Source organism: Lathyrus oleraceus, chromosome 4 (assembly GCF_024323335.1).
Source record: "Lathyrus oleraceus cultivar Zhongwan6 chromosome 4, CAAS_Psat_ZW6_1.0, whole genome shotgun sequence".
NCBI lineage: Eukaryota > Viridiplantae > Streptophyta > Magnoliopsida > Fabales > Fabaceae > Lathyrus > Lathyrus oleraceus.
In genome coordinates, this window is record NC_066582.1 from 67481953 (window position 1) to 67554041 (window position 72089).

Here is a 72089-nt window from a genome sequence, read left to right on the forward strand (position 1 = left end):
GTGAGACTGGAATCAAGGGGGTAGAATACCCTTTGGAATCGATAAACGTGTCATTGCATTTACATGTTCATTTACATATCTTGCATAACAGGTACCGCCACGGTGTTCTCATATTATTTGGTGTTCCACTAGCAGGATAGCCGACTCAGGCATTCACCGTAACGGTACCCGCAGAAACCACCAGAGAGAAATGGAAAGCCTACAAGCAGAGCTCGCCGAGATGAAGATCCGCATGAACCAATTCATGGATGTGGTTCAAGGGGTGGCTCAGGGACAGCAAGATCTCAGGCAGATGATGCAGAGGAATCCCGCCACTACTCAACCAAAGACGTTGACAGATCCTCCAGCTGGAGAGGTTAACGGACCCAGTGGACCGGGGCCTACCCCGATCCTACTTGTCAACTCCGGTCAACAACCCGTCCATGATGACCAGGAGGATCAGTTCCACTTGCTTGAGGAAGACTTTGGTATGGGTCATGGTATGGACCCTATGTTTCGAAGACTGGAAGAGAGGTTGAAGGAAGTGGAAGGACAGAGTCCTCTGGGAGTAGACATTGCTGACTGGGATTGGTCCCAGGCGTGAGGGTGCCACCGAAATTCAAGGTCCCGATATTTGACAAATACAGTGGCAACTCTTGCCCAAAGACCCATGTGCAAGCCTACTTCCGTAAAATGGTTGCATACTCTGACGATGAAAAGTTACTTATGTACTTTTTCCAGGATAGCCTAGCTGGGGCATCCCTGGAATGGTATATGAGGCTGGACAGAGCCCACATCCGCTGCTGGAGGGATTTGGCCGAGGCTTTCGTGAAGCAGTATCAGTATAATGCAGACATGGCTCCGGACAGAACTCAACTTCAGAATCTGTCTCTTAAAGGCAATGAGTGCTTCAGGGAATACGCTCAACGCTGGAGGGAGACAACTTCCCGTGTTCAACCTCCTATGTTGGAGAAGGAAATGGCTAACATGTTCATGAACACTCTGCCCGGACCTTATTTGGAGCGCCTGGTGGGTTGCAATGCCTCCAACTTTGCTGATGTAGTCTCTACCGGAGAGAGGGTGGTGAATTACCTGAAGACATACAAGACCCAGAGTGGAGGTGGATCTTCATCAGGGGTGAAGAAATCGTTCATTCAGGGACAGAAGATGAGAGAAGGGGATGCAAGTGCCATATCTTCTTATCAGAACAGGGATAACCGGAGGAATAACTTTCAGAACTATCATCAGCAACCGTATGTTGCGGCTGTGACCATTCCAGCTGCAACACCACTACAACAACAACAACCCCAGCGTCAACCAGCTCAGTACCAACCACAACAACCGGGTAACAGACCCGCTTACCAACAGAGGCAAAGGATGATGGACTGGCGTTTCGACACTCTTCCAATGTCGTACGCTCAACTACTTTCTAGTCTTCAACAACTACAACTTATGCAGTTACGCACTCTGGCTCCTCCCGTTGGTAGACTTCCGATGGGTTACAACGCCAACGCTAGGTGTAGCTTCCACTCCGGGGCACCTGGCCATAATATTGAGAACTGCAAAGCTTTTAAGCACGTAGTTCAGGACCTCATAGATTCAAAGGCCATCGACCTTGCACCGGCTCCGAATGTCGTCAACAATCTCATGCCCCAACATGGTGGTGCAAATGTTAATATGATGGAAGGGGAAGCCAGATCCGTCAAATATACGTTGAAGCTGAAGACTCCGTTGTCGGATATCAAGGGATACTTGTTGAAGGCCGATGTTTTCCCTGGTTGTGGGAAGGGTTGTGTGGATTGTGCTACTCAGAGTGGAGGTTGTTTGAAGCTACAGTAGGGTATCCAGGTCTTGCTCGACAAAGGTATCCTCGAAGTTGAAGATTTGTCTGTCCAAGAGTCTGCGGAAGGGGTTGAGGAAGAAGTGTTTGAAGATGCTACTGATGAATTCGCAGATGTTGTTCCTACTGATTCTGTAATCCATGATGGTGTATTTACTTTTTCCAATGTGGTTGATTCTGATGTAATTGAACTTGATTCTGATGTTTCGGATGCTTGCATTTCAATGAATGAGATTTCAGAATATGACTATGATGTTGCTACTATCACCATTTTCTACCAACCTAATAAGATCAATGTACCAGAAGCGCAACCGGTGCCACCAGCGCGACCGTCCACTATGACTATCACAACCCCTGGTCCTCTACCTTTCACCAGTGAAAGGGCCATTCCTGGGCATTATGGGGGGAGTGTGTACACGCATGATCATGGGGTAGAACAGCCACTGAAGGTAGAAGAGGGTCAGAAGACTGAACTTGAAGTTGAAGGTCCCACAGTGGACAATGTTGGTGGAATCGGGCGATTCACCAGGAGTGGTAGACTGTTCTCACCACCCGTTACCCAAAATGATAGTGCGGATGCTGCAGCGAAAGCCAAAGGCAAGCAAGTCGTGAATGAGAGTGCCTCTACACCCCAGGCTGGTTCTGAGCCCACTTTTGCGAAGGATGTGGACGAGCTCTTGAGGATCATAAAGAAAAGTGACTACAAGGTAGTCAATCAGTTGATTCAGACTCCGTCCAAGATATCCGTTCTCTCACTCCTATTGTGTTCAGAGGCGCACAGGGAGGCACTGATGAAAGTCCTAAATGCTGCATATGTGCCTCAGGAGATCTCAGTGAACCAACTGGAAGGAATCGTTGCAAATGTTCATGCAAGCAACGGGTTGGGTTTTACTGATTCTGACTTAACACCAGCTGGACGCAACCATAACAAGGCTTTGCACATCTCGATAGAATGCAAAGACACCGTGTTATCTCATGTTCCGGTGGACACAGGTTCCTCTCTCAATGTGCTACCCAAGAGAGCCCTGTCAAGGTTAGAAGTAGAGGGTGTGGTCCTGAAGCCTTCAGATCTTATTGTGAGAGCCTTTGATGGTTCTAAGAGGTCGGTGTTCGGAGAGGTAGAATTTCCAATTCAGATTGGATCACAAACCTTCAACACCGTCTTCTATGTGATGGATATCAGTCCTTCCTATAGTTGCCTGCTGGGTCGTCCTTGGATCCACAACGCTGGGGCAGTCTCTTCAACTTTACATCAGAAGATTAAATTTCCAGTCAATGGAAGGATTATCACCGTCTGTGGTGAGGAGGATATTCTGGTCAGTAACCTGTCTACATTCAAGTATATAGAGGTAGAAGGTGAATTTCATGAGACCCTATGTCAGGCCTTTGAGGCAGTTCAGATCAAGGACGCAACTCCGGTGGAAGAGGGTAAAGCGGGTGCCTCTATCTCATCCTTCAAGCCGGCACATGCCTTGGTAGATTCGGGCGTTGCCCCCGGCTGGGGATGTCTGCTGGTGTTACCAATGAAAGAAGACAAGTTCGGGATTGGGTATCAGCCAGTTCTGACTTCTACAACTTCAACACTTCAGACTCGTCAGGGGCCGAATACTTTCTCCAGCGCTGACGTCATCCAATATGGCCAGGTCTCTGCGGTCAACGATGAAGATGGGGATAGCGATTGCGACATCGATAACTGGGTGCGTCCGAGGATCCCGGGTGAAGTCATCAACAATTGGTCTTCTGAGGAGATTGTCCAAGTCACTTTTCTGAAGGAGTAATTTTCTTTGTTTATTCATGCATATCCAAGTCTTACGTTCCGCCCAGGGCGTAATGACTCATTGTAGGGCTCATCTATGTGGATACCTGCATTTTTTATCATAAATAAAGGACGTATTTTTGCATTCAAATATTTTGTTCACTGTCTTTCTATTTTTGCAGTTTTCAAAAATAAAAAAAAGTACATATTTGGCAATGTTTTGTTTAGTTGTCACTTCTTGTTCACACTCATAAGCACATACCATCACTCATGCAGATGCACGTCACCGGATCCTATTGATAACGGTTCTGCTGTGGCTCGCTTCGACTTTGAAAATCCAATCTTTCAAGCTGAAGAAGAGGGTGATGAAGACTGTGAACTCCCTGAAGAACTTACCAGGTTATTAAAACAGGAGGAAAGGGCCATTCAACCGCATCAAGAGTCTGTTGAAGTGATTAATCTCGGCACCGAGGACGCCATGAGAGAAATCAAGACAGGGGTTGCTTTGGAAGATAATGTGAAGAAAGGGCTGATTGAATTACTGCAAGAATATGTTGACATCTTCGCTTGGTCTTATCAGGACATGCCAGGGCTTGACACAGATATTGTGGTACACCATTTGCCTCTCAAAGAAGGTTGTCCTTCGGTCAAGCAGAAGCTCAGAAGAACAAGACCAAAGATGGCTGTCAAGATAAAGGAAGAAGTGCAAAAAAAGTTGGATGCAGGGTTTCTAGCAGTCACAAATTATCCGCCATGGGTTGCAAATATCGTTCCAGTACCTAAGAAGGATGGAAAGGTACTGATTGGTGTTGACTACCGGGATCTGAACAGAGCTAGTCCTAAATATGATTTCCCATTACCTCACATCGACGTTTTGGTGGATAACACAGCTCAGTTCTCGGTATTCTCCTTCATGGATGGCTTTTCTGGCTATAATCAAATTAAGATGGCACCAGAAGACATGGAGAAGACAACATTCATAACCCCATGGGGCACCTTCTGCTACAAGGTGATGTCGTTTGGTCTGAAAAATGCCGGAGCAACATATCAACGAGCGATGGTGACTCTTTTCCATGATATGATTCATCATGAAATCGAGGTTTATGTTGATGATATGATTGCCAAATCTCATACAGAAGAAGAACATTTGGTGAATCTGCAGAAACTGTTTGAACGTTTGAGAAAATTCAAGCTGAGGCTTAATCCGAACAAGTGTACTTTCAGGGTGAGATCTGGAAAACTGTTGGGTTTTATTGTTAGTGAAAAAGGGATTGAGGTGGATCTGGCCAAAGTGAAAGCGATACAGGAAATGCCTGAGCCAAGAACAGAGAAACAAGTCTGTGGTTTCTTAGGGAGGTTGAACTACATTGCAAGGTTCATCTCTCACCTAACAGCCACGTGCGAGCCAATATTCAAATTGCTGAGAAAAGATCAGGCTATCAGGTGGAATGATGATTGCCAAAGGGCTTTCGAGAAGATAAAAGAGTATTTGCAGAATCCTCCTATCCTTATGCCTCCAGTCCCAGGGAGACCACTGATTATGTATTTGACAATACTAGACAATTCCATGGGTTGTGTTCTCGGTCAACACGACGAGACAGGTAGGAAAGAGCATGCCATCTACTACCTGAGTAAAAAATTCACAGACTGCGAGTCGAGATACTCAATGCTTGAAAAGACATGTTGTGTACTTGCATGGGCTGCTAAGCGATTGAGACAATACATGCTGACTCACACAACCTTATTGATCTCCAAGATGGATCCAGTCAAGTACATATTCGAGAAGCCAGCTCTCACCGGAAGGGTTGCTCGTTGGCAAATGGTACTGACAGAGTACGATATCCAGTATACATCCCAGAAAGCCATCAAAGGGAGTATTCTGTCAGACTATCTTGCTCAGCAGCCGATTGATGATTATGAGCCGATGAAGTTTGATTTTCCAGATGAAGACATCATGTTCCTCAAGATGAAAGACTGTGAAGAGCCAGTTGTTGAGGAGGGACCTGATCTAGACGAAAAGTGGACTTTGTTGTTTGATGGGGCTGTCAATGCCAGAGGAAGTGGAATTGGCGCTGTCATTACTACTCCGAAAGGTGCCCACATGTCTTTCACCGCTCGTCTGACTTTTGAGTGCACAAATAATGAAGCTGAGTATGAAGCATGTATCTTGGGTATTGAGCAAGCCATTGATTTGAGAATCAAGACTCTGGACATCTTCAGAGATCCAGCTCTAGTGATCAATCAAGTGAATGGTGATTGGAACACCCTCCAGCCCAATCTGGTCCCTTACAGAGATTACACGAGAAGACTATTGACTTTCTTCATAACAGTAAAGCTGTATCACATACCTCGTGATGAGAACCAGATGGAAGATGCTCTTGCCACTCTATCCTCCATGATCAATGTGATTCGGTGGAACCACGCTCCCAGGATCGATGTGATGCGCCTCGACAGGGCCGCGTATGTGTTTGCTGCTGAACTGGTAGTTGACGACAAGCCCTGGTATCACGATATCAAGCGCTTTCTGAAGAATCAAGAGTACCCTGCAGGGGCATCCAACAATGATAGAAAGACTTTGAGAACATTGGCAGGCAGTTTCTTCTTGAACAAAGACGATGTGTTGTATAAGAGGAACTTCGACATGGTTTTGCTCAGATGCGTGGATAAACATGAAGCAGACATGTTAATGCAGGAAGTTCATGAAGGCTCCTTCGGTACTCATGCCGGCGGACATGCAATGGCTAAGAAATTGTTGAGAGTGGGATATTAGTGGATGACCATGGAATCTGATTGTTTCAAATCTGCTCGGAAGTGTCATAAATGCCAGATTTATGCTGATAAGGTACATGTGTCGCCAAATCCTTTGAATGTGATGTCTTCGCCGTGGCCTTTTGCTATGTGGGGCATCGATATGATTGGAAAGATTGAGCCGACCGCCTCCAATGGGCATCGCTTCATCCTTGTTGCCATCGACTATTTCACCAAGTGGGTCGAAGCAGCATCGTTCGCGAATGTCACCAGACATGTGGTTGCCCGTTTCATCAAGAAAGAAATCATTTGTCGCTATGGGATTCCCGAAAGAATCATTACTGATAATGGTTCTAATCTCAACAACAAAATGATAAAGGAGTTGTGCCAGAACTTCAACATTCAACATCACAATTCTTCCCCTTACCGCCCTAAGATGAACGGTGCTGTTGAGGTGGCAGATAAGAACATAAAGAAGATTGTGCAGAAGATGGTCGTTACGTACAGAGATTGGCATGAGATGCTACCCTTCGCCTTGCATGGGTACCGTACTTCAGTACATACATCGATTGGGGCAACCCCTTACTCCCTTGTGCATGGTATGGAAGCAGTCCTACCTGTTGAAGTGGAGATTCCTTCTCTAAGAGTCCCGTTGGATGTCAAGTTAGACGAAGCTGAATGGATTCGGACAAGGTTCAATGAGTTGAGTCTTATCGAAGAGAAGCGAATGGCAGCCATTTATCATGGGCAGTTGTATCAGAGTCGGATGAAGAGAGCCTTTGATCAGAAAGTGCGTCCTCGATGCTTCCAGGTCGGAGATTTGGTGTTGAAAAGGATCCTTCCTCCTCAGACAGATCACAGGGGCAAGTGGACTCCTAACTATGATGGACCGTATATTGTCACCAAGGTTTTTGATGGTGGGGCCTTAATGCTTGCAACTATGGATGGTGAAAACTTCACTTCCCCTGTGAACTCAGACGCAATTAAAAAATACTTCGCATAAAATAGACCCGCTGGACAGTAAAAAGAATAGTCCAGGCAAAAATGGGCATCCCGACGAACCAAGAAAATGAAAAGGTTCGGGCAAAAATTAGGGATTAAAAATGAAAAGATCGTACACCCGGTAAGTTGAAAACCTGAAAAGGTAACTTAGGCAAAAATGGGTATCCCGGTGGATTGAAAACCCGAAAAGGGCGATCCAGGCAAAAGTTAGGGATTAAACGAATGACTGCATTCTGAGTAGTTCTGAATCTCATCTCGTGTCAATGACTGGAAACTTTTGAAGGATAGGAAACAGTCCAATCACTCTTTTCAGAAAGCTGATCATCTGGAGGATCTTGAAGACGAGCAAGTCATAGCAGAATTGGAACCCGATAGGAATCCATTTCACATTGCCATTAGATTAATTTCTGTTTTTTGTGCGGTTACCTCTTTCCAGGGATTGCTTACTGATGTAAATGCCTATTCAGAGGCCATTCAATCAATAAAACCATGTTATTCAGTATATCTCTGTTTTCATTTTCATTTTACTGTTTTGTTTGCAAAAATGACGTCCGAATTTTTGATAAACATTGCATCATGAAACATAAGAGCTTTACAGGTACATGCTTAATAAACATTTAAAATTGCTATAAATGTTAAGTGCTTTAGATCGTCTATTCAGAACAGGTACCCTCGGGTTATTTCCTTAAGGTTCCCAGCCGATGATGGCGAATGTTTTCCCCCAACAGTCGAAGTTGGTATCTTATCCCTGCAGAGCTGATCGAAGCATTGGATTCTTCGATCCTCAGCAGGCTCTCACTACTGTATCTCCCCCAAGCGGTTGTTTCAGAATATACACTCCCCAGTAGATTTGACAGTGCCAGACTATATATCCCCAACGGAGTTGACAGTGCCAGACTGTATCTTCCCAGCAGAAGCGGTTGCTCCTCAGGGTTCGATGCCAGATTGATGATCTCGACGCCAGATCCATGGTCTTTTTCCTTGAAGAGAATCTCGGTACCGTATCGGTGTTTGCTTCCCCTGCTAAGTCGTCTCTCTCGCAGATTATGGTTGCCAGAACCACTATCGCTTTCCCCAACAACAGGTTTTCAGTGCCGTTCTCTCCCCAGTCAGAGTCTCGGTATTTCGTCATTGCTAGAATACCGTGTGGCGAGTCATTTCTCCACAGAGTTCTTTGCGCTGTACATCTCCAACAACCTTGCTAGGGTCCAGAAGATGGTGATCATTTCCCCAGCAGATTCCCTTGCCTCGGCTTGGTATTCTACCCAGCATTTCACATCCCTGCATGTAGAATCATATTGCATTGCATCCTCCCAAATCGCGTAGCATTTCCATTTTCATGGAGCATTACGCCATTGAAAAATTCAAACATACGCATGTAAGCATAAAACATTCTTGGTATCCCAAGTGATAAGCCAAAAGTTGTTTCCGGTACTCAGACTGAAGATTGTTCATGACTTACCTTTATTATCCCCAGCAAGTGTCATTGGCCCATGCGCCGCCTCTATTATCTTTCCCTATTTCTGCCGATGCTGACAGGCATGAAGTTTTTCGGGGATTCAGACCGAAGTGGCATTCAGGCCAATTTTCCGATGTTCAGATCAAAGAAGTTTCCGACATTCAGGTTGATGCAACTTATGGCATTCAGGCCAATTTCTGGTATTCATACCGAAGTGGCATTCGGGCCAGTTTCCGGTATTCAGACCGAAGTGGCGTTCAGGCCAGTTTTCCGATGTTTAGATCGAAGAAGTTTCCGATATTCAAGTCGATGCAACTTGTGGCATTCAGACCAGTTTCCAGTATTCAGACAGAAGTGGCATTCAGGCCAGTTTCCGGTATTCAGATCGAAGTGGCGTTCAGGCCAGTTTTCCGATGTTCAGATCGAAGAAGTTTCCGACATTCAGGTCGACGCAACTTGTGGCATTCAGGCCAGCCTCTCGGTGTTCAGACCGATATTAATAATCTCATATCTTCCGATGTTCAGATCGAAGTCATTTCCAGTATTCAGACTGATGAGTGGCATTCAGGCCATGGTTATTTCTGTGTTACCATTTATTTTGGTATCCAGGTTAATATTCTTTTTCGGTATTCAGACTGACTCTCACCATACAGAACAGATTCTTCTTTCAAGACCACCTTTTTGCCGATTCTGACATGCATTGTTACTTCACTTCACTTCAGTGCAAATTTTTGGGCTTTTATTGTATTCAATCCCTTGATACCTCGAAAGTGCGAAAGCCGCTGCTATCTTCTTTTCGGGTCTCCAGTTGATTGAATAGGGGCAGCTGTAATACCTCAAAATTTGCCCCCCTCATTCATGCATTCATTTTTAGGTCATTTAACATTTCATATTGCATTTCATCATGTCAATCGGAATTAGATCCAAGAAGCTTGAATATCATCCAAGACACATTGTGGGTCCTATCTGGGTGATCAGTCAACACAAGGGAATGGCTTGAGATACTTCCAACATGTTCAAAAGGGGTCTATTCATCAGTCAAAACGTTAATCTTGAAGGAGCAAAAGTTTGTTCATGAGCTGTCATGCTCGCTAGGCGAGCAGAATGGGTCGCCTAGCGAGTCCCAAGAAAAGCCACCAAAATCACCTACGCTCAGAGGAATTTCTTGAACTGTCATGCTCGCTAGGCGAAGCCCACGCGTTTTGAAAAAAAAACGAAAAACGAAAAACAAACGAAAAACGAAAAAAAACGAAATAAATAAATAAATAAATAAAATATAACAGAAAAATCTTGGACTTGGACCTCTCTCATTTGAGCCCACAAAGCCACGAAAATCAGGTTATAAATTCTAAAAAAAATTAAGTGGAAAAACCCTAGAGAGATTCTAACTAATTCAGAGCAACCTCCAGAGACTGAAGGGAACTCATCTACAAAGAACAAATTCCCTCTCATATAAACCCTAAGATTGTTCTGCAAAGCCAACGGTGTAATTCAATTTCAATCGATCCTCCCCAATCAGGTATGCCCTATTTCCACTACTTTATACTTTCAACCTGAAGTTTCTGAATGTATGAGGTATTATGGGTGAATTTGAAAGAGTGGGTATCGTTAGGTTTTGCATGTGGGCACATGTTTTAGTATGTATGTCATGCCTTGATGTGTGGATCCTTTCCCCCTGACTTTGAATTTTGATGCCCTTTTGATGCATGTGTTTGACAAGAGGTTTAGGCCTCCTACACTTGGTTGCTTTTTGTGAGCTCTTTTTGTGAATTTTAATGGCATGATTCATGTGGTTACATTTTGATTTGGGGAAACTCTTGATTGTACCCCATCTTGTCACTCTAACCTGTTTGTTGAGTTTTTTCTGAGGGCTCACATGACTCCTGAAAGGATAGCTTGCTTGGAATTCCACTTTATTTGTGGGATACCATTTGGAGATTTATTCCGATTACCTGTATTGACTTGCTTTCTTTGATGGTTCCAGCTCGAGAGATCTCTGGGTTTCTTATTTCTTTAGCTGTTATTACTTCGGATCTTTATCCGTGTGGTAGACCTCTTGATCCCTTTATCTTTCCCGCATTTTACCGCTTTCTTAGCTGGAAGACCTCGATAGGAGGCAATGTTTTCTTTTGTTTGTTTACTTTTGTGCCCAAAGACCTCCAAAAGGAGGCACCAGTGCTAAAGACCTCCACGAAGAGGCAATTGACGGATAAAAGGGATTAGTAATCAATCCCCCGTTATTCAGTGTGTCGTTCTGTATGCTCGCACTACGTGCTGATGCTTCAAAACAAAAGCCCAAGATCTTTTGTCCAGTCAGTCAGTGGAGAGGGTTCCACCTTTCTGAATCCCCACTTTTTGTCATGAGCTCACCCTGTCCAGGGTTAAGAGCTATGAGGTCTTATCCTCATTACCCTTTTGATCTGCTCACACTGACGTTCAATGTCAGTGGTTAAGAGCCCATTTGATTACATATTCCATGACTTGTTTGTCGAGGTTGATATGACCCCTCTTGACTAAAGCCCTACCCATGTAGGTTTGAGCCCCCTTGGTGGCATTTTACTTTATGCATGTTTGTTTTGTATGGTGTGATCGTCTCCCCATAGGATTGTTAGGCTTCGTATAGTCTCTCGTTTGCATGTCAATTAAGGTAGCACTGTTCCTTCGTCTAGGACTTCCTTTTTGCATGAGCATTCCTAAAACCCAAACAAACTCATTGATTTTTCTTCTCCTAAGAACACGTTAACTCCTTCTACTACAGGCGAGTAAGTCTCCAAAGGTCGAGCATCCGGTAGATTGCGTAGTAACGTCGTTCATCTAAAAAACACAACCCTTAACCCGTAGTTAGCCGAACTACGGTTTGCTCTGATTCTCATTCCAGATGAGATACGTAGGCATAAGACGCGATGTCTTAGCGAGCACACTCCTCTTTATCCCATAGGTAGCCGAGCTACATAGACTTTGATTCTCATATTCAGATGGGATACGTATGTAGTGGATGCGACATCCGTGCGAGTCATTTTCTTTTTACCCCTCTTTTAGTAAATAGTACATTAGATAAACCCACACCCTTTAGACAAGAACAACAAGAGTGGATCCCGTAGAGTACTACGGATGCGTAGGGGTGCTAATACCTTCCCTTCGCATAATCGACTCCCGAACCCAAGATTTGGTTGAGAGACCTTGTCTTTTCCTTTCCTTTTTTTCCAGGTTTACTTCGAGCGTTTCCTTTCCCTCCTTTGGGATAAATAACGCACGGTGGCGACTCTTCTGTCTTTTCTTTCTCGCCGGTTGTTTTTTTTCGCATTCCCTTTTTTCAGGTTGCGACAGCTGGCGACTCTACTGGGGACCCTGGTTTCCTTGGGCGAGTCCCTCCTAGCTTTTGTAGGTTGTTTATTTATTGGGTGTTCATTCTTTTGTACATTTATTTATTTTTCAGCATTTACCTGCTTCATTGCATTGTGTACATATCATTGTTGTATCTGTTGGCTCTGCTGTTGGTTTGTTTGTTTGTTGGGATGGGGTGTTCTATGAGAGATAAGCCCATTACCCAGGCTTGAGTGTACACACAGGTTTTAGAGTGGATAGTCATGAGGCTTGCGTGGCCTGTTGCTACGTTAAGTCGTTCATGAAGACCCACATCTAGACGAGGTTTCTTTTGGATATATTTTGTCCTATGGGTGTTCCATAACAGCAGATGTTCCTCTAGAAATCGTCGACTCTGGTGACCATTTCCCGAGAACTCAGTCGAGGCCTCTCCTCCGAGATGTGATTATGTTCGCTCTGGTGGGCGCATTCTCGCTGATCAATCCGAGGACCCCGAGACTGGGAACTTGCTATTAGGATGTCCTGTTGAGGGGAGTCAGTGGAGGTCTTTTATCCCGTAATAATGCCAAACCTTCAGTGGTAAACGTATTATTCTCGACCGAAGGGCCGAAGTTGACAAACTTCTGTTCTTAGAACCTACTAGTGAGGGGCGGGCTAAATTCAGGAAACCTTAACCTCCAACCAACCCGGTTTTCTGGAGCAGAGCTGTGATCTTGTATTATATTCTTCAGTGGGTTTCTCTTCAGACAGTGCAACCCGACAGATGTTCAAGCAGATACAACAATCCTGATTCCCATGTCACATCATTGCATCACATCATTTTGCATTCATATCATTTAACACATGTTTATCTATTTCTAGGGGGGTTTACATCTTCCTCTTGATTCCGGTCGGGGTTTCTCTGGTTCTCTTAAGATGGATATTGGCAGAAAGAGACATGTCGCCTACAAGTTTCCTGTGGTCTGTTTGGAGCCTATTCAACAACTGATGAAGTTAATGATCAGGATTATCTAGAAAGATTCTGGAAGGATTATGGTTTGATTCTAAGCTTCATTACGGTTCTCTCCAAAGATCAACATGATGCTCTCTTTACATTGTTGCAGTTCTATGACCCTCCATTGAGGTGTTTCACGTTCCCAGATTATATTTTGGTCCCTACTTTGGAGGAGGTTGCTAGTTTTCTCAGAGTTCCTATCAAGCCGCAGTTGCTATTCTACAGTTTCGAGTTTCTGCCCGATCTCAGCATGGTTGCTTCAACCACATATTTGGGGGAATCAGTCTTGAAGGCTAATATGTGTCAGAAGGGAGAAGTTAATGGTTTTCATCTGAGTTTCTTACTGGGAGAAGCAAAGAAGAAGCTTGAAGATGGTGACCAGGGGGGTTTCAATGCTGCGTTGGCTCTTTGAATTTAGCTGTATTGTTTACTAACATATCAATGTGTGGCAGAGGGAAATCATCTTTCGGACTGGCTTTATTCAAATCTCTATAATCAACACACATACAGACTTTTCCACCCTTCTTCAGAACAAGCACAATGTTGGCCACCCACTACGGATACTCAGCAATAACAAGGAAACCGACATCAATCTGCTTTTGCACTTCTTCTTTGATCTTCACTGCCATGTCAGGATGAGTTCTCCTCAACTTCTACTTGACTGACAGGCATTCTGGCTTCAACGACAATCTATGCTCCACAATCTCAGAATCCAAACCAGGCATGTCTTGAGAGGACCAAGCAAACACATATGAGTACTCTCGGAGAAGATCAATCAACCCCTTCTTCCCTTCTGGACACAGTCAAGACCCAACCTTGACTTCCTTCACATCATCTTTGGAACCCAAGTTGACTAACTCAATCTGCTCTTTGAATGGCTGAATGGCTTTTTCCTCGTGTTCAAGTAGACGAGACAATTCATCAGACACTTCTTCATCACTTTCGTCCTCAGGTTCAAACACATGGAATTCAAAATTTGGAGAAGGAGTAGGATCATTGTATTCAATGGGTTTAGAAACCAACCTCCATAATGATTTAATATTTTGATTTTAGAGAAATGATTTGTGACTAAATGTTATGCAGATGGAGAAATTTATTTATTCATGTTTTTTGTGATTACCATTTTCAGAATAAAGCAAAAAAGTAAAAATAAAACATCATAGATGTGGATGAATAAAATTATATTTTATTGATGATCAAGTTTGAAAATTCCCAAACAATGTTCACTTCTCCCTTAGGCATATGAGAAGGATTTTAAAAAATAAAATAAAAGCAATTACTTAGATTGATGCATAATAATAGGAACATCAACAACAATCCAATTGTTGCAAGCTTTTCCATGCGTCACAAAATTGGTGCAGTCTTCATCTTCATCACCCTCGATCACAACAGCTAAGTGTTGTTCATTACCATGAATGAACCCTCCGCTACGGAAACTGGGTTGCACATCTTCATCTCTAACCACTGATGAACCTCGTTGGAAACCCAAACCGGCTATGCTCTTGTTGTCAGAAACCTCTACCATTTATCCCCACTAATTAGAATTACCATCTTCAACGTTTCTCTGCGCATCTTTATATGAGGACATGGGTGCCCCAACTCTCTTTTCCTCAGCAATAGACAAAAGTTGGAATGGAGTTCCAACCTTATCCTCAGCTTCTACATAAGAGAAAAATGACAGGTGGCCTACCAACAAAGCCTTCTCCCCGCCAATAATAACCAGCTTCCCATTCTTGACAAACTTCAATTTCTGATGCAATTTTGAAGTAACAACTCCTGCCTCATGAATTCATGGCCTTCCCAATAAGCAGCTATAGGCCAGGTGGATGTCCATTACTTAAAAAGTAACTTGGAAATCACTCTGACCTATCTTCACTAAAAGGTCCACTTCACCGATCACAGTTTTGCGAGAACCATCAAATGCTTTGACGATCACGCCACTATATCTCATCGGAGCTCCTTGATATGATAGCCTGGAAAGAGTTAACTTCGGAAGTAAGTTTAACGAAGAACCGATGTTAACCAACACATTTGACACAACGTCATCTTTGTAGTTCATCGAAATATGCAGAGCCAAGTTATGATTTCTACCCTCCTCGGAGAGTTCTTCATCACAAAAGCTGAGATTGTTGTAGGAAGTGATGTTAGCTACAATATGATCAAACTGATCCACCATAGCATCATGTTCCATATAAGCTTACTCTAGGACTTTCTGCAATGCTTCTCTGTGCGCTTATGAGTTCATTAGCAGAGACAACACTGGAATTTTGGAGGGATTTTGGAGCAACTGCTCCACCACATTGAACTCGCTCTTCTTAATCAATATGAGCACCTCATCATCATCGTTAGGCTTCAAGTTGCTGGATTCACCAGACTGACACCTCGGAGTGCTAACAAAATCTACCATAGGCACTTCAACCTTCTTGCTAACAGGTATATCTTCCACATTCTTTGGGAACACCGGCCCAAAGACATGACCACTGCGGGTCACCTTAGTAACATCATCTATACTCACAACAGAACTGGTCGTAGGCAAAGGAACCTCTTGACCATTCTCTAACATAGTAGCATTGTACTCATACGGGACAACCTTATCGGACGCATACGGGACGGGGCCCACTAACCGTATAACCAACGGTGATACCGATCTGTTGCTGACATTGTTATTATTGCTGCTATCGTACTGGATCACTACCCTTTCAGGAGTTTTGAAAACTGGAACAATAACATTCATATCGTCATCCACGTTACGGGACTGGAGAATCCGAATCATACCTTCATCCATCAATCTCTGGATGTCTCTCTTCACAATCATACAACCTCTAGAATTGACACTGCAAATAGCACAACCATCATGGTCATGCTCACACTCGCTTACCAAACAGATATCCTTGTGCATCCTCACCAATGACCTCCTAATGAAGCATACATCAAATACCTTGAATTCCTCGGGACAGTCGTCCACCATATTAATAGATGAATTTCCATGGGCAGGCAGTGGGTTAGCTTTGACACTAGGCGCACGGTCCTCAAAGGACACCATTCCACTTTTAACCATCTTTTGGACTTCATATTTCAAGGGGTAACAATTCTCAATATCATGACCGGGAGCATCTTGGTGAAAGGCACATCGGAGTTCCGGTTTATACCACCATGGAAGTGGTTCAGGGATCTGAGGTGGATTTCTCGGTTGCAAAAGGTTCTTAAGAACCAAAGATGGATATAATTCTGCATATATTATAGGAATCAGGTCAAAAGAGACCTTCTTCCTCTCAAAATTTGATTGTTGTTGTTGATGATGATTGTTATTATTGTTGTTGTAGGTGTTTGTTTATTGCGGCGGTGGTTGTTGACTTTGTTGTTGAATTGGTGTTGATTGACAGTTTGAAAATACCGGAGTTATAGATGATACTTGATGATGGTGTTGACGGGGTGGTTGACTTCTTCTTACATGAGGCCTCATCTGCCTCCCAACAGATACTGCATTAGTCTCGCCCTCTTTCTTCTTAGCGAAACTGTTACCATACCTCTTGCTTGATGATACTTCCTCCTTAGATAACCGTCCCTATCAGACACCTTCTTCTAGCCTCATCCCCATGTTTAACATCTCGGTAAAATCACTGGGGGCACTGACAATCATCTGCTCATAGTAAAATAAGCTCAGGGTCTTGAGGAAGATCTTGGTCATCTCCTTTTCTTCCAAAGGAGGGGTAATATGAGCGGCAAGCTCTCTCCATATTTGAGCATACTCCTTGAACGTCTCCTTGTCCTTCTGAGACATCGACCGAAGCTGGTAACTATTCGGCGCCATATCCACATTATACTTGTACTGCTTCACAAATGCTTCACCCAAATCATTGAACGTGCGGATGCTCGCACTATCCAATCCCATGTACCACCTCAAAGCGACACCAGTCAGACTGTCTTGAAAATAATGGATCAATAACTGATCATTATCAGTTTGCATCAACATCATTCTAGCATACATGACGAGATAACTGAGTGGACAAGTATTCCCCTTGTACTTTTCAAAGTCAGGAACTTTTAACTTCACCGGGATTTTAACATTTGGAACCAAACAAAGCTCTGCAGCACTCTTACCAAACAAATCTCTACCCCTTAAAGTTTTCAACTCCTTTCGCAGCTCAAGGAATTGATCTTTCATTCCGTCCATCTTCTCATACACATCAGGGCCCTCAAACGGCTTAGAATGATAAATGGTATCTTCAACATGGGGTAGCGTATGCACAACTAGTGGTGGCACAGACTTGACCGGGCTAGATGCCGGCATGGAAGAAAATGTGGGTGCAAAACCCTCAGACATAAAGTTGGGCGGAATTCCCCAAGGGAATTCGGCAGGCATGGTAGGTGCAAAGTGAGCAGCAGTAGCAGGAATGGTAGAGGTAGAAACCTCTAAAATAACAGTCCTCTGAGGAGGAGGAGTTGCAGGCGTTAGAGAAGATTGGCTTTAAGCAGCTAGGACTGACTCCATCATGGAAGTCAGGTGGGCGATCTCGTACTTCAAGTCTCTGTTCTCTTGCTCTAGATGTTCCATAATCTTTGAGTGATTGGTGCGAGTATTGTATTGATGAGTCAGCTTGGCTGAAGCACAGAAGAAATACCAATAAGACATCTGGAGAAAGAGAAACCTGTTATGCAAATGATTCATGGAATGCAAATGCTTGATTGCTTTTATTTTCAAGGAACTTACTATATTATTTGCAAATATATATAACAATAATTGCAACAATTTGATATCACCATAAAATCTCTTTTATTTATATAATTGGAAGGATTACATTGAGTATAATTTTAGAAACCAAAATACAAAATACAAGAGAAAAGGAGACTAGTCATCCTAAGGATCCCTAATAACAACATCAGAAGGCCTAGCTGCAGGCGCGTACTTCCTTCGAATGCGTGGATCTCGGACTCAAAAGAAGCCTTCATCTGAGTCTTCTCAATGACAAGCTGATCAACAATCTTCTTCCAAGCGACGGAAGGCTGAGGTATACTAGAGGAAGATGAAACCTCTGGCTCTCTTTGTCTCTTTGTCACTCGGTCTTCAAGAAGCTCAATGAGTGCATCTTTGTCCTAAGACTCAAGTTGCAACTCCTCATGCTTTCTACTCAAAGCATGGAAACGCTCTTCCCACATGTCCTTCTCTTGCTTCATCTTGGCGAGTGCGTCTTCCAACTCCTCTACATCTTGGTTAGGTAGAGTTAATGGCTCAACCACAACCATAGACATAGGTCTCTCACAAGCATAAGGCATATTCAACTCCAAAGCTCTCTTCTTCACCCAACGAGTGTAAGCTTCCAAAGCTACACAATTGCGCGGACCAAGCTCAGATCTTCCTTTCTTATGCACATTGTGCCAAGCATGCACAATCTTCTACTTCAAATGTTAGGGATCTTTACCCTCTTGATAGAAAAGACCTTCTAACAAAGTGTTATTATGTTTGTCTCTCAAGGGGAACCCAAGTTGACGACGAGCCAAAGCAGGGTTGTAGTTAATTCCTCCTTGTGTACCAATAAGAGACACATTAGAGAATTCACCATAACAATCAATAATCTCCAAGCTACTCAATGAAGAATCATACCAAACTATATCATCATTAGTTAGAGACATAAGTCTCTAAGACCATCGTAGACATTGTTTATTCTCCACAAAAGTAGGCGTCTGAGGCAAGTGCAAAATAAACCACTTGTACATAAGAGGAACACAATAGACGATAGTTCCACCATCTTTGGAATTCCTTAGATGCAAGGAGAAATACATATCACCTAGAAAAGTAGGCACAAGATTATCAAGAAAATTCGAATGGCATTAACATCAACAAAGCCATCAATGTTAGGGAACAAAGCTAACCCATAGATGAGCAACACAAAGATAGCTTCAAAAGAATCCACACTACCAGCTTGAGCAAAGGCAGTAGCTTCCTTGATGAGGAACTCAAAAGTCAACCTAAATAGTCCTCCTTTCTTCACCCAATGAGCCTCTATCTCAGACTTCTTCAAGTGAAGAGCTTCAGCAATAAGATGATATCTGGGAATCTCTTCCAATCCACTAAAGGGCACTTTGTTAGAAACAAGTATTCCTAAGATATGGGCATACTCCTCCAACGTAGGCACAAGCTGATAATCATGAAAAGTGAAGCAACGGTAGAGAGGGTTATAGAATTGAACCAACACACTTAAGAGTCCTTCAACCAAATCAGTAGACAAGATAGACAGAAGCTTCCCATGATGCTGGTTGAAGTCCAAGGGATCTAATATAAATGATGATAGCTTCCTTAACTCTTTCAAATTTGGACATCTGAAACTGTACTTCTTAGTGTTCCTTCGTCCACAATCCATGGTCTGAAAATATTTGCAAATAAGACCTCAGTTCCTTGAAATTTTCATGTGATGAATGTTATGATGCGCATGAATGCATGAATGCAACAATCACAAATAAGGGATCACACACAAGGCAAACAAACAAAGGTCAAGGGATGAATCAAGTAACTGTCAAGATCAATCATCCATTTTTGGTGGATTATGGTTTACACCTTATCAACACCCAAGTTCCATTGATATTGACAAGACCTGATTGGATCAACCAAGAATCAAGGGTTTGTTGTGAGTCACGAGCATGGAGTCTGGGTAAGGACCATCCCAAAAGAGTGAACTAAGGATAAAAACTATAGATCATGTTCTAAAAAGTTCCCAGAGTCTTAATTCCATCTATCAGATATTACAGGTTAGGATGACTGACTCATCAACCCATAATATTTCTCAAGAGAAACTCGTTTGAGTGTAGTATCGTGTAACCACTGTTATCAAGTCTACACTTGAACAGTCTCCACACTACGTCCTAAATAGGCAAAGAGGGGTTAAATGTTCTACGGTCCTCAGCTTCTCGGACCCCAAATCAGAGATAGTAATGCCTAGCCACAAATAACTTGTGTGACATTCATAACTCCAAAAGGGTCTCCATTGAGTAGATGGGTCTCAAGCCAACTTGTTAAGGACTACTCCACACAAGTCGAACATGACTATACCATCCTCCTATCTTAATTTCACTCAAGTTCGGGTTAGAACTTATCTCACCACTAAGAGATCACCAAGCATAACAAGAAGATTATATCATACAAACAAATATACATTCATCAAATATACAATTATATACATGTAGCGGGGTATTCGTTACCATTAGAGATATTGACTAAATCCAAGGTACACCATACAAGTCGAGTCGCCACCGCACTTCTATTTATCCAAAGGAATGGTTAGAAAGCGAACAAAAACCTAAGAGTTTTATCAAATCAAAAAATAGTAAAAATGTCAGAGATCTGGGTAAGGGGGTTGGTTATGCAATGGGAAGGTTTTAAGCACCCAAAACATCCTAGGTACTCCTATAATAAGCATGGAAGAATCATTGTCCATCACTAAGGATATAGGTGAGTATTACATCAACCTCAAGGATAACTCAGACCTAACAGATAAAGGTTATGAAAAATTTGATTAAGAAAGTGGCCATCAAAACCACAAAAAGACATTTGAATGGGTTATATTTACCAATGAGAAGTATTTACAAAATATGGTCAAAGTGGATTAAAGATTCAATTCAAAATAAGTATTAAGAAGAGAAAGTTTGAAAATCAAAAGCATAAAGCTTAGGTTTCTAATGTTGAAAACAAGTGTTAAATGTTTGCACAAAGTTTTTGGCTTGGGTTAGAGTGGAGAGAAGAAGAAGAATGGCTAAAGTCCTAATCATACAAGAGGTGAGGGATAAGAAGTAAAACCACAAATGGAGTTCCTCTCTTGAGATCATATTGATGATGCAAGTAGCTCCCATCCTTTGGAATAAGCAATCACATAAGCATAAACTTAAGCAATCAACAATCAAATGAACTCTTGGAAAGCTCCTCAAGGTATCTTGGATCCCTCTCTCTTAGAAGCTCATGGTAATGGTTCCTTAATTTGATTCAAGTTGGAATCCCTAGCACAAGAACACACACATTAAAAGGTTCTAGCAAACAAACAAGGAATGGACAAGAAGAGTTTAGAAGTTGGTCCTTTCAAAGTCATCTTCAACATTAAGCATTCTAAAGGCCCAATGCCTAGTTGCTCTTTGACTCCAAATTTGCATAGGGGAAGTCCTAAAGTCTAAGTCCATTTTGTCCATTTCTTTGTATTTGGTCCACAACAATCAAAACAAAACACAAGCACAATGATATATACACAATTATGTGCTCAAGTGAGCAAAAGGCAAATTGCATTAACATAAACATGTGCTCCAATGAGAAAAGGAAAAAGCAAATGAATAATATGTACAAGAATAGTAAATTGCATAAATGTAAAGTGCAAAAAGTAAATGTTAATGGTTAATGGTTAGTGTTAGTAGTTAGTGTGCCATAAGGCAAATTTAGCGCTATGTTAAGCAATCGTAATTGGACTTATGTAGAAGTCACAACTATCTGAGGCCGGTCAATAATAATGTAGGCAACGACACAAGTTAGAAGTCTTGATTAGTGAACCAAGTTCCAACAACTTGCCATGCCAAAAAGAAGAAGAGAATTGATCTTGTATTGGTTTAAGTCCTTTGCATGATTTAGGAAGCAACCTATCCTTAATGCAAAGCCATTCACTTGATCATTTGATCAAGATGAATTACATTTGAATCAAGGAAGATTAAGCCTCCCTAATCAATGCTAACTTATCAACCTTTAACTCATTGATCAAGAAGAAGAAGAAGGAGATGAGGATGGATAATGGAAAATGAAAAGAAATAAGTACATTAAATGAAATGGGATGTAGCAATCAACAAGTGTTGACCAATGACATTGAGGATCATGGTCAATCAATCAAAAATAGAAATGAGATGAAGATTGGAGGTCAAGAAATGAACAAAATATTTTTAGGCATTTTTAATATTCAAAATAAACTTGAATTAAAATATTAAAGAAAGGTCAAACTTCAAAATCACTTCAAATCAACTTTGAAAAGTCCAAGTGATTTATCCTAAGTTCAACAAGGTCAAACAAAGTTTGACAAAAAATTTCAGCATTTTTAAAAGTCAGAAACTATTTTTAATCAATTAAAAATGAATAAAAATAACCTAATTGAACTAAAATCTCAAATAAATCTCAAATCAATTAAAAAATTGATGAGAATATTTTTCATAGATCCACCATCATTCAAAAAGGTTGAGAAAATATTTTTGTATTTTTTGAATATCAAAAACTATTTAAAATGAATTAAAAATAACCAGAAAAGAGAAAATTCACAAAAAATATCAAATGATGAAATAAAAAATATTAAAAATCATTTTTAGAAACTAGAATTAAAAAGAGAAATAATGCAATTGGTCCCATATTTTTTGGATTAAAAATGAGAGAGTTATGAATTTTTGAAGTTAAATGAAATAAAAGAAATAAAATAGAAATTATAAAAATCAGAAAAAACCACAAGCGTCTGATCAAGCCTCATTAATTGACGTGGCTGATCAGAAGGCTCTCAAGTGCGCGCTTACCATCTACATGAGTCAAGCGCGTGGTACCATGCATTAAATGGAGTCAAACATAACAAGGGCCAGGATTAGATCGTGGGAAACGCATCCAATGGTCCAGATTCAATCTGGCATGGTGGACGGTGGTGTACACCACCGTCTTCTCCGGCGAGCACACCAGCTCCGGCCAGAGTTGCAGGTTTGCAAAAGTTAACCAAAACTCACGATCCAGATACCAAATTAAAGCTAGGGTGATGTACATCACCCTTGTACCATTAGTTTCTCTTCTAGATCCCCATAGTAAGAGAAATCAGAAGAAGAAAAATATGGTGTTCATGCTGAACTTCATGGATTTCAAAAATTGAGCATATAGCAATGATGCCTCTATAGAGAGGACTTCAGACAACACAATATCAAGGCCAATAGATCAAAGAATAAAGAGTTTCGAAGAAAAAACCAGTTGATGCACACCTTTGAATTGTGAAGCTTTGAGTCCCTTTCCTTAGCTCCTTTTGCAAAACAAAACCTCAATGGACCAGATGATGAAGGTTTAGGAACTTTAGATCTGAAGATTCAACCAAATTCAATTGAATTTCAGATCTGAAATTTTGAAGAAATGTGAACTTAGTTCCTTTGGTATGGTTGGGAATTCACTCTTGCAGCATTTCAGGCGCCTTTAGGTTAGTTCATAATGAAGCATAGCACATGTATTTATAGCTGGAATTGGCTGGGCAAGTGATTTTACTCGTGTGCATGGCAAATGGATTTTCCTTGCATGGGCTTGTATGATCATGTGGAAGCCCTAGTGAAGCTTGGAATAACTTGCTGAACTCATGAAGATTGCAAATGGACGTGTACAAGAAGTGTAAACAGCTCATGCATGGCAATTGAAATTGAATTTCACAAAATGCACTAAACCTTCATGCCTTCGAAAATGGTGCTTCCAAACTCCAAATGCCACCTCATGAGTAAGGGTTAGAAAGCTTATTGCATAAGGAACAAATGATATGTTGATCAAAATTTCAATTGGGCCTTGAAAATTAGTGAATTTTGAGTTTAAAGTGTAAGGTGCAAAACATGCAAAAGTGAGGTTTCCAAATTTGGCCAATGTTCAAGGCTTTCTGTTTTGATGATGCAAGTGTCACATGAAAAAACCTACAACATCAAAGTTGTAGATCGTTTCAAGACAATCACGATGGACTTAAAATTTTCATCATTTGGATTTTTGATGAAGAAGTTATGGGCACTTGAAGTTGGACTTTTTTGCCTTTCAATGCATTTGGTCCAAAGTGACCTATAATGTTTTGCATTATCACATGTATTTATCTTGAGATTTTGAAATTTTGTTCAACATAACATTTGAAGTAGACACAATAAGCTATCCAATGCATTTGATCCCACCTCAAAATCATAAAAAATGAATGATTTATGTTCTTGGGAAGTTGACCCAAAATTAGGGTTTCAGTCAAAATGACCTATAATGTCTTGGAATGGGAGATGACCTTACATGCTTCAAATCACGTTTTGATGAACATGAAAGTTGTTCATATTGTCTTTAAGAACATTGTTGCTTTTGGGATCATCTCCATTTGACCAATTCATAAAAAGTTAGGTCTCAGTGCATTTCAAAATAGTCAGATGAATTGACTGATCAACTTCTCAAGTCCACAACTCACATCTTGATGAATTGATGATTGAGGAGACTCAAATAAGCTCAAATATGCATGAAATGATGAATTAAAGAACTTACCTTGATTGTATTTGACCATGGGCTGAGGTTGCTTCATGAGCAAGGCATTGTGGATGATCAGATGAATTAGGGTTTCTTTGAGAAACAAACCTCAAATCTCTTGACTTGCTATGATCAAAATGATGAATTGAGATGCTAGGGAGGCATATTTGATGGATCAGAGCTTTGGGAACCATTACCATGAACTTCTATCTTCTCTTAGCCATATCATTGCATCAATGATCTCCTAGAAGCTTTGGGCCTTGTGATTGCTCAAGCTACAAAACAAGAAATGTTAGTGACATATTTTTGTGCTTTTGGTTAGTGAATAGAATGAGAAAAACAATAATATACAATTCAAGCATGCTTGGTGATCTCAAACCACTCACAAGGATACTTATGATCCTTGAGGCTTTGCAAATGCAGTGTTATGATGCCATAAGGGATCTTAGGGCCAAAATTGGGGTCTTACAATACACACATAAAAAAGTAGGCTAAACCCACTGGAGACTACTCCCGAGCAGAGTCGCCACTTAATTTCTGTAGCGGTAAATTCATGACCATTAAGCTATGGATAAGTTAGACGTCAATAAAACCAGAGTCGCCACCGCGCTTTTATAGTTTCCAAGGAAAAAGGGAAAAGTACGAGCAAAACACAAAAGATAAGAAGTTTTCAAATCAAATTTAATAAAATGCCAGAGATTACAGGTAAGGGGGTTGGTTACACAGAGGGAAGGTGTTAGCACCCAAAGTGTCATAGGTACTCCTAGGGAGCCCTTTTTTGTGTGCATGTGTATTTTTGTACAAAAGATGTTTGCAATAAATAGAGTGGAGGGATGAGAAAAGAATTCATTAGTTATATTTTTTTTGTTTGATAAGACCTTCGGACTTATGCCTACGTACCAACATAAAAATGAGGAATCAAAACCTCGTAGTTCGTGGTAACAATTTCAAAATGGATGTATTACTTTTAGCAAAAATTTAAGTTTAACAAAGGCACAAAAGGCCTAAAAAGATTTGAATGAGTGTCAGTTCTTTTTGTCTTTTGAAATTTTAAGTCAAGTATAGTTAAGTTCATTTACAAGTTTGATTAAGAAAAAAGCTTAAAAATGCAATGGCATAAGGCCAAAGTTTCTAATTTGCAATATGGTCTAAGTTAAAAAACACAAGCAAAAAATATTTTGAAAGGAGGGAGAGATTTGAAATTAAAGAAATGGGGAAGAGATGAAGAGACTAATCCTAAGCAAACATTAAAAGTTAAGAGTTGAAAAGATCTGATCGATGGGCTGCAATCCAATAGACAAGAATGTCATATAGAAACTCAAATTTCCCTTGGACTTTATAATCAAGCAATATCAATACACAAATAGCAAGATAAATAGCAAGGCATCAAATAAAGATAGCCACATCCAAGCTTAAAAACTCCATGATCTTCTTCAAAATCCCCCATGTATCACGTGACTTCAAAGATGACATTAGACACATGTTGCCGATGAACTAAACTGGATCTTCAATATTGTATCAGATGGATGTTCACTTCACAAGCACTTGGTTCTCATGAAAGTTAGCATTGACCAAGTCCTTTGCATAGGGAGTGTTGCCTAATTCTAAGTCCAATGTCTCAGATAAAACCAACAGTTCACATAAAATGTTTTTTATGGTTTTTGTTCTTATTATGTTCATTAAGGTCAAGAGACCACAAAAACAAACAAGTATGTACAAACACAATATATCACAAATTATAGCCCAAGTGGGCAAAGTGAAAATGGCATTAAAGTAAACAAATTGAATGGTATGAATAATTGCAAATGAATAAAGCTTGAAATTAAAGTACATAAAAGTAAATGGCTTGAAATTAAATGTTAATGGTTAGTTGATTAGAAGTTAGTATTGCTTTTGCTTTGTTTTGTTTAAGTCATTATTTGGAGAACACTCAACCTACTTATCACAAGCATGGATCCTTGAACCAAGACATCTTCCAAAGGAAGAAAAAAGGCCAAGTTTCCACACAATACCATGAAAGAGGGGAGACTTACAATCTCACTTACTAGAATGCTATGCCTTTTTGTGTCACAAATTTAGCGCTATATTAAGCAATCGTAATTGGACTTATGTAGAAGTCACAACTATTTGAGGTCGGGCAATAGAATTTTAGTGTTAATGCATGTTAGAGACATAGTATAATGGACTATGCTCATGAAACATACCACACACAAAAGAATATGCAAAATGGTGAACCTAATCTCATCCATACTCATGTTGATTTTGCAATCAACTAGCGTTAGGATATAGAGATATCATAGGTCCATGACATGAATGAATAAAGAAAGGGAATGATATGAAGAGGGAGAGGGAATGGAATAAACACAAATTGGTCAAAGGAGGACTTTTACCAAATTAAGATCATTCATTCATTTTGGGAGATGAAATGTACATTTCATCAATCCCCTAAATCCAATGATCTTAACCTAACAAAGTCAAATCAACCTTGACCAAGACCCAACAACATAAGTCAAACTCAACAAGTCCATTAAAATGGCTCTACACAATTTATTTGGCATTTAATCAATTAAAAATAATTAAAATATGCATTAAATTAAATTATGGTTGGTCAATTTCCTAAAACCTCATTAAAACACCAAAGAAATGGCCATGAGATTTATCATAGGTCAAACAAGGCCAAAGGACCTTGGAGAAAAAAATTCATAATTTTTGGAAACTTAAAATTATTTTTAAACAATAAAAAATATTCACAAAATCAATTAAATCATGAAAAATATTAATAATGATCCAAAAAATAATTTTAATTCAGAAAATGAAAGAGGACTTTATTTATTTATTTTTGGTGAAACTCATATTTTTTGGATCAATATTAAAATTAATATGAATTAATGAAAATAATACAAATAAAATGAAAATCAAATAATCAGAAAAAATGTGGACCACTTGATCTCCCTCATTAATTGAGGTGGCAGATCAAGTGGCCACAAGCGCGCGTTCCATGGTGGACTTGAGTCAGCGCGCCACAAAACAAGTAATCAAAACCAACGCTCGTGATTAAAACAAATTGAATAGATCATGTGACTCTCGACCTTGCCAACTCACCAACGGAGCAAATCTCCGGTCACCTTCTCAGACGAGCCTCGCTGGACTGGTCCAATCATAACCATCACTAAAATAAAAAAGAAGGACATGATTTTAAAGTAAAAATGGCACTGAGCACGAATCTGACCTCAACTTATCCTAACTCCAAGTATATTGAGAGATACATGGAGTTGAAATTTGAGGTGCATGATCTGAGTTGCTTCGATTTGACCTCAAAGCAACTCAATCTTCTTGCCTATATTAGTAGGACTTCAGACAACCAAGGAACCAAGAGAATTATGGAGAATTGAGTGAGAATCGAAGAGATGAAAATTTCTGAAAAATACCTTCAATGCAGGTCAGAATTCGCTTGCTCTTGCTTTAATTCGTGCTTGATCTTACTCAGGAAGCTTGCAGAAGTAGATTAGAATCAAATAAAGGCTTTGGATCCCTGGAGTTTTGAATCTCAAAACTGTGAGATTTAAACTTAATTTTCAAAGAAAATTCTCAGGATTATCCTTTCAAATGGAAGGGTTTGGGGTCTTGGAGGAAAGTTGGCATGAAGGGATCCCCAATTCTGAACCTAGAGGCTTCTATTTATAGCTGAATCACATGTTATTTGCACCTTCAAATTGAATTTCCAAATTTGGCAATGGATGATGCATGCTTGCATGGGCATGTACATGCCCATGAAGTCACTCCTTTAGGTCCATAATCAAGTGTGAATGAGTCTGAAATCAACTTCGAATGCAAGGCAATTGTACACAACTGTTTGAAGTTTTGATTTTGCCAAATGATGATGCCATGTTCAAGCCATGCGCAGACCATTCAAATCTTGTCCAAAATGAATGAAATTGGACCTTTTGGAAAGGTTAGATCAAGAGGAACAACTCTTATGTTTAACACTTTTCCATTTGAATCTTGTATCATTGTGAATTTTGAGGTGGAAGCTTGGAAATTTTAACATATCAAATATTTTTCTAAGTGTCAAGCCATATGTTCACTTATTCCACTTTGGCTAACTTTTTGTGTGAGCTTCAAATGAGAAAAGTATCTTCATAAAAGTTGTATCTCTTTCAAAGTAATTCAAAATGGTCACAAGTTTGACCTAATTTGGATTTAATATGAATGAGTTATGCATTTTTGAAGTTGAGGAAAATCATTTGTTCAATGGTATTGGTCCAAAATGACCTATAATGTATCCTCATATCACATGCTCATAAAAGTTAAATTAGATCTTCCTACAAACATCAAAGTTGAAGTAGACACCTTGAATTTGATTGTTCAACTTGGAAATATTTCATCTCAAAAAAATTCAGCAAGTTATGGCCTTGGGAAGTTGACCTCCAAATTAGGGTTTAGACAAAATGACCTATAATCTTTCAACATAAAAAATGACTTTACAAGAAAAACTAGTTCTAGACCTAAACATGAAAGTTGTTTGGAATGTCACTTATAGTAAATTTTATCTTGGAATCATTTTCATATGATAAAAATTGTAGGAGATAGGGTCTAGGGGACCCCAGTTTTGATCAGATGAAATCTTCTGGTCAACCACCATCAACCAACTTGCTAGCTTGCAATTATATTTACTTTTGGGACTCATGGGAGATCATATATGCATAATATGATGAAATTTGAGTTATCCCTTGAAGTATTTGATCAAATGTCGAAGAAGCTTGGTGAAGAAGTTACACAAGATACCCAGATGAACTCGGGTTTCCAAGGCAAAACAATTCCAAACTCTTGATGCTTTCTTTACCAAAATAACATGTAAAGATCATAGGGACTCATATATGATGTATAAAGCCCTTGTATACCAATCTTGATTGTGCTCTTAGCAATGAGGGTCTTAAACCCTAGATATAAACTTGATAGATCGAAGGTGATCATGTACCCTTCCTACAAAAGAGTTAGACAAATGCAAAAACATATTTTTGGTATTTTGGTTAGTAAATGATAAAGTACAAGGTATGATACAATCACATGGTTCTTGGTGATCTCTCTCAATACAAACCCAATGAATGAGGGGTAAGGAGGATACCAAGATGTGATCCTAATGCCAATGCATATGATGAGATAGCATGAGGGATTTTAGGGTCAAAATTTGGGTCTTACAATATGTCACCCGTCATATGCCTTGAGAATCCACTATCGAGAAACCAAATTTTCTCTATAGAGTCAAGACATTCAACCTATAGAATCAAAAAAGAGAAATAGGTAGCCAATTTTCATTGGGTCCTTGAGAGTGAGTGAAATCAAGGTTGCATTTGGGCAACCATTGAGAAACTCCTTTAGGAATAAAAAGTCTCATAAACTTTCATTTTTCAATAGTATGACCTTTCTTGCAACAACAGTGACAAGATAAGTTGTGATGAGATGTACTTCTTCTATTTGAGTCATCTTGAACATATTTATGCTTTTTATATGAAGGGTTCAAAGACCGTTCATACTTTAATGGATCAATAGAAAATGAAATATTTTGTTGTAATGCTTTGTCCAAATTAGCTTGAAGAGTATTTATCTCCTTTTGCCAAATGTAACAAGATTCACAACCAAACCATGAAGGTTTTTCATCCTCATTCTTGTCATTTTGAATATCTTTCATAGATTTCTTAAGATCTTCCATATTCTTTTCAGATTCTAAAACTTTAGGTTCTAAGTGTGACAAGATTCTTTCGTATGAAACTAACTTTTTAAAAGCGTCTACGACTTCTCTATGTAGATTTTCAAAAGACTTTTGTAATTGAGAATAAGATAATTCATTAATAGATTCAAGCTTAGAAAGACTTAATTTTTTCTTCTTCTTTTTGTTTTACACGAGGAAAATCCAAGCCAATTTGACACTTGAACTTGAGCTTTCATCACTTGAAGAATCACTTTCACTTTCCGAAGAAACATATGCTCTTTTAGACTTGCTAGATTTATTGTCATGGCCTTTATCTTTGTATTTCTTGATCATAGAACAATATGATCTATAATGACAGACTTCTCCACATTTGTAGGATGAACTTCTAAGTTTACCTTTCTTATTCTCATATTCTTTTGAAGAGTCAGATAACCTTCTAAATTTGGTTAGGTTCTTGCTGGAGTGCTTGACTCTATTTTTTCTTATATACCTTTGGTACCTTTTGACAAACAACCTCATATCTTCATCATCGAAATTCTTGTCATCTCTTGTTTCACAATTACTTTGCTTATTGTTTGAGGACTTTGAGCTTGAAGTCTTTAGAGCAATAAACTTCTTCTCTACCTCCTTGTTTTTACCTTTCCCCTTCTTGATCTTCTTCTCATTCTCTTTTTCATGTTTTTGCAAGCAAGTGAATTCTTGCTCATGTTCTTCCAATTTGCCAAATAAAGTTATGAGATCAAATGTTTTAAGATCGTTCGCTTCTTTGATTGTGGTGACCTTGGCTTTCCATTCCCTATTAATACACCTCAAAACTTTATTAGTAGCAATATCATTGGAAATAGGCTTACCTAGAGCATTCAATCGATTTATAATATGTGTGAACCTCTTTTGCATGTCGGCAATGGTTTCACCATGATTCAAGCGAAGTAGTTCAAACTCTTTATTCAAGGTATTGACCCTAGCTTGTTTCACTTAATTAGTTCCCTCATGGGTGGCTTCTAATGTATCCCACATAGCTTTGGCGGTTTCACAATACGAAACATGATAATATTCATCAACACAGAGTGCAGATATGAGAATATTTTGTACCTTCCAATAATATGACCACAATTTCTTATCATTATCATTCCACTATGCTTCTGATTTTGGTACGATATATAAAATTGTTAGAGATCACCGTATGAATTTTGATTCAAAATTATATGTATAAAATCACGCGAAATTAATATTAATAAAATCAACAAAACATCAACTTTTCATAAAAACATAGAATTCATCAAAATTATCATCCTGATTGAAGATTAATGACTTATCTACCATATCCTTCATACATAAACCATTTTTATTAAAAGTTATTCTCTCCTCTTAACTTGGATTTCTCTTGCAATTTATTTCAAGTTTCTTCATTAGATGTTCATTTTTTCCCTAGCCTTCTCTCTTCTCTTATCTCTTTTCACATTTTTTACGTACTGTCAAACTCCCCCTTCTAATTCTCTTTTTACACTAAAAACCTAGTACCCTCGTTGATTATTCATAATATACTCCCAATCTTCTCAGTAATCCCCACTTTACCCTCAATATCTCTAAAACCTCTATTTTCTTTTCTTTTATTTAAATAATAAAAACAAATCATTATTTTAAATAAAATAATTCTAATTTATTTCCTCTTTCTCTAATTATTCTCTACACCTTATCTTAAGGTCAAACACCTTTCCTTTCATCCATATTTATTTAATCATCCACATATAATAATCAAATAAACACATAAAATTATAATTAAATTAAAATAAAATAATTTACTAAAAATTGGGTGTTACAACTCTCCTCCACTTAAATAATTTTCGCCCTTGAAATTTATCTTAAGCGAACATATATGGATATGAATCTTTCATCTGGCTCACAAGCTCCCAAGTCACGTTTCCACCAGCTGATCCTCCCCATACTACCTTCATTAAGGCAATCTCTTTAGCACACAACTGCTTCACTTCCCGACCCTTTATCTGCATGGGTGATGCCTCAACAATCAAATTATCTCTCACCTATAGATCATCCACTTGAATCACATGAGACGGATCCAGAATGTATCTCCTCAATTGAGACACATGAAACATATCATGAAGATTAACAAGCGACGGTGGCAAAGCAATATGATAGGACATTCCTCCTATCTTCTGCATAATCTGGTACGAACCGATGAAACGTGGATTGAGCTTTCGAGACTTCAAAGCTTGACCAACAATAGTTACCAGAGTAACCCTCAGAAACACATGATCTCCCTCTTGAAACTCATGCAATTCCATTCGCTTATCATGATAACTCTTTTGACGAATCTGAGAAACTCTCATCTTATCCTGAATCACTTTGATATTCTCTGTAGTCAGTTGGACAATCTCAGGTTCAATCACAACACTCTCTCCCGACTCATACCAACATAGAGGTGTCCTACACCTCCTACCCTACAACGCCCAAACATCGTCATTCCAATACTCAAATAGAAACTGTTATTGTAGGTAAACTCAATCAATGGTAAACAACTATCCCAAACACCTCATTGTTTTAGCACACAAGCTCTCAACAAGTCTTCTAAGGATTTAATAATCCTCTTTATCTGACCATCTATTTGCGGATGATAAGCATAACTCAAACGTAACTTCGTACCTAAATCCTTCTGCAAACTCTCCCATAATCTCGACGTAAACCTCAGATCTCTGTCAGATATAATACTGGATGAAACCCCATGCAAACTAACAATCCTCTAAATATAAAACTCTATTAACTTCTCCAACGGATGGTTAAGTAGAATCTAAATAAAATGAGCCGATTTAGTCAACCTATGCACAATAACCTAAATAATATCACAATCCTTCATTGTCCTTAGCAATCCAGGCACAAAATCCATCGATATATTGTTCAATTTCCACTCAGGAATAGACAACAACTTCATCAAACCTGACGGCTTCTGATGCTTAATTTTTGACTTCTGGCAAGTCAAACACGCATACACAAATTCAACAACCTCCTTTTTCATTCCAGGACACCAAAAGATCTTCTTCTTCAAGTCTTGATACATTTTTGTAGCATCGAGATGAATACTCAGACCACTTCAGTGTCCTTCCTCAAGAATACTCTTCTTAAGCTCAGGCACATTAGGAACACAAACTCTATCTTTGAATCTGATCACACCATTTTCGTCGATTCTGTATTCACCACCCTGACCTTGATTACTTAAAGCTAATTGATCCACCAATATCAAATCAAGCTTCTGACCTTCTTTAATCTCTTCAAGAACATTATTAGTAAGCTTCAACATACCTAGCTTCACACTATGCGGTGTGACTTCACAAACTAAACTCAAATGTAATGTCTCTCGCCATCAAGGTCGACATACGTAATGTCTTTCGACTAAATGCATCAGCTATAATATTAGATTTATCCGAATGGTAATTCAAACCAAAACCATAGTCCTTCAAAAAATCAATCCATCTCCTCTGTCTCATATTCAATTCATTTTCATCGAACATGTACTTCAATCTTTTATGGTCACTGAACACTTCAAATCTAGAGCCAAACAAATAATGTCTCCAAATCTTAAGTGCGGACACAATTGCATCTAACTCTAAATCATGTGTAGGATAATTATTTTTATGAACTCTAGGTTATCTCGAAGCATAAGCTATAACTTGTGCATTATGCATCAACACACCACCCAGACCCATCTCAGAAGCATCACAATGCATGACAAAAGATTTAGTTGGACTCGGCAGAATCAACATAGGAGCCGATATCAACCTCTTCTTAAGCTCTTGGAAACTCTCTTAACACTTTACATCCAACACATACGGCCAACCTTCCTATTTAGCTGAGTTAATGTCAAGGCCAACTTAGAAAATCCTTCGACGAACTTTCGATAACAACCAGTTAATCTAAGAAAACTTCGAATTTTGGTGACAGACTTCGAAGTCTCCCACTACAACACAACCTCGAACTTTAGAGGATCAACAACAATTCCTCCACTAGAAATCACATGACCGAGGAAACGCACTTCTCTTAACCAAAACTTGCACTTAGACAACTTAGCGTACAATTTCTTCTTTTGAAACAACTTCAACACAATTCTCAGATGTTCGACATGCTCCTCATTAGTCTTTAAATAAATCAGAATATCATCGATAAAAACTACCGCAAACATATCCAAATACAGATGAAACACTCTATTCATATACTCCATGAACACACCAGGATCATTAGACATACCAAACGACATTACGAAATACTCATAATGACCGTACCTCGTTCTGAATGTAGTCTTCAGAATATCTTCAAGCTTCACACGAATCTGATGATACCCTGACCTCAAATCAATCTTACTGAAGACACAAGAACACACTAACTTATCCATTAAATCATCAATTCTCTGAAGCAGATACTTGTTCTTGATAGTGACTTTAATCAGCTTTCAGTAGACAACACACAAACACATACTACCATCCTTCTTCTTCACCAACAACACTGGTGCACCCACGGTGAGACACTAGGACGAATAACTTCTTCTAGAGTAAGTCTTATAATTTTTCCTTTAACTCACTTAGTTCTACAACAAACATCCGATACAGAGCCATTGACACTGGACTCGTACCTAGTACTAAGTTAATTGTGAACTCTACCTCACGCTCTGCCGACAAATCATTGATGTCTTTAGGAAATACTTCTGGGAATTCATAAACAACTGGTAATTCACTAATTACTCCTTTGTTCTTAGCCTCCAACGAAGCTAACACCATAAACACCATCGCCCCATCTTTCATAGACTCATCTATTTGCTTAGCAGACACAAATAAATCTTTCTCTTCCACGAACTCCGAAAAAGAAACTATCTTGTCGAAATAGTTAATATGGACATGGTTGAACTCCAACCAGTTCATACCAAGGATAAAATCAAGTTTCCTTAATGGTAAACATACTAAGTCCATTCCAAAATTCTTACCAAAGATAGTGAACAGACAATTCAAGCAAACTCACGACGTCATTACCGGACCTAGAGCCTGAGTGTCGACGACCATATTCCCATTCATAGAAAACAACTTAAGGTTCAACCTCTTAGTGCAATCCTCAGAAATAAAGGAATACGTCACACCCGTGTCAATAATAGAAACCAAAGGTATACTATTAATAAAACATGTACGTCGAATCAATCTGTATTCACTGGTATTCTCTGAACCAGACAATGCAAAGACTTTCCCTCTATACTGGACCTTCTTTAGCTTTTGACAATTGGTACTGACGTGTCCCTACTCTCCACAGTTATAGAAATTTACCCTATTACTCCAACAATCAGCAGCTTTATTCCCGTTTTTCCATATTTGAAGCACTTTGTATCAGAACTCTGGCACTCATTAGCACAATGTCCTATGACACCACACTTGTAGCATTTGATAGGAGCGTAAGTCCCGTCACTTTGTTCTTCTCACCCGAAGTCTTCTGTCTTTCCTTGTCAGAAGGAGTTACATAAGGCTTTCCTTGAAATTGTCCTTTTCTTTTCTTCTCACTAAGACTCTTATAGTGAGTAGACCGAGTTCTTCTATCCTCATCATAGATTATGCTTTTACTCACCATTTCAGAATACATATGAATATGTTTGTATCCAAAATATTATTTTATCTATGGTCTCAGCCCATTCTCAAACTTGAGACATTTGGAAGTATCAGCATCAACACTGTTGTAATGAGGACATAACTTCACCAACGCCTCAAACTTCACAGCATACTCTGCCACAATCATGTTCCCTTGCCTCAGGTCAAGGAACTCTATCTCTTTCTTGCCACATATTTACTCTGGGAAATACTTCTCCAAGAATTCATTTCTGAATACAATATAAGTTATCTCTGTACCATTAGCTTCCAGTCTCTGACGTATGTTATCCCACTAATCCTCAGCTTCCTCTGACAGCATATGAGTACCAAACTGTACCTTATGAACCTTAGTGCACGAAATCACTCGGAAGATCTTCTCACTGTCTTTGAGCCATGCCTGTGCACCCTGTAGATCATATCTACCTTTGAAAGTTGGTGGGTTGTTCCTCTGAATTTTTCCCAAAGCACGAAACACATCAGAAGCCCCTCATGCTCCCCCATTCTGATTGTTCTGTGCATTCTGAGCCATCACCTGAGAAAGTGATTCCAAATCTTCAACAATAACATGGTTATCCTCCCAACCATTATGCACACCATCAAGCAAACATTAGAAGAAACAATGCATCAACAGTGTACACACACCTGTCACATACTAGGGATTTGACAACATTACAAAACTTGGCCGGACGTACCGATCTGCTCTAATACCATTAATGTAACACCCTAAATACCCGACATTGTATTATCATGGAATTTTATTAAACATAATATAACCACTCAAGGTGTCACAAACAACAACCAGATAACCTGCTCCGTAACACATGTTACAACAAAATAGTTTAACACACACATTTTGTACTTGGGATATTTACACGAAATCCAACTCATCTGATATGTACTTGGGATGTTTACACGACATCCAACTCATCTGATATGTATTATGTACTCATATAATAAGGCATTCAAAACATATAATCTCATACTCACCCAAATGTTTAAGGTGTCATCGCAACTAAATCATTAATAAAGCAATTAACAACAATATTGCAACTCACGACATTTAGTCTCATAAACGTCAACTTCATAACACAAGCATAAGGAGTTTATAACATTCAACTCAAAACACCTTAGAAATCCCAACAACATAAATAACCTTTAACTTCAACATAACAACATAAGAATCAATTCAAGCGTTATATCCCCAATCCGATGTTACATGATTAGAGCAAGGCACCACTAGTCAAAACGATAAACTAAAGAAGTAACTCCAAGAACTATCTTCTACTGACTTCAGCAATGTTACTCCTGAGTATTTTCAGGATGCCCGTGTAAATGTAACATTCAAACAAAATGGGTGAGAAATTACATTAAATAATAATATACATATACTACAAGGTAGGATAATAAACACATAACATACTCTTATATAATCTCAATCATAGTAGAGTAAATGTATTCTCAGACCAAGTCATCAATCACACCTTATTCACATACCAATCACACACTAATTACACACAACATCGTTATCATATGTATTTATCTCATTATTATACTCATACTTAAAATGCAACTCCATGCAACTCTATGCAAGTGGTACCTGTTGGTGTAAGCCCTAGAGGCCAATACTTTTGGTACTTGTATCGAATTAATAAAAGGCTTTTTCCTTATTAATGGTTGATTAATAAAGTCCCTGGAATAGATAGTCCATTTAATGTATTAAGTGTGACTTAATCATGAGAGCACATTAAACATAAGGACACTATTCTTAAAGTATCCGTAGTCGAGCTTTATTGTGAAGTGGGATAACATTAAAGCATTAAGACTATTATGTTTGTAGACTGATGATCACATCTCATGGATCATGGATAAAGAGTTATCAAATCTTAAACATAGGTATGAATATTAAGATTAATATTTATACCGGATTGACCCGCTATGAGAATACTATATAGAAAGTTATGCAAAGTGTCATAAGTTATTCTCATGGTGATAATGGTGTATACCACTCTTCGACCTGAAACCACTATGGATCCTAGATGTAGAGTCGAGTGCTTTATTGCTAATCTAACATTGTCCGTAACTGGATAACCATAAAGACAGTTGATGGGTACTCCACGAAGCATGCTGAGGGACATGAGTGTCCTAGATGGAGTTTGCCCATCCTGCGTAACAGGATAAATGTCTATGGGCCCAATATTGAACTGGACAAGGATGACACTGTCTATACCTTGTGTTCAATATAGACATAAGGGCAAAGGGGTAATTATACACATAATTATTATCACAGGAGGTTTTGTCAGATCACATGACATTTTCGTGTCTTGGGTAGCAGTGATGTGTTGCTAGATACCGCTCACTGTTTATTATGTTAAATGCGTGATTTAATATAATTGCCAACGCCACGAAAACCTATAGGGTCACACACAAAGGACGGATTGATGAGAGATAGAATAACTAAGGAACATCGTAAGGTACGGTGTACTTAATTAGAATACAAAATATGGTAAGGTACCAAATACTTAAGTGATTTTGGCATATTATGAGATATGGGCCAAAATACGCTTAAGTGGGCTTTTTGGCTTGAAGCCCACACAAGTGGTTCTATAAATAGAACTCTTGGGTAGAAGCATTGTAACATGGGAATACAACACAATTGAGGAGTTGGAATTTCGTATCTCTCTTTCTCTCACTCAAAGCCTTCATTCATAATAGCTAGCACTGCGATTGAAGGAATCCGTTCGTGTGGACTGAGTAGAGACGTTGTCTTCGTTCAACGTTCGTGATCGCCCCGTGGATTTGTATCCAAGGTTTTGATCGTTACAAGAGATCTGCACCAAAGGTTGGAATCGCCACCAGAGGTAACGATTCTATCACTGATCATGCCCATTCGTAACGATCACTAAATGGAGAAATTTTTAAATTCCGCTGCGCCTTGGATGGCAATTCTCCTTCAGTGGTATCAAAGCCACTTACGAAACCATGAATCTGATAACTGTTTTTTTGTTTTGTAATAATATGATTAAAGATAGAATGAATCAAAGATTAAATTGAGATCGATCAAGTCATATATGTGATATATGTAATCCTGATGCAAAATACATTATATATGATATAGTGTTCTCGTTTCGTTCATTCAAACACTCAATGATTGTTTTCCTTTGAGCGATCAATGGTCATTTGCTTCTTGATCCGACATTAGTATGGTGAAGCAATGACGTGTTGATCAATCATACTGAATCAACAATCGAGATATGTTTGACGGTCTGAAATTGGTGCATCAGGGTTAGTGACGGCACAAGGGTTGTGTTGTCAGTGAGTTATGCGATTGGGGTTTGACTGCACAAGAGTTGTGCTTTCTAAACACTTTTTGGATCAGTGTTAACCGGTTAACGCATTTGGTTAACCGGTTAACGCAATACGAAATAAAATTTTTAATTTTTCAAACAGTGTTAACCGGTTAACGCATATGGTTAACCGGTTAACGCAAGACGGAAAAAATGTCTGGGACAAATTTTCTGGATTGGTACCGAAACATGAGGATTGTCCTCAAACATGATAAAGGGAAAGGCAAGTAAGTTGCCAAACCCAAACCCACTATTGCTGCTTTGAAGCCTAGTGGAAGCATAGAAAAAGAAGGCACCTGCTTCCATTGCGGTAAGACCGCACACTAGAAGAGGAACTGCCCAAAGTACCTGGAAGATAGGAAGAATGGAGTAGAGACTCCAACTTCAGGAATTTTTGTTATTGAAATTAATTTATCTACTTAGGCATCATGGGTATTAGATACTGGATGCGGTTCTCACATTTGTATAAATGTGCATGGACTAAAAGGAGTAGAGATTTGGCAAAAGGTGAAGTCGACTTACGAGTTGGCAATGGAGCAAAGGTTGCTGCCTTAGCCGTAGGAACTCATGAATTGACTTTACCTAGTGGTTTAATAATTCAGTTAGAGAACTGTTATTATGTACCAGCAATTAGCAGGAATATTATTTCCGTTTCTTGTTTGGACAAGTTCGGTTTTTCATTCATAATAAAGAACAATTGTTGTTCAATTTATTTGAATGATATATTCTATGCAACTGCGCAAATGAACAATGGACTATATGTCATTGATCTTGAAATGCCTATTTATAACATTAATACAAAAAGGATGAAACCTAATGAGTTAAATCCAACTTACCTTTGGCATTGTCGATTAGGCCACATAAATGAGAAACGGATTTCCAAACTCCATAAAAATGGACTGTTGGACTCTTTTGATTATGAATCATATGAGACATGCAGATCTTGTTTAATTGGAAAGATGACAAAGTCTCCATTCACAGGAAAAGGTGAAAGAGCTAATGATCTTTTGGCCCTCATACATACTGATGTATGTGGACCACTTAACATACCAGCCAGAGGAGGTTTTCAGTACTTCATCACATTCACTGATGACTTCAGTAGATATGGTTATGTGTATTTAATGAAACACAAATCAGAGTCCTTTGAAAAGTTTAAGGAATTCAAGAATGAAGTACAAAACCAACTAGGTAAGAATATTAAAACTCTTCGATCAGATCGAGGTGGTGAGTATTTAAGCCTAGAGTTTGATGACCATCTGAAAGAGTGTGGGATCCTATCCCAACTCACTCCTCCTGGAACACCCCAATGGAATGGTGTATCTGAGAGAAGAAATCGAACCCTGTTGGACATGGTCCGATCCATGATGAGTCACGCCGATCTTCCAAACTCCTTTTGGGGACATGCGCTATTGACAACAGCTTACACACTTAACCGTGTTCCATCCAAAAAGGTTGAGAAGACACCATATGAGATATGGAGTGGTGAGAAACCACATATGTCTTACATGAAGATTTGGGGTTGCGAAGCTTATGTGAAACGACAAATTTCAACTAAGCTTGAGCCCAAATCTGACAGATGCTTATTTGTGGGGTATCCTAAAGAAACAAGAGGGTATTACTTCTACAATCCTTCTGAGGGCAAAGTGTTTGTCGCTCGAACTGGAGTTTTCCCAGAAAAGGATTTTATTTCCAAAGGAACCAGTGGGAGGAAAGTAGAGCTTGAAGAAATTCAAGAATCACAAAGCATCGATACACCTATGGAGGAATTAGAGCAGGAAACACAAGTGGTTGTGGAAGAGCAACCTGCTCAAGTAGAACAAGACCAGCGTAAGTCAAGCAGGATACGTCACCTACCTGAGAGATATGGATATCTCATAACAGATCAAGGTGATGTATTACTCATGGATCAAGATGAGCCTGTGACCTACCAAGATACCATAACTGATCCCGAGTCTGAGAAGTGGCTAGAAGCCATGAAATCCGAAATAGATTCCATGTACACAAACCAAGTTTGGACCTTGGTAGAGCCTCCTGTAGGAGTTAATCCTATAGGATGCAAGTGGGTCTTCAAAAAGAAGACTGACATGGATGGTAAGGTACATACCTATAAAGCAAGACTGGTTGCAAAAAGATATAAACAAATTCATGGTGTTGACTATGATGAAACCTTTTCACCAGTTGCAATGCTTAAATCTGTTCGGATTTTACTTGCTATCGCTGCATATCATGATTATGAAATATGGCAGATGGATGTCAGAACTGCTTTCCTTAATGGAAATCTTCTTGAGGATGTGTACATGACACATCCTGAAGGATTTGACATACCAGAAGAAGCCCAAAAAATATGTAAGCTACAAAGATCAATCTATGGATTGGAGCAAGCTTCCAGAAGCTGGAATCTTCATTTTGATGAAACGGTAAAACAATATGGATTCATCAAGAACGAAGATGAGCCTTGTGTCTACAAGAAGGTTAGTGGGAGCATGATCGTGTTCCTGGTGTTATATGTAGATGACATATTACTCATTGGAAACGATGTTCCTACCCTGCAACAAGTAAAGTCTTGGTTGGGGAAATGCTTTTCTATGAAGGACCTAGGTGAAGCAGCCTATATATTAGGAATCAGAATCTATAGAGATAGATCACGAAAACTGCTTGGCCTAAGTCAGAGTACATACATAGACAAAGTGCTGAGACGCTTTAATATGCATGATTCCAAGAAAGGATTCATACCTATGCAACATGGCATGTGTCTGTCAAAAGCATAATCCCCTTCAACTAAGGAAGAGAGGGATCGCATGAATAAGATTCCATATGCATCTGCAATAGGATCTATCATGTATGCCATGTTATGTACTCGACCAGATGTCTCGTATGCTTTAAGTGCAACGAGTAGGTACCAATCTGATCCGGGTGATGCCCATTGGGTAGCTGTCAAGAATATCCTTAAGTACTTGAGAAGGACTAAGGACTCATTCTTGATATATGGAGGTCAGGAAGAATTGGCTGTAATTGGTTACACCGATGCTAGCTTCCAGATAGATAAGGATGACTTTAGATCGCAATCTGGTTATGTGTTTTGCTTGAACGGTGGCGCTGTGAGCTGGAAAAGTTTAAAGCAAGATACAGTTGCTGATTCTACAACCGAGGCCGAGTATATTGCTGCCTCAAGTGCAGCAAAGGAAGCTGTTTGGATCAGGAAGTTCATTAGTGAACTTGGCATAGTCCCCAGCGTTGTGGATCCCATTGGTCTCTATTGTGATAACAATGGTGCTATCGCACAAGCTAAGGAGCCTAGATCTCACCAACGATCCAAACACATACTTAGGCGTTATCATCTCATTCGAGAAATAATAGATAGAGGAGATATGAAAATATGTAAAGTACCTACACTTGACAATATTGCTGACCCACTAACAAAGCCTCTTGCGCAGCAGAAGCATGATGGCCATACTAGATCAATGGGCATAAGGGGTATGCCTGATTGGCTCTAGTGCTAGTGGGATATTATTGGTGTAAGCCCTAGAGGCCAATACTTTTGGTACTTGTATCGAATTAATAAAAGGCTTTTTCTTTATTAATGGTTGATTAATAAAGTCCCTGGAATAGATAGTCCGTTTAATGTATTAAGTGTGACTTAATAATGAGAGCACATTAAACATAAGGACACTATTCTTAAAATATCCGTAGTCGAGCTTTATTGTGAAGTGGGATAACATTAAAGCATTAAGACTATTATGTTTGTAGACTGATGATCACATCTCATGGATCATGGATAAAGAGTTATCAAGTCTTAAACATAGGTATGAATATTAAGAGTAATATTTATACCGGATTGACCCGCTATGAGAATACTATATAGAAAGTTATGCAAAGTGTCATAAGTTATTCTCATGGTGATAATGGTGTATACCACTCTTCGACCTGAAACCACTATGGATCCTAGATGTAGAGTCGAGTGCTTTATTGCTGATCTAACATTGTCCGTAACTGGATAACCATAAAGACAGTTGATGGGTACTCCACAAAGCATGCTGAAGGACATGAGTGTCCTAGATGGAATTTGCCCATCCTGCGTAACAGGATAAATGTCTATGGGCCCAATATTGAACTGGACAAGGATGACACGGTCTATACCTTGTGTTCAATATAGACATAAGGGCAAAGGGGTAATTATACACATAATTATTATCACAGGAGGTTTTGTCAGATCACATGACATTTTCGTGTCTTAGGTAGTAGTGATGTGTTGCTAGATACCGCTCACTGTTTATTATGTTAAATGCGTGATTTAATATAATTGTCAACGCGACGAAAACCTATAGGGTCACACACAAAGGACGGATTGATGAGAGATAGAATAACTAAGGAACATCGTAAGGTACGGTGTACTTAAGTAGAATACAAAATATGGTAAGGTACCAAATACTTAAGTGATTTTGGCATATTATGAGATATGGGCCAAAAATACACTTAAGTGGGCTTTTTGGCTTGAAGCCCGCACAACTGGTTCTATAAATAGAACTCTTGGGTAGAAGCATTGTAACATGGGAATACAACACAACTGAAGAGTTGGAATTTCGTATCTCTCTTTCTCTCACTCAAAGCCTTCATTCATAACAGCTAGCACTGCGATTGAAGGAATTCGTTCGTGTGGACTGAGTAGAGACGTTGTCTTCGTTCAACGTTCGTGATCGCCCCGTGGATTTGTATCCAAGATTTTGATCGTTACAAGAGATCTGCACCAAAGGTTTGAATCGCCACAAGAGGTAACGATTCTATCACTGATCATGCCCATTCGTAAGGATCACTAAATGGAGAAATTTTTAAATTCCGCTGCGCCTTGGATGGCAATTCTCCTTCAGTACCAACTCAACAATGGTTTACTCAGGAATCAGGTCCCCTCTCAAAACCCATGAGCCCTTTCTCTGAGCTCCAAGCCCCCTATCTGAGCATGGGACAAGCCACTAGTCCCCTCTCTGAACTAGCAACCTGCCTCTTGACACAACTCAACATGAACGTATGAACATGTGAACAAAACACAATAGGTTAAGACCCCTTTTCTGATCCTAACGTACATGCATTGCCAACCTCGCGTAATCCTCTCTCATGGATTACCACAATAATATACTTATAAAATCCGCAAGTATTCAAGAGAAAACATAGTAATCTGACACAACATCAACAACTCGTCTATACACAACCATCTCTCTTAAAAATTGATAAAATCAATAAAAAATATTTTTTTTATTATTTAAATCACGCCAAACAACGCCTAACACTATCCAACAGTCCCAAAAACTCAAAAGAATCGAAAATTATGAGTTCGAAATATTTCAACTGAGTATTTTTATTAATTTATTCTATAGTCTTAACACATAAAACTTTATAACAGTATATAATTATAACTCAACAAAGTTTCTAAGGAACTCTATAACAATTCTTATAACTCTAAAACAACTCTAAAATACTAAAATATACTCTATCTACAACTCTTGCATATAAAAATAACTCTTATAAATTAAATTAGCAACTCTATGAACAACTTTAACAAAATTAAAAACAACTTAAGTTAACCAAATAATCAAATTGTTTATCTCTAAGTTAGAACTCCTAAACAAAATATAATAATAATAATATTAAATTATTATTATTATTATTATATTATACTAATGAAATATATATATATATATATATATATATATATATATATATATATATATATATATATATATATATATATATATATATATATATATATATATATATATATATATATATGAAAAGTAACGATATACCTATATCGCATTAAAATTGTAACATACCACCATACGATTATCGGTTCAAAATTATATGCATCAAACTACATAAAATTGACACTAATAAAATCAGCAAAATATCAACTTCTTATAAAAATACAAAATTCATCAAAATCATCATCTATATTGGAGGTTAAGAACTCCTCCACTCTACCCCTCATGCATAAGCTATTTTTATTAAAAGTTATTCTTCCCCCTTACTTTAGATTTCTCTTGTAATTTCTTTCAATCTTCTCTACTGGATGCTATTCTTTGTCCTAGCCTTCTCTCTCATCTTGACTCTTTTCACCTTTTTTCTACTTACTATCAAACTTCTCCTTCTAATTCTCTTTTTGCACTAAAAAACTAGTATCCTCTTTGACTATTCCTAATATACCCCCACTCTTATCTCTAATTCTCACTTTATCGTCAATATCTCTACAACCTCTATTTTCTTTTCTTTTATTTAAATAATAAAAATCAAATCATTATTTTAACTAGTAAAATAATTCAAATTTATTTCCTCTTTCTCTAATTACTCTCTACACCCTACCATAAGGTCACACACTTATTCTCTCACCCACATTTATTCAATCATCCACATATAATAATCAAATAAATATATAAAATTATAATTAAATTAAAATAAAGTGATTTACTAAATATGAGGTGTTACACAATACATCTACTGGTTGTCACTTGTTCTAATTGAAGAAGTGCTTTTGTATTATGAAGAGTTGTTTTGCCACAACTTTCTAAAGGGGGATATTGTTGTTCCTATGGGATTGACCCTTTGGATTGGATTCATTTTAGAAAAATAACAACTTGGAGAAGTGTCAAAGTTTTCAAGATTGGTCTAGGTTGCTCAAGTTGTACGAAACTACATAAAGGCCACATGTTAGGCGCAATGTTACAACATGTTGGTACGACATCTAGACCTCGTGTAGTAGGCGTCAAATTATTGCATTTTTAAGCGTGTTATGCAGAAGATTGGTCAAAGTTTATATTGTTATTAATTTAACAATTGATTAGATGATTAGTTTGACAACTGGATGACGTTTAATTCATATTTAAATGAACATTTAAATTTGAATTTGAATTAAAAACAAATCATATCTTTTTGGAGATATTCAAGGAGAAAATTAAATATCCAACAGATTGTGCAAAAATTCTAGACGAAAATATCTGAAGATCCACAAGGAAAAAGCCTAGGGTTATTTGTTATATAAGAAGATCAAAATCTGCATTGGAAGGACACTCTATGTTGAATATTCATAGAGATCCTTGTGGCCCTTCGAGATAATCTTAAATACTAGCTCCTAATATAGAGATCCTTGTCTCCCCTTGAGGCAATCTAAAATGTTGAATCCTCATAGAGGGATCATTTCCGCTCTTTGATGCGACCAAAACGTTAGAACCCCACGAAGAATCCTCGTCTCCGCTTTTTAGGCTATAAGAAGCATTGAGCCTACGCAAAAGATTTATCCTTCCTTATTGGGGAATATCAACGAATGGCCTAAGGCTCCGGAGAAATTATACAAACATGTCTAAAAGAACGAATAAAACTTGAGAAACAATGGGAAGATAGTTAAAACAAAGGTGCCTAAAAGGTGTAATAGTTCAAGTTTTTACAAAAATCCCCATTGGTGCAAAAATACAGAAAAAAGCCATAAAGGGCTAAAGAAATAAGAATACGAAATCCACTTACTGGCCATCCTCTATGGTTGACTCGTCCAGGGGTACTTCCTTCGGGTGTGTAGTTGCCAACTCGCCTCTCCCTATCACATTCCCATCGAGCCATCATGAGAGCTTGTAGCCGAGAGATATCCTTAGTGCTTCAAAGGGGACACTTCCCTGTCACCTTCTAACTGGCCATCACAAATAACTTTGAAAATATCCATCATGCTCAAATCTAGTGTAGGGTAGAAGAAAGACACTCGTACCTTCGCACACCCAAAATAAGTACCATAGGTGTCCACCATTTCAACCTTGAGCTCTCACACACTTCCCTCAAGTTCCTTTTTGGAGCGAAGGACATCCTCTAAAGATAATTTCAAGGACTCCTGATTGGAGGAAATTTGCTTGTCTTTGGTATCTATAATGGCTAGCTTGATCACCCAAGATTCCTTATCTTTCGGTAAGGTCTTCAACAACTTCTAGCTCTTGAAGTAACCCTTATCATATTTCTTGAGCTTCAACCTCATCTCTTTTTCAACCTGATCCCGTATCTTTTGGTCGACACGTTCCAGCATCAACCACATCAATAAATGATTCAATTTTATGTTAGTAAACTTGGAGGAGGCTTAATTTTGAGGGTCTTATTACAACAAAAAACACATTTAACTTCGAATGTGAAGTTGATTTAGCCTCGATTGCAGAGACGAGGTAACAAACGGTGTCATGAAAAGTGCCACTTTACCCCTTATTTAAGAATAACAAACGGGATAGTTGAAATGGTCATTAGTTCGATCCCAACAATATCTTTTTTATATTTTCAAATAGACCTCTTAAGTTCCTTGAAATTTTTCTCATTGTTGATGATATGGATGTGTATGAATGCATGAATGCATGAATGTATGAATGCAACAATCACACTCAAGGATCAAGCAAGTCACGCCACACAAAGGTCACGGGATGGATCAAGTCATCCTCAATATCAATCATCCATTTTGGTGGATTATGGTTCACACCTTATCAACACCCAAGTTCCATTGATAATAAGGATATACGAGAACAGATCAACCGCGAATCAAGGGTTTGTTGTAAGTCACGAGCATGGAGTCTCGGTTAAGAACCACCCAAAGGGAGTGTACTATGGTTAAACCTGACAATCATGTTCTAAAAGAGGTCCCCATAGTCATCATCTCATTTTTGGATATTATTGGATAAAACGACTACTCGTATTCCAAAAATATTCTCAAGAGAGACTCTTATGAGTGTAGTACCGTGTAACAATCGTATCAAATCTTACACTTGAACGACCTTCGCACTACGTCCTAAAATAGGCCAAGATGGGCTAGGTAATCTAAGGTCGTTGGCTTCTAAGGTTTATATTGGAAAGAGTAATGCCTAACCATGACTACTCGTGTGACATTATTTATCCCAACAAGACCTCCACCAAGTGAATGGGCTTGTAAGTCAACTTGCTAAGGAATAACTCCACACAAGTCAACAAGACTATGCCATTCTCCTATCATAAGTGCACTCGAGTTCGGGTATAGAACTCATCTCACAAGAGACCACCAAGCACACAAGCAATTGATATATATCAAGCAATTCATACATTGCAAACAATACAGTCATCCCAAATTTGCACAAAAATATGTCACAAATAAATATAAACATACAATACAACAAAGGCAAAAAGTAGGCTAAACCCACTAGGAAGTTCCCCAGCAGAATCGCCACTTTTCTGTGGTGGGTATTCGTTACCTTTAGATTTATTGACTAATCAAAAGTAAATCATACAATTCGAGTCGCCACCGCACTTTTATTTATCCAAAGGAAAGGTTAAAAAGCGAACAAAAACCAAGTAAGAAGTTTTATCAAGTCAAAAACTAATAAAAATGTCAGAGATCTGGGTAAGGGGGTTGGTTATGCAATGGGAAGGTTTTAAGCATCCAAAACATCCTTAGTACTCTAAGGGAGCCCTTTTTGCAAATGTGTATTGTAGGTTGGTATTTGTGAAAAGATTTGTACAAACATGATTAGGGAGATGAGAAAAGAATATACATATTATTTACAATTTTGTTGTTTGAATGGATGAACCCATTGCCTACGTACCATCACAAAGGTAGGATCAAAACCTCGTAGTTCAGGGTAAAAATCTCAAAGATTGGTGAATTGATTTGATCAAAAGCCTTAAGATCCTTTGTTATCAAAGGGAGAAAACTCAACCTAAACCAACAATCCACCATGTGAGGAGAGCTTCAACATACTAGTGAGGGATCCACCCTATAATAAGTATGGAAGACTTATAGTCCAATCACTAAGGATAAGGTGAGGTCTACATCAACCACTATGATAACTCAAACCTAATGACTAATGTTTATGAAAAGTTTAGCAAAGGTGGCCATTGGAACCACAAAATTAACTTGAAGTGAGTTATATTTACAAGTTAAAAGTATTCACAAAAATGAAGTCAAAGTGTGATTAGGATTTATTCACAAATGAGTATTAATGAAAAGAGTTTGAAAAATCAAAGGCATATGGCCTAGGTTTATAATTTGAAAACAATGTCAATGTTTGCACAAAATGAATTTGGCTTGAGTTAGAGTGGAGAGAAGAAGAGAAGGGCAAGTCCTAAACATGCAAAGATGAGAGAAGAGATAAAACCCTTGGAGTTCCTTTCTTGAGATCATAAAGATGATTCAAGATGCTCCTTTCCTTTGGACTTAGCAATTAACTCAAGCAATCAAACAAATATTCAATCAAGCTCCTAGGATCTCCATTTTGGCTTGTCTTTCTTAACTTAGCTATTCATGACAATGGTCCTTCTTACTATCTCAAGTTTGGAATCCCTATCACACAAGAACAAACAATCAAAAGGTTCACAACACAAATAAGAGAAATGGACAAAGAGAGAGTTTTGAATTAGGGGTCCTTTGAAGTCAACTGGCAAGGCTAACCACAAATCATTAACTCATTGGCCAAAAGAAAAAGAAGAAGAAAAGAGATAAAGATGAAATGAAATGGACAAAATGAGAATTCAAATGACATAATCAAAACACAATGATCAAAAGTGATGAAATCAACATCAATCAATGGTAAATAGAAGTGAAATGAAGATTAGAAGTCAATGAAGGTCAAATAATTTTTTTTGGTATTTTTGGAATTAAAATAAAGCATAAATTAAAATAAACAAAGTATGGTCAAACTTCAAATTCAATTCAAATCAACTTGGATAAGTCCAATTGAATCATCATAAGTCTAACATGGTCAAACAAGGTTTGACAAATTTTCTCAACATTTTTTGAAAACAGAAACTATTTTAAAACAATTAAAAATACAGAAAAATAACACAAATGAACTAAAATCTCAAATAAATTGCAAATCAATTAAGAAATTGATAAGAATATTTTTCATAGACTTATCATGATCCATATGTGTTAAGAAAATATTTTTGGAATTTTTGAATATCAAAAAGTAATTAAAAAGAATTAAAAACTATTAGAAACAAAATAATTCACAAAAAATATTAAGTGGAATCACAAAAATAATTAAAAATCAGATAATGAAACTAGATTTTTCAAGAATTTTTTTGCAATTGGTCCCATATTTTTGTGATTCCAAATAAAAGAGTTATGCATTTTTGAAAATAAATGGAATAAAAGAAAATAAAACAGAAATTAGAAAAAGAGAAAAATCAGGAAGCGCATGATGGAACTCATTAATTAACGTGGCAACATCTAATGGTTCAGAAGCGCGCTCCCATGGTAAGCATCAGTCAAATGCATCACACGCTAGATTTAAAAAAGTCATAAAGAACAAAGGTCAGGATTAGATCGTGCATGTGAGATCCAATGGACACAAGGCCTCCACGTGGAGACGGTGGTGAAAATCACAGTCTTCTCCAGTGAGCTAACAATTTCCGGCCACCAGTTGCAGGTTTTCAAACCTCAACCAAAATGCATGATCCTTATACCAAAATGAAGCTGGGGTGATGTACATCAGCCCTGTAACCTTGGATTATCCTCAAGATCCCTATGGAATGAGAAATCTGAGATGGAAAATCCAGGTGTTCAAACTGAAATGTTCCAATTCACAAAATCAAAGCCACCATTGGCTTGCCGCTCACACGAGGACTTTAGAAAACCATTTGTACACAAGAAAATCACATTATATAAAGAGATATATATCAAAACAGTTTGAACATATACCTTTGAAGAGCAACTTTGTGCAGCACGATCTGCTCCAATTCTTGCTTACAGTTTGATCTTGAGGTATGATGTGAATGCAAGGCTAAGGAATTAGTATTGAAGATCAACTGATTTTGTTGAAGTTCAAACTTGAAATGAGAAATTAAAAATGAGAATTCCTTTGGTATGGTTGGATTTCCAATTCTGCAAAGCTTCAGGTTGAATTCAAGGGTCCAATTTGAATGAGGCAAGCCTCTTATTTATAGCTGAAGTGCAAGCAATGAGGTGCCAAAATCGTGTGCATGAAGCTTTGGGTCCTCCATGCATGGGCCTGTACAGGCGCATGTGAGGCCCAAAAGCTGGTGGAAATGAATGCTGAGCTTACTCTGAAGTGAAATGGACGTGTGGTTTGAATTGCAATTGCTTGTGCATGAAGGTTCAATGTGAATTCCATAATTGGGCATAAATGTTCCCCTCTTCGAAAGTCACTCGTGGAAAATCGAAACATAGGCATGTGAGTAATGGTTGGAAAGGTCTTGACATAAGTAACAAAAGATATGTTGGACAAAAATCCATTTGGAGTTTGGAAATTTATGAAAACTGGTCATGAAGTTTGATGTACAAAACTTGCCTTTGAATTTTTTTGTCAAAAGTGACCAACTTCAAGCCCTTTTGTTTCAATGATGCAAGCCTCAAATGGAAAAACCTACAACATAAACGTTGTAGATATTTTCAGGATGATCAATTTGGAATTAAATTTGGCATTATTTGGATTTTTTATGAGGAAGTTATGGATACTTGAAGTTGGACTTTTTCAAGATTCAATGGCTTTGGTCCAAAGTGACCTATAATGTTTTGTATTATCACATGTACTTATTTTAGGATTATGAAATTTTGTCCAACATAACATTTGAATTATACATCTTAATATTTCCAATTCAATTAATATCACATCAAAATCATAAAAAATGAAGGAGTTAGGTCCTTGGGAAGTTGACCCAAAATTAGGGTTTCAGTCAAAATGACCTATAATGTTTTGAAATGAATGATGATCTTACAAGTTTCAAATAGATTTTTGATGAACATGAAAGTTGTTCGTATGGTTCTTAATAACATTTTGGATCTTAGGATCATCTTCATTTGACAAGCACATAAGAAGTTAGGTCTCAATGGATCTCAAAATAGTCAGATGACTTGACTGGTCAACTTCTCAAGTCCAAACTTCAAATCTTTATGAATGAATGATTGAGGATACTCGCATAAGCTCATATATGCATAAAATGATGAATGAAAGAACTTACCTTGATTGAATTTGATCATAGGTTGAGGTTGCTTCATGAGCAAGGCACAGTTAATGCACAGTTGAATTAGGGTTTCCTTGGGAAACAATCCTCAAACCCTTTGGTTTATCTTGATCAAATTGGAAAATTGAGACACTTGGGAGACATATATGATGATCGAGAGCTTTGTGAACCATTGTCATGCTTGCTTTCATCTTCATCTGGCCACTTCATTGAGCATAGGAGTCTCATAGGAGCAAAGGATCTCATGATTGCTTGAGCTTCAAAACAAAACAAGTTGGTGACATATTTTTGTGCTTTTAGTTAGTAAACAAAATAATAAAAGCAATAATATACAATTCAAGCATGCTTGGTGATCTCAAACCAACTCACACAAGTCCCAACCCTAGGGTTAAGGAGCCACACATGCTATGATCCTTGAGGCAATGCAATGAGCAATGATATGATGCCATGAGGGATCTTAGTGTCAAAATTAGGGTCTTACATTATAACTTTGTTTCTTTTGTAGGTAGTGTGTGCATCCACCAATGCCTCATCAAGCTCACAACTAGGGTTTGAGACCCTCAGTGCAAGGAGATCAATCAAGAGATGATTCACAATGGTTTTAGACATCATATATGAATTCCCATGTTATTAATATATCATTTGGATCAAGAAATCATCAAGAGTTTGAACCTTGTTTACCTTGGAAACCCTAATTCTTCTGGGTATCTTGTGTAACTTCCTCAGCAAGTTTCTTCAACAATTGGTCCAATATATCAATGTATACTTCATAATACATCATATTACACATATATGATCCTCCATTAGTCCCAAAGATCAAAATAACTTCAAGTTTGCAAGTTAGTTCAAAGAGGTTGACCAGAGAAAGTCAACTAGTCAAAACAGGGGTTCCCTAGACCCTATCTCCTACACTTTTTGTCATATGAAAATGATTCCAAGATAAACATTTCTCCTTATGACATTCCAAACAACTCTCATGTTGACATCAAGATTTAGGTTTGCTTGTAAAGTCATTTTTTATGGTAAAAGATTATAGGTCATTTTGTCTGTGCCCTAGTTAGGAGGTCAACTTCCAAGAATCATAACTTGCTCAATTTTTATGATTAGAAGGCCATCCAAGTTTCATGATAAATTTCAAGATGTCTTTTAAAACTTTTATTCTTTGATAAATGTAGAATTCTACTTTCAAGTGCATGTGCCAAGAGGAAACATTATAGGTCATTTTGGACCATTACCATTGAACAAGCAATTTTCCTCAACTTCTAAAAATCATAACTTCCTCATTCCAAATCCAAATGAGGTCAAATTTGTTAAAAAATTTAATAGGGATGAAATAGCTACAGCTTTGGTGAAGAAACCATTTCCATTTGAAGCTCATATCAAAAGTTATTCAAGGTGGAAGAAGTGGTCATTTGACTTGGTACTTAGAAAAATTTCAATTATGTTTGATTTCTCAAACTTCCACCTCAAAATTCATCATGATCCAATATTCAAATGGAAAAGTGTTAAACATAAAAGTTGTCCCACTTGACGTCACCTTTCCAAAACGTCCAAGATCACTTCATTCAGATAAGATTTGAGGGACTTGCACATGGTTCCTTTCATAGGTTTGTTTTGGCAAGATTTGAATTCATTTATCCATTTCCTCTTTCATGCTTACATGTTAATGATTTAGGATCCATTATGCATAATTGGAATGTGATTGCATCATTAATTGGGCCAAAATCATTGCCCATGCATCCATGCACTAAAGTTGCTAAAATTGGCAAAGTTTCAAAGTGTGTGAAAAGCAAATTGCTAGGCTATATATACATGACCATTGTGATTAGAATGAGGATCCCTTCTGCCCAAGATTTGAACCCTTGCATCCCTAGCCTCCGTTAAAGGATAAACTTGAAGATTTCACTTGAAATCGAGTTTCAATTCCCCTTCTGTTTTGAAATTGAAACTCCAAGAATCCAAGCCTCTCTTTGATCCATTTCACTTCTTGCAAACTTCTAGAGTCGAGCCAAGGAAAAATCCCTTGGTCATTTATTTGATGTTTTAAAGGGATTTAAGGTTTTGTCCAAATTAAAATACATTTTAATTCATTTTAAATGTGAGTTTTAATTGATTAAATATTTAAAAACTATGCTGAGCCAATTTTATGAGGTTTTGATCCCTCATTTTTATGTTGGTACGTAGGCACAAGACCGAAGGTCTTGTCAAACACAAAAATATAATCAATAAATTCTTTTCTCATCCCCGCACTCTATATTTTATTAAACATCATTTATACCCAAAAAATATGCACACAAAAAAGGGCTCCCTAGGAGTACCTAGGACACTTTGTGTGCTAACACCTTCCCTATGTGTAACCAACCCCCTTACCTATAATCTCTAGTATTTTATTAGTTTTGATTTGAAAACTTCTTATCCTTGTGTTTTGTTCGTACTTTTCCCTTTTCCTTTGGAAACAATAAAAGCGCGATGGCGACTCTGGTTTTATTGACGTCAAGTTTATCCATAGCTTGATGGTCATGAATTTACCGCTATAGAAATTAAGTGGCGACTCTGTTGGGGAGTAGTCCTCAGTGGATTTAGCCTAATTTTTTTTATGTGTATATATTTGTATATTTAATGTTTGTATATATTTTGTGTGTGATATAATATGTATGTTGTGCTTGGTGATCTCAGAGTGGTGAGATAAGTTCTAACACGAACTTGAGTGCAATTAAGATAGGAGGACGGTATAGTCATGTTCAACTTGTGTGGAGTAGTCCTTAACAAGTTGGCTTGAGACCCATCTACTAAGTGTAGACCTATTTGGAGTTACTGATGTCACACAAGTTATTTGTGGATAGGCATTACTTTCTTTGATTTGGGGTCCGAGAAGTTGAGGACCATAGAACATTTAACCCAAGTTGGCCTATTTAGGACGTAGTACGGAGACTGTTCAAGTGTAGACTTGATAACAATTGTTACACGATACTACACTCTGAAGAGTTTCTCTTGAGAATATTATGGGTTGATGAGTCAGTCATCCTAACCTATAATATTCGATAGATGGGATTAAGACTCTGGGCACTTTTATAGAATACGATCTACATATTTTTTATCCTTAGTATACTCCTTTGGGATGGTTCTTAACCTAACTCCATGCTCGTGACTCAGAAAAAACCCTTTTATTCTTGGTTGATCCGATCAAGTCTTGTCAATATCAATGGAACTAGGATGTTGATAAGGTGAAAACCATAATCCACCAAAATGGATGATTGATCTTGATGATGACTTGATCCATCCCTTGACCTTTGTTTGTGTTTGCCTCGTGTGTGATCCCTTGTGTGTGATTGTTGCATTCATGCATACATGCGCATCATGACATTCATCACATAAATTAAATTTCAAGGAAACTAAGGTCTTATTTGCAAATATTTTCAGACCATGGATTATGGACGAAGGAACACTAAGAAGTACAGTTTCAGATGTCCTGATTTGAAAGTGCTAAGGAAGTTATCATCCTTTGTGCTAGATCCCTTGGACTTCAAGCAACATCATAAGAAGCTCTTGTCTATGTTATCTACTGATGTGGTTGAAGGACTTCTGAGTGTTTTGGTTCAGTTCCATGACCCTCTCTACCGGTGCTTCACTTTTCCTGACTATCAGCTTATACCCATGTTGGAGGAGTATGCCCATCTCTTGGGTATGCCTGTATCTGACAAGGTACCTTTCAGTGGATTGGAGGAGATCTCGAGGTCTCATGTTATAGTTTAAGCTCTTCATCTGAAGAAGTCTGAGATTGATGCTCATTTGGTAAAGAAAGGAGGAATTCTTGGGTTGACTTCTGAGTTTCTCATTGGTAGGGCTACCATTTTTTCTCAAGCTGGTAGCATGGATGCTTTTGAAGCTATCTTTGTATTGCTCATTTATGGCTTGGTTTTGTTCCCTAACATTGACAGTTTTGTTGATGTTAACGTTATTAGAATTTTCTCGATTGGGAATCTTGTTCCGAATCTGTTGTGTGACATGTATTTCTCTTTGCATTTAAGGAATTCTAAAGGTGGTGGGACTATTGTGTGTTGTGTTCCTCTTCTATATAAGTGGTTTATTTTGCACTTGCCTCAGACGCCTGCTTTCGTGGAGAACCGATAATATCTATGGTGGTCCCAAAGACTTATGTATCTCAATAATGATGATATTGTTTGGTATGATTCTACATTGGGTAGCTTAGATATTATTGACAGTTGTGGTGAGTTCTCTAACGTTCCTCTTATTGGTACACAAGGAGGAATTAACTACAACCCAGCATTGGCCCATCGCCAACTTGGGTTCCCCTTGAGAGATAAACCTAATAACACTCAGTTAGAAGGTCTATCCTATCAAGAGGGTAAAGATCCCCAGCTTTTGAAGAAAAGGATGATACATGCTTGGAATAATGTGCATAAGAAGGGAAGATCCGAGATTGGTCAATGCATCTGTGTAGATTTGGAAGCTTACACTATTTGGGTGAAGAAGAGAGATTTGGAGCTGAAGATGTCGTACGCTTGTGAGAGACCTACGTCTATGGTTGTGGTTAAGCTATCAAATCTCCCTAACCAAGATGTTGAGGAGTTGGAAGACGCACTTGCCAAGATGAAGCAAGAGATAGATTTGTAGGAAGAGCGGTTCCATGCTTTGAGCCAAAAGCATGAGGAGTTGCAACTTGAGTCTAAGGACAAGGATGCGCTTATTGAGATTCTTGAAGACCGTGCAGTGAAGAGGCAGAAAGAGACAGAGGGTTTATATTCCTCTAGCATGCCTCAACATTCCAGTGCTTGGAAGAAGATTTTTGATCAGCTTGTCCTCGAGAAGGCTCAGATGAAGACATCCTTTGAGTCTGAGATTCGATGCATCCGAAGGAAGTATGCACCCATAGCCAAATTTTTAGATGTAGTTGCTATGGATCCTTAGGATGATAGTTTCCTTTTCTCTTGTATTTGTAATTTGGTTTCAGAAATTCTACTCAGTGTAATCCTTCCAAATTTTATGAATAAAAAGAGATTTTACGGTCAATCGAATTGTTATTATTAATTGAATATACATATTTACAAATAAGGCTTCATATATTCCTTGGAATTAAAAACAATCAAAAACATTTCATTTCATGCATCATTTGCATAACAGGTTTCTTCCGCCAAATGTCTTATCAGTTCTTCTTTTGTGCATTAACCAAGCTGACTCACCACGACAACAGTCGATCTAATCGACTGTGAAGAATGGAACATCTAGAGCAGTAGAATAGAGAACTGAAGGATGAGATCGCTTGACTTATGAAGCTAATGGAATCCGTGATTACTGCTCAGAACCAGCTGTCACCATCTTCTGCAACTCCTCCTCCTCAGAGGTCTATCATTTCTGAGATTGCTTCACCGCCTGTTCCTGTGACTGTTGCCAGCCAGCCCATTCCTACTATGACTGCTGGATTCCCTTGGGGAATGCCACCAAATTTTGTGCTAGAGGGGTATACACCCATGTTTGTTTCTCTACCGACATCTAGCCCGGTCAAGTCAGTGCCTCCTCCCATCGTTCATACTCTGCCTTGTGTCGAGGAGACTATCTATCATTCTGAGTCGTCTGAAGGTCCAGATGTCTATGAAAAGATGGATGAGATGAAAGATCAATTCCTTAAGCTGCACAAAGAATTGGAGACTCTATGAGGGAAAGATTTGTTTAGAAAGAGTGTTGTTGAACTCTGTTTGGTTCCCAACATTAAAATTCTGGTGAAATTCAAGGTCCCGGACTTTGAAAAGTATAAAGGAAATACCTACCCATTGAGCCATCTTGTTATGAATGCCTGGAAAATGTCTACTCAAACTAATAACGATCAGCTGTTGATTCACTATTTCCAAGATAGTTTAACTGGAGTTGCACTGAGATGGTATATGGGCCTGGACAGTGGAAGCGTCCATACTTTCAATGACCTAGGTGAGGCCTTTGTCAAGCAGTATAAGTACAACATTGATATGGCGCCAGATGGAGACCAGTTGAGGTCTATGTCTTAGAAGGATAAAGAGACATTTAAAGAATATGCTCAAAGATGGAGAGAATTAGCTGCATCGATAAGCCCGCCTCTTAAAGAGAAGGAGATGACCAAGATCTTCCTGAAGACGCTGAGCTTGTTTTACTACGAACGCATGATTGCAAGTGCCCCCAATGATTTTACCGAAATGGTAAACATGGGGATGAGATTAGAGGAAGGGGTCTGTGAAGGACGTTTGACTAAAGATGAAGTGTCAGCCAGTAAGAAGTATGGTGGGAGTTTCTCTAAGAAGAAAGAGGGAGAAACTAATTCAGTGTTAGTAGAGAGGAAGATGAGGCCTCATGTCAGGAAAAGTTCTCAACCCCGTCAACATCAGCACCAAGTTTCTTCAGTAATTCTAGTTTTTTCCAATAATTCAACCAATCAATTAGTTCCAATTCAGCAACAACCGCAACAAAGAACCAACAACAACAACAACAACAATCATCATCAACAAAATTTTAAGAAGAAGAAGGTCTCCTTTGACCCTATTCTTATGACGTATGCAAAGTTGTACCAGTTTTTGGTACTCAAGAATATCATTCAACCAAGGAATCCTCCGCAAATTCCTGAGCCACTACCGTGGTGGTTCAAGCCTGATCTTCATTGTGCTTTTCACCAGGGAGCCCCTGGTCATGATATAGAGAATTGTTATCCACTTACATATGAAGTTCAGAAACTTGTGAGGAGTGGTATGATTTCCTTTGAGGACAGAGCGCCTAATGTGAAAGTTAATTTGTTGCCTGCTCATGGTAACGCTTTTGTCAACATGGTGGACTGTTGTCCAGGGAAATTTAGAGTTTTGTTGTGAGACGTATTCGAAGATCTCTAGTGGAGATGCATAGAACTCTGTGTTTAATTAGTGACTGTGAATATGACCATGATGGTTGTGTCATTTGCAGTGTGAACCCCGTGGGTGTATGATTGTCAAGAGAGACCCAGAAGTTGATGGATGAGAATGTAATCCAGATTCAACAGTCGAGGGATATGGGAGATGATGTAAATGTCATTGTGCCAGTGTTTAAAACCTCTTAGTGGGTATTCATTCAGTTTGATAGCAGCAACAATAATAATGTCAATAGATCGGTATGACCGTTAGTTATACGGTTGGCGGGCCCTGTCCTCTATGCATCCGATAAAGCTGGGCTATATCAATATAATGCCATGATGATTGAAAATGGTCAAGAGGTTCCTCTACCAGTTGCAGACTCAGTGGTAAATATTGCAGACATTGCGAAGGTGACCCGTAATGATCATGTGTTTAGTCCAGTGATTCCGAAGATTGTGGAAGATGTTTATGTAGGGAAGAAGGCATAGATTCCTATAGTGAATCCGATTAGCGCTCCAATGTGTCCGTCTGGTGAATCCAGCAAATTGAAGACTAACGATGATGATGAGGTTCTATGGTTAATAAAGAGAAGTGAATTTAACATTATGGAGAAGCTGCTCCAGACACCGTCAAAGATCTCTATGCTATCATGGTTGATAAATTCTGAAGCGCATAGAGAAGCATTGCAGAAAGTATTGAAACAAGCTTATGTTTAAGACGATGTTACTGTGGATTAGTTTGACCACATTGTTGCCAACATCACTTCTTGTAACAATCTTAGCTTTTGTGATGAAGAACTTCCCGTGGAAGGCAGAAATCATAATTTGGCATTACATATTTTGATGTATTGCAAGGAGGACGCTTTGTCCAACATGTTGGTTGATACTGGGTCATCATTGAATATGTTGCCAAAATCAACCCTAGCAAGACTCTCCTATCAAGGCGCCCCGATGAGATACAATGGCGTAGTTGTTAAAGCGTTTGATGGTTCTCGGAAAACCGTCATTGGAGAAGTGGACCTTTCAGTTAAGATAGGTCCGAGTGATTTCCAAATTACTTTCCAGGTAATGGATATCCACGCGGCCAATAGCTGCTTGTTGGGAAGGCCATGGATTCATGAAGCTGGAGCTGTGACGTCTACTCTTCACCAAAAGCTGAAATTTGTGAAGAACAACAAGCTTGTCATTGTGGGTGGAGAGAAGGCATTGTTGGTGAGACATTTGTCATCTTTCACTTACGTTGATGCTGATGAGGAAGTTGGAACACCGTTCCAAGATTTTTCAATCGCTGATGAATTAAATAAAACTGGGGCACCCATGTCTTCTTTAAAAGATGCACAAGAGGCTATTCAGGATGGCAATATTGATAAGTGGGGCCGTGTTGTGGAGGCCGCTGAGAACAACAATAGGGCTGGGCTAGGATTTCAACCAGGGCCATTCAACCCCAATGTCAAGGTTATGCAACCAGTTTTCCGCAGTGGAGGGTTCATTCATGGGAATGATCAACACTCAGCTGCCATTATTAAGGACAACGGTGACGAAGACGAAGCTCGCGCCAATTTTGTGACGCATGGTCAGACTTGCAACAATTTGGTTGTTGTTGATGTTCCTGCTGTTATTCACCGTTCTAAGTAATTTTTTTTCCATCTATTTTAAAAAAAAATCCTTCTCCTATGCCTAAGGGAGAAGTGAACATTATTGGGCATTTTCCTTATTATCATCAATGAAATACAATTTTATTCATCCACATCTATGATGTTTTATTTTTACTTTTTGCTTTTTCTGAAAATGGTAATCACAAAAAACATAAATAAATAATAATCTTGCATCTGCATAATATTTGTTTGCACTCCACTTCTCTAAAATCAAAATATCAAATCATTATGCAGGTTGGTTCTCAAACCCATTGAATACAATGATCTTACTCCCTCTCCAAACTTTGATTTCCCTGTGTTTGAAGCAGAGGAAGAGATTGATGATGAAGAAGCATCTGATGAGTTATACCGTTTACTTGAGCACGAGGGATGATGTGAAGGAAGTCAAGATTGGATCTCCATTATGTCCAGAAGCTAAAAAGGGGTTGCTTGATCTTTTTCGAGATTATTCTGATGTATTCGCTTGGTCCTATCAAGACATGTCTGGTTTGGATTCTGATATTATGGAGCATTGATTGCCGTTGAAGCCAAAATTCCCTCCAGTCAAGCAGAAGTTGAGAAGAACTCATCATGATATGGCAGTAAAGATCAAAGAGGAAGTGCATAAACAGATTGATGTTGGTTCTCTTGTTACCTCTGAATATCCGTAGTGCGTAGCCAATATTGTGCCTGTTCCGAAGAAAAATGGAAAAGTCTGCATGTGTGTTGATTAAAGAGATTTGCAAAAAGCTAGTCCGAAAGATGATTTTCCCCTACCACACATTGATATGTAGGTAGACAATATAACTAAATTCAAAGTCTTTTCGTTTATGGACGGATTTTCTGGTTATAATCAAATAAAGATGACACCTGAAGATATGGAGAAGACCACATTCATTACACCTTGGGGAACATTATCTTAACGAGTGATGCCCTTCGGTTTAAAGAATACTGGTGCAACGTACCAGAGAGCTATGACTACTCTTTCTCATGATATAATGCATAAAGAGATTGAAGTTTGTGTTGATGACATGATTGCTAAATCAAGTGATAAAGAAGAACACATTGAGCATTTGTTGAAGTTATTCTAGCGTTTGAGGAAATATAAACTCTGCTTGAATCCTAATAAATGTACTTTTGGTGTTCGTTCTAGTAAATTGTTGGGCTTTACTGTCAGTGAGAAGGGTATTGATGTTGATCATGCCAAGGTCAAAGCAATACAAGAGATGCATGCGCCCAAAACTGAGAAATAAGTCAAAGGTTTTCTCGGCCGCTTGAATTATATCTCAAGATTTTTATTGCATATGATTGCCATATGTGCGCCTATATTCAAGCTTCTACATAAAGATCAGTATTGTGATTGGACCAAAGATTGCCAGAAAGCTTTTGAGAATATCAAAGAATATCTGCTTGAGCCTCCGATTCTGTCTCCTCCTGTTGAAGGAAGACCGTTGATCATGTATTTGATTGTTCTGGAAGAGAGTATGGGTTGTGTTCTTGGTCAGCAAGATGAATCTGGAAAGAAAGAATATGCAATTTACTACCTGAGTAAGAAGTACACCGACTGTGAGACTCGGTATTCTATGCTTGAGAAGACATGTTACGCATTAGCTTGGGTTGCTAAGCGTTTGTGCCAGTATAAATTGAATCATACTACTTGGTTGATATCCAAAATGGATATAATCAAGTACATTTTTGGGAAGCCTGCTTTAACTGGGAGGATTGCCCATTGGCAGATGTTGTTATCTGAGTATGATATTAAATACTGATCTCAAAAAGCAATTAAAGGTAGTGTCTTGGCTGACCATTTGGCTCACCAACCTATTGAAGATTATCAGTCAGTGTAGTATGATTTTCCTGACGAAGAGATTTTGTACTTGAAGATGAAATATTATGATGAACCATTGCTTGAGGAAGGACCAAAGCCCGGTTCTCATTGGGGCATGGTATTTGATGGATCTGTTTATTCATATGGTAATGGCATTGGGGAAATGATTATTACTCCTCAAGGCACACATTTTCCGTTTAAAACTAGATTGACCTTCAATTATACAAACAATAGGCTGAGTATGCAGCTTGCATTATGGGGCTTGAAGAGGCCATTGATCTTAGAATCAAATATCTTGACGTCTATGGAGATTCAACTTTGGTTGTGAATCAGATCAAAGTTGAATGGGAGACAAATCAACCCAGTTTGATATCGTATAGAGATTATGCGACGAGGATTTCAACTTTCTTTACAAAGGTTGAGTTTCATCATATCCCTCGAGATGAAAACCGAATGGAAGATGCTCTTGCAACGTTGGCTTCAATGATTATGGTAAATTTTTGGAATGAAGTTCCTAATTTAACTGTGATGCGTCTTGATATGCCAGCTCATGTGTTTGCTATTGAAGAAGTCAAAGATGAAAAGCCATGGTATTTTTGATATCAAATATTTCCTCCAAAGTCAGATCTACCCGCCTGGGGCATCCTTGAAAGATAAGAAAACTTTGAGAAGATTAGCTGGCAATTTCTACCTAAATGGTGATGTACTTTACAAGTGGAATTTCGATATGGTTTTGCTCAGATGCATGGATAGGCATGAAGCAGACCTATTGATGACTGAAGTCCATGAAGGTTCCTTTGGTATTCATTCCAATGGATAGGCATGAAGCAGACCTATTTTTTGTACTTGCAATCAATCCTAGAGAGATTTTATTATATTGAGCAAATGTTTTCATGGAAAATGCTTTCACATGAAAGAAAATAAGATGATTCTGTTCAGGAAAAAAAATTCCCAATATTGTCAACCTAGGAAAGTATTAAATTTTTTAATGTTTTCTTTGATTGACAATATATGAAGGTTATTCCAAAAATACAACAACAACATCAATACTGTTATGTTAGGATGGATTGCGAGAGCAGAAAAAATGTTTTGTTCAAGATAGAAGAACATTGAAGATTTTTTCTGTCTTGCAATCCATCCCAAATAATGATGTGTACAAATTTGGAGCAACTACATATAAGTTACGTTTAGGGTCAAATCTGATTAACGAGGGCTTTTATAATAAAATATGATAATCTAATCTATCGATTATTAAATATAACCGAATGAATAGCTCATTAATTATAAAAAAAAGGCACCACTTTTCCCCTTAGTTATATTTAGAAAAATATTGTGCGCCTTGACATTTTACCTCGGTTTTTGGTTAGGTGAGGTGAAAGATTTGCCATGAAATGTATTATTTGTAGTAGTGTCTTATAGTTTCCAGTGGACTTCTCAGAGAAAGGGAGGTGATATCGAATAAACTGGACGACATCAAACCTAGAGTCAGTTCACATAGAAGGTTAGGGTGGCGGAGCCTCATTAAGAGAAGGCTTTTGGACACTTTTCTCTTCTAGAGTTAGCAGAACGACTTCGCACACAACAGCCAGAGAAGTATCCCCCTCATGCTTCTGAGCTTTGGCGGTGGGGGAGTTGGGAGGTTGGTCTTAGGCTTTCCTTCTTTCACTTGCGAATAAAACCCTTAAGATGGATATGAGGGATATCAATTTCACAGTGCGCCTCCTGGATTTTATCCCATCTCTTCTTCCATTCCTCTAATGAAATAATTGTCATCTGGTCTGCTAGACAACATACAAAGGTCACATACCGCTTGAGGATACCTATAAAAGCACCAAAATATATTAAGCTTACTCATGCCACCGTTCAATCCTTGTACCAAACTCAATGACCTCAAACTTCTCTAGGAGGTGAACTTTTCAGACCTAAGGGAACAAAAGGCGGCATTCCTCCCCCCGGAAATGTTAGAGACTTCTTTCCCTCTCAATCATACAAAGATATCCTTCAAGTTCTTATAGCTATTAGAGTGGGCTTTGAACAAAGCCTTCCTCAAAAGGCCTCATATGATTACCGATCCCTCTTTTGTAAAAGGCCTGATGGCATAAAATGAAAAAAACACCCCTATAGTGGGGGAAATCTTAAAACCATGGAATACCATATCGAGCACCCTAACAAATCCCCAATAGTTGGGCGCTAGCTGGGAAGACGCAATGTTAAACAGTCTCATAACTTCCTCCTTGAAAGGGGAAAGGAACCCTCATATCCTTATTGAGAGGGAGATAGAAGTAAAAACAAGGAGAGAAGGAGTTAATAGAAGTGGCCATGTTAACCCTCTCATTTGGTGAACAAGCCTCCAAGATAACATCTTTTCATCCTCTAAAGAGGAAACATAAACGTCCTTCCAAAGGGAGATTGTATTCTCCTCGAAGGTACAAGAGGATCCAATATATCTGACCTTTTTAGACATTACGGAGGGGTAACCATTATCTCTTTCTTTCTTGGGAACATAAGAACAAAAAGGAATCACTACCACTACTATAATTGCTAATAAAACTACTAAAACACTCGATCTCACATGACTAAAATTCTATGCCAGCCTAAAATCCCTACTAAAAATCCCTTTGTCTAAATGGAATTAATACTTGAAATGGTTGGGAATAGGAGAAGACTTGTAGGAAGCTTGTAGACTGTGCGATTAGAAAAACCATAAGAAGCTTGCAGAAAGTTATATGAGGAAAATGAGTAAAGAAATGGAAAAAGGCCTAAGGTTTAGGAACCCCTAAGAAATGGTAACTGCTCTCCTTGACTGGGAGAGACTGTTGGCTACCTATTTTCTAAGAAGCCGTGGTATGACTCAATCTGCATGACTAGTGGAGGGATAATAGTATTATACACGTGTCTTATTCTAAGGGAGAGACCTCGTGCTATGCCAAGGCATTGCCTAGGTGACATCTATAACACCCTAAACTCCGAAGTTTATAAATAAATCATTACTCGATAATTTAAGGTGCCACCAATGACAATCCTTAAAAAAACACATCAAATCACTTGAAACTACGCATTGGAAAAACATTTCATAAAAAATTCATAAATAAAGTTATAAACTTCAAGACAACGAAAACAACAACAACTTCTAAGTTGTATAGGATCCCAAAAGGCACATTTGGCTCAAAGAATTATGACATTTGGATGAATATTGAAGGAGTTATGGGGTTTGGAATAAAGGCATGTCATACTTGCACATTAGGTCAAACCACCTTGTTCCCTTTTGTGAAAACTTGATATTTCCTTGCATTTTAAATCATGTTGATTATGGAATGAACAACCCTTGATGAAATCTTGATTTGGGCTTGAGTGATATGGAACATGGCTTGAAGATTGAGGGTTATGGCATGGAAATCAACACATGAACCACCTTTGAATAAACACAAACAAACTTGCATTTCCCTTGATCGAAGACTTTGACTTTGCCTTGCTTCGAAGCATGATTACCTACTTGAGCAACAAGAACAAACAAGTACCATCTTTCCATGAAATTAGGGTTAGTTGACAAGTAAAACAAAGTGAAACACTAGAGTTAAGATATTATACACAATATGGTCATGCTTGTGATTTCATGACCAAATGCAATGGTCATTCATGATATGATTTGATGTGTGCAAATGAGGTATGTTAAAAGAAGAAAAAGGGAGGGTAATTTTTGGGGTATGACAATTGCCCCTATTTAATCATTGTTAACTTGAAGGTGCGAATTGTGTTAGCTTTTCGGGTATTCAGGTGGAAGAGGAGTAGATATAGAAGTAACCAATTATTTATCCGAGAAAAGGGATATGTAAAGAGAAACAAATAAACAGGTTGGTTTAATTTGATGGGGATAGACAGAAATGTTCCGTTGGGGTGTTAGATCAGTTGCACAATGAGTGTTTGATATGCATGATTGTATGATGTAATGCATGACTATTTATTTATGATGCATATGCAATATTGGATAGCAAGGTAAGTTTGTTCTGATGAAAGATAGACTTCGATTCATCAGTATCCACATTGGATAACTGCAAGGAAGAACTTTCAGGTTTCCATCGTTGCTGGGGAAAACCTAGCTGGATGAGGACTACTATTTGACTCCGCTCAGGGGAAAAACAGTGCATCATTTGCCTGAGCAGTAGTTTGAGATACAAGCATATGGAGAGTGCTTACTATAGCCTACTGATAATACACTGGGGTGTTTTCAGCAATTGAAGCAATGCATAGAGTTTTTCTTTTGATTTAGCTTTTTATTATTCTCAAAGTTTTAAGGTATTATGTAATTAAGATTGGCAGTTATTTTGCAAACAAAATGCGGAAAAATAAAAGATGAGAATTTACTGAATAACGACTGAATTTTATTGATAGTGGAAAAGTTGTACATGTAGAGTGTTTACAAGGATGCAAAAATCCTTAAAGAGAAATTTGCAAAAATTAGAAAATAAATTAAATAGCAATGGGAAAATTGTTTGACCTCCCACTGATCACAACATTGGCTGTCATCAGCAGTAGCATCGAGCTTCGACACTTTGCTTCTACCGACATTGATTAGACTGATCTGATGTCGCCTAAGGTCAAGCTGAGGTCAAGAATATACTCAAAAGACAACGTTAAGATATAGTCAAATTCTTTTATCCCTAACTTTTGCCTAGAATTTTCGATTCTTTTGTCCACCGGGATGCTATTTTTGCCTAAGTCTCCCTTTCAGGTTTTTAACTTAGCGGGCTATCATTTTTGTTTAATCCCTAACTTTTGCATGGAATCTTTTTTTGGGTCCATCAGGATAGCCATTTTCGTCTAGAGTGGTCCTGACGAGTTCTAGTCTAGCAGGCTTTGTATTTTATGCATAATATTTTTTAACTATATCTGAGTTTACCAGCATTGGCAAGTCATCCCCATTAATTATGGTGAGAAGGAGAGCTCCTCCTGAGAAGGTCTTTTTGATGATAAAGGGTCCTTCATAGTTAGAAGTCCACTTGCCCCGAGGATTCGAGTGTGTAGGAGAAAGTCTTTTGAGCACAAGCTTGCCGACTTGGAATGAGTGAGGAAGAATCTTCTTATCAAAAGCTCTCTTGAGACGTCGTTGGTAAAACTGACCATAGAAAATGACTGTCAAACACTTCTCTTCAATAAGATTCAGCTGATCATATTTGGACTGCACCCGCTCAACTTGATTGAGTTTTGATTCCATGATAACCCTCAGAGAGGGGATTTCAACTTTAATAGGCAGAACAACCTCCAATCCATATACTAGAGAATAAGGAGTTTCTCTAGCATAAGTACATACTAAAGTTCTGTTGCCATGTAGGGAAAATGGAAGCATCTCATTCCAATCTTTATAGGTCTTGACCATTTTCTAGACGACTCTCTTGATATTCTTGTTATCTGTTTCCACGACACCATTCATCCTAGGCGGGTATGGCAAGGAGTTGTAATGCTCAATCTTAAAATCTTGACATAACTCACTCATCATCTTATTGTTCAGGTTACTGGCGTTGTCAATAATAATCTTTTGTAGGAATACCATAGCGATATATTATTTCTTTCTTGATAAATCTTCTAACCACTTGTCTCGTGACGTTCGTGTAGGAAGCAACTTCCACCCATTTCATACAGTAGTCCATGGCAACAAGAATGAAATGATAACTGTTAACATCTTTTGGCTCGATCATTCCAATCATGCCAATGTCCCACATAGAGAACGGCCAAGGAGAAGTCAAGACGTTCAACAAAGTTGGAGGAACATGAATCTTGTCACCGAAGATTTGACACTTGTACCACCTCTTGCCAAAGTTGTAACAGTCTACCTCTACCGTTGCCCAATAGTATCCAACTCGAAGAATCTTCTTGCCATAGAGGCCCCCTTAGCATGTACACCCTCACTACCTTCATGTATGGATTTTATGATCGTGCTCGCTTCGTGTCTATCCAAGTATCTGAGCAGCACATAATCATAATTCCTTTTGTACAAAACATCCTCATTCAAGAAAAAGTTAGAGGTAAATATTCACAAAAGCTTTCTTATCTATGATGGATGCCTTCTCGGGATATTCTTGTCTTTCCAGATAACTCTTAATGTCATATAACCAAGGCTTATAGTCAGATACGACCTCCATTGCTAGACAATGTGTTGGTTCATCCAAGTGGTCAATGTAATAGATGATGCTTCATTTCTCCATTTAACTTTAAACATGGATGAAAGAGTAGAAAGAGCATCAACCAACTGAATCTCTTCCCTAGGAATGTAATGAAAAGTGATTTCATCATAATAGGGAATCAACTTTACGATATGTTCTCTGTATGAAAGCAACTTATTATCTCGAGTTTCCCAATCTCCTAGGACTTGACTGATTACCAAAGTAGAGTCTCCAAACACTTCAAGAACCTTGATTCTTAAGTCGATGGTTGTTTCAATACCGTAGATGCACACTTCATATTCCTCTATATTATTTGTGCAATCAAAGCAAAGTATGGCGGTGAACGGAATATGAAAACCAATCGGAGAAGTAATAATTTCTCCTATTCCATGGCCTTTGGCATTAGAGGCACTATCGAACACGAGCATCCATCACGTTCCTGGTTCGAGTCCTTCATTTGGGTCAGGAATATTCTAGACTCTAATGAACATGATGTCCTCGTCGGGAAAGTCAAACTTGATAAGCTGGTAACCCTCCACGAGTTGATGGGAAAGGTAGTTAGACAAGACACTCTCTTTGATGGCTTTTTAGTCACATACTGGATGTCATACTCGGTTAACAACATTTGCCACCAGGGAATCCTTCGACTAAAGCATATCAAGTCTTCTCCAACAATGAGTATCTGATCCCACATTCAGTAAACTTCTTGCTCAAGTATAAAGTGCATGTTCTTCACGACCCCACATCGTCATGCTGACCCAAAATACAACCCATCGGTTCATCTAGCACAGTGAGATACATGATTAAAGACCTACCTGGAATTGGTGGCTTCAAGATCGGTGGTTCTTGCAAATACTTTTTTATCTTGTCAAATGCCTATTAACACTTATCATTCCACACAACCGCTTGATCTTTTCTTAATAATTTGAATATTGGTTCACAGGTAGCCGTTAGATGCGAGATGAACCGGGATATGTAATTAAGTTGTCCAAGGAAGCCTCAAACTTCTTTTTCGGTTTTGGGAGTTGGCATTTATTGAATAGCACTGACTTTGTCTGGATCAACCTCAATACCTTTTTGACTCACTATGAACCCCAATAGCTTGTCGGAATGGACCCTGAAAGTGCATTTAGCAGGATTCAACCTCAATTGGAATTTTCGGAGTCTGAAAAATAACTTTCTTAAATGGTCTAAATTGTCATCCTCAGCCTTGGACTTAGCAATCATATCGTATACATACACTTCAATCTCCTTGTGGACCATGTCGTGAAAAAGAGTCATCATAGCGCGTTGATATGTTGCACCTGTGTTTTTCAAACCAAAAGGCATGACTTTATAGCAGTAAGTTCCCCAGGGTGTGATGAAAGTTGTTTTCTCCATATCAGCTAGAGCCATCTTGATTTCATTATACCCTGAGAAATCGTCCATGAAATAAAAGATAGGGTGCTGAGCTGTGTTATCTACTAACAGATCAATATGCGGCAAAGGAAAGTCATCATTTGGGGTGGCCTTATTAAGATCATGGTAGTCTACACACATTTAAACCTTCCCATCCTTCTTCAGAACCAGAACAATATTGGCAACCCATTGAGGATACTCAATGATAGCTAGGAAAACAACGTCAAACCGCTTCTTAACCTCTTCTTTGATCTTCAATGCCATGTCAAATCGGGTTCTGCGAAGTTTCTGCTTGACTGGAGGGCATTCAGGCTTAAGTGGTAGGCAATGTTCAACAATGTTGGTATCCAACCCAGGCATATCTTGATAAGATCAGCCAAAAATATCAACATACTCATGAAGTAACTCTACCAACTCATGATGTACATGCTTGGCAAGGGATGCTCCAAGCTTGACCTCTCTTCTCACCTCTTTGGTGCCCAGATTGATGACTTCCAACTATTCTTGGTGCGACTGAATCTCCTTTTCCTCACCACCGTCTTTGGCTTGGTTAATTGCAAACCCAATTTTACAACGTACTTCGGCAATGTTACTCTCAGTGGAATCATTTATTCTGCATGTTATGGGCTTATTTTTAGAATGGATTTTTTTTTGGAAAAGATTTTAAAAAGAAAAGAAAACAAACTTTTCCATTTATTTTTAAGTGAACGGATCATGATTTTGATTGCAAATACTGCCTTTAATTAATTTAATAATGCTTTAAAAACATAGGACACCCTTACAAGCTAACCACATGCCTCGGGCAAAGGCAAGGGTCAAGAAAATAAAAAATGCATTACATTTATTTTGAGAAAACCACATGAATCACATTAGAATTCCAATTATCAAGCTTAAATCCTGGAGGACACTTGCAAATGAGACCGGAGACTGCACACTGCCTAGAGCTTGCTCCATCTACTACTACTACTACAGAAGAATCCAATTGGTAGCCTGCACTATTATACCTGATTGGGTTGAACCTCTTACCTCCCCTCGTAGCTGGGTGACGGGAAGTAGGATGATAACCGAGTCCAAATTAATTATGATTATTAGAGACTCTCACAATTTGTCCCTAACTTGGAAGAGGACCATTATCTAGAGTCTGCTTGACACTCTTGGCTGTTAACAACACCAAGGTTGTTGATTGGCTTTGATTAGCAGAGGCGAAGCTAACTTCTTCAAAATATAAACCTTAGAAAGGAACCTCATTTATTCCCTCATCAGTTTCAACATATCTGAAAGAAGACAACTCATTGATTATAGAATCCTCTTTACCGTAGACGATAACAAGCTTATCTTCAAACAAGAACTTCAGTTTCTAGTATAGAGTAGAAGTTATGGTGCCAACTGCATAGATCCATGGCCTCTCTAACAAGAAACTGTAGGCATAGTGGATATCCATGACTTGGAAGGTGATGGTAAAATGGCGGGGACCCATACATATGGGAAAATCAACTTCCCCAATGGCCTCCCTCTGAGATCCAACAAAAGCGCAGACAATCAAAGCATTCACCCTCATCTCCGGTCCCTCATACTGTAGTTGACTTAATGTGCTTTTAGGCAATACATTAATTGAAGAGCCAATGTTAACTAGGAACCTCGAGATTAAAGTGTCCGCACAAGTCACAGAGATGTGCATAACTTTGTTGTGATTGTGTCCTTCAGCTGTTAACTCGGCCTCATTGAAACCAAAGTACCTGCTCGCAAAAATATTGGCTGCCACATCGTCAAACTGATCTACAGTGATATCCTGCATTACATGAGCCATGTTGAGCACCTTCAAAAGAGCCTTTCTATGAACTTCTGAGATAAGCCCAATCGGAGTAGTAGGAACGCAAAAAGATGCCCGTTGTCTGAGGTGAAGGAACTATTGTAGGAACCATTTTTGGAGTATATTTTGGTGCAAACATGCGACCGTTACACGTCATTCCTCTTGGACTGGATATATTGACAATCTCTGTACTAGGAACCCGAACTTCTTCACCACCAACTGACACAATTGCATTACATTTCCAAGGCACAACCTTATAGTTTTGATAAGGAAAAGGTGAGGGAACATGAAAGACAATGGGCTGAATTTTCTTTGTCGGAGCTTTTACTTGTTTCTTACGATAAAAAAATTCAACCGACTTGATGATGAAACTTCCCCCGGAGTTCTATCTTTTGAAAACTACAAGACCCTTGATCCATC